The following is a 72,089-nucleotide window of genomic DNA, read 5'->3' as shown; positions in this document are numbered from 1 at the left end:
TTAGGAGTCCTAAAGTTAGAAGTCCTAACTTTAATACTACTAAACTGAGAAAAATCCCAATTTTAAGACTTTTGGTATTCACAGAAGGCATTTAGGAGTCCTAAAGGTAGGACTCCTAACTTCTGTGAATACCAAAATAAGTGCCATCTGTGAATACCAACATGAGTAAGTGTCTTCTGTGAATACCACAATGGTAGTAAGTTTAGGATTTTGTCTTAATTTAGTTCTGTGAATCGGGCCCTAAATAAATATACATGCGACATAGAAAATGAAAGTCTAGCTAAAATAACTCCAAATGTTTTGTTTCTTATGTAATCAAATTCGGGAACAACTCGATTTGGCTGCAGCATACACCTCTACTTTCACGTTTGAAAGGTGGAGAAAGTTCTATTTGCCAAAATTTCTATCAAGTAAACACGGAAAAAAAACTGCACGGTATGTTTACTTCATTTCCTCTGCAATCTATGTGCTCCTAATCCCTCACTAGTGAAACATATTATGTAATATAGGCCTAGGTGTATCAAGCTGTTGCAAATCGCAAAGGCCGAAATTCACAGAATTTTGGCCTTTGCGAAACGCAAACGGTCTATTTGCATGTTTTGGCATCAAAAATTCGCAAATTAAGGAATCGCAAAAATTTGCGATTTCTTATTTTGCCATAGCATTTAAGGAATCACAATTTTGCGATTCCCTCAATGCTGTGTATGTAGCATTTTTCAATTGCGAATTCTGGTTAAGAAATCGCATATTAACACCAACTTGTAGTTGATGTTAATTTGCGAATTCTTTTAAAAATGCACAATTTGACATTTTTGAAGGTGGCATGTGACGCACACACATGCCCATAGGGCATGTATGTGCGCCATATGCACACAGATGTACATTCCAGGGGTGCAGCAGGGTGTCCTTGAGACACCCCTGCACCCTTGAAATTATTCTCAATTTGTGATTAGCAAATTACGAATCGCAAATTGAGATTAATTTCACAATCATTCCTATGGGCCTCCTGGCCCATAGGAATGAATGGGAAATAATTCCTTAATTGCGAATTCGCAAATTGCGAATTCGCAAATAAGGAAGATTGAGAAATCGCTAAAAAATAGCGATTTTTTACATACATCCCATTTTGCGATTTCTAAATAGCGATTCCTTAAAAATCGCTATTTAGAAATCGTAAAATGGAATCTTGATACATCTGCCCCATAGTTTCCAAATTTTGGCAACAAATTTCCAATTTAAAGTCATTGGTAACATCGCTGAGTGTGCAGAAATGTCATTCGTATTTACAGCATGGCGCTTACTTTTATTAATGTGGGGGAGGGGCGGCCGGTGGGTTTTGGAGGGTGGGGGACTAATGGGACACACACACACATACACATACCATTCACAACCATGCATTCACACATGTGCGCACACACACACAAACACATTCATTCACAGAAATCTTTCCCAAACATTCATACATACATGCACGCATGCACGCACCAGAAAATTTTAAAACAAAAAACACACTTACCTGCAGCCAGGTCTGTGCTGCCTCGGCGGTTCTAGAAGGCTGACCGTAGGTTAGCCAATGAGGGAAGGCGGCAGTCCCACAGGAGCTGTGACTTTCTCAGCCCAGCAAAGTTCAGCTCAGGCAGCCAGGAGCCAGCGCTAAATGCTCATGTTAGGCTCCTGGCTGCTTGAACTGCAAGTGAACAGTGTCTGTCAGGCTGACCTTTGTTCAGCCTGACAGACACTGTTTGTACTCGGCAAAAGGTGGCGGGACATGGCCCCTCCGACCAAATGGACAGGCCGCGCATGATTTGGGGTATACACTCATTTGATCAATAATATAAGTGTAATATTTAGCAACAATTGAATATCGGCTAGGTCAAAAAACAAAAACGGAAAGTAACATGCAGGTGAACATGTGCCAAAAACCTTTTTCACAGCATGGTCATAGAAAGCCTCACATACCTGTCAATGTACTTTTATGAACCATTTCTTTTCACTTACATTACAATTCTTTCCCGCATGAACAGGCATAGAACGTTCGATTCAAATGCAACAGTACAAACAAAATGATGATATGTACCTGAAAACAGTATGTCTAAATTAAAACTAATTAACAATTTTTGATTAGTTGATTCGATTTCCGTAATAGAGCTGGAACCATGTTTTACTTGATTTACAGCAGGATGTATACGTTTTTTAAAAACATACTCCAATTGGATCAAAAGCATCGCCTTTACTTTAAAGAGGCCACAAGTGTAGAGAAAAAACAATGTCTGCTAGTTTGAGAACTTTTGAGATATTATATACTGACTAGCTCCTTTAATGGCTTGTTGAACTTGACACTTTCTGCAAGGTAATATTCAAACGTTTTGCCTTCTTCCTCCATTATTTGATGATCTCGTTTTTGCTGCCCTCAGGTCTGTGCACTTTTTTTAACACACTTTATGGGTTTTTCGAGTTTTGTATCTTGTACTAACATAGGTACATGAGATGCATGTAGCACCGTAGTTTGCAGCATATTTACATTAAAAATTCGATCAAGGCTTTAATTTGTTAAGCTAAGCATACCTTATAACGTATTGTACAATGCATAGTCAGTTAGATTGTATCTGCAACCGGTTACCTAGGTACCTATACAAGTGTATTAAAATTATCCCGAAAACTGCTTAACTTAGCTTACCCCTCCCTCTCCACCCAACTCTCCCAAGTTTGCTGGCCCCACCCGGCGCATATTGTGTCATCGGGCTCCGTTATATATCCCACATTATCTCATGTAGGGGCAGTCCATGTTTGTGTGGTAGTGTTTCGCAACAGACCTATTCTTAGGGTTGTTTTATTTGTGCAGGAACTCGCATGTTGATCATACCTACTCCTCCTGGGCTGCGGGAACATGTATAGTTTCAAGTGACTTAAGGGCTTCCATTATGAGGTCTCAGTCCATCGATATGGACTTTTTACTTGGATTCCGATCTTCCTCCCGTCGGATGGCAGCGCTTTCTGCACTCCCCCACCTCACCACTTCTCCGTGCCATGTGGAAGCTGTTGGGGACCTAGCTGACTTCTACTGCATTGTTATCGAGCGCTTAGCTATAATTAGCGATAGGTCAGTGATGCGTACTTGCACTTTTTGTGTTTTTGAGTGCAGAGTCATGCCCATCAGCCGGCTACCAGCTGGTTCCTGTCTAGGTAGGCCTGTCACCGAAATAATGCTCAAGATTACATTTCTCCAAAATTCTGTGAGCACAGGGTATGACCATAACATGTGTAGGATATTGGCTTCCGCCATCCTGCATCTGGGGCAATGGTGTTGTGTAGTCGGAAATATACGTTGCAAACGGTGCGGGTGAGGTAGGCCCTATGTAATATCATGTACTTAATAAATTTGAATTTGGCATCGCGGTATACCTTTTTTGGGGTATTCTAACACCATAATACATTCTTTATCGGTCAGATCTTTCTCAAGGTCCTCAGCCCATTTATTGCGGACATCAGTAAGGAGAATCCCTATATGTGCCCTAATGCCTTTATACAGCCATTTCATAAGGTGACGTCCTATCCCCATTAGATAAATCGCCCGCACCAGTTTGTGTGCTGGTGGTTCCACCCTAAGTGGGGACCAGGGACCTTTGGCTTAGTGGAGTATTGCAGCGTGTGTTAAATATAGATGACCTTGTACCCCATTTTGCCTGGTGAAATTCTAGTGGTCCATCAGGGTTCCATTGTTGAACAGCAACACCATTGTGGTGACCGCCCCCTTGAGACCACACAAGGATTCTTAGATTAGTAATTAGGCCTGTGGGTGTAGGAATACCTACTGGCGATGTGTTATCTGCATATGGGGGGCACTTCTGTGGGTAATGCAGCGTCTTCTTCCAGTATGCTAGCGCAGTACGCAGGAATGACCGGGGCACCCAGGGGTATTGTGGCCCTCTGGTCGCTCCCCACGCGGCACGGCTCCTCCTAGGTGTCCGAGACCGTCCGTGACTCTTCCCCACTGCTGCCGCTGCCGAGGGTTTGCCGCTGGTGTGACCCTGGTATCTGTTTTCTTTTGTCTCCTCTGTACTTATATTCTGTTATTTCCCAACTGTGCTTGTATCTTGTATTTTGTTCTTAGGCAATCCTTTTCTGCGCCCCTGCCCTCTGTGCCCCCGCTTCCCGCCTCTGCTCCACTGCAGCCCGCCCTCTTTTGCCTCTGCGTCCCGTGCCCTCACCCATTGGCCGCCCGCTCCCGCCTCCCAGCGGCTCCTCCCTCCCACTTCGCCTCTTATGGAGGACGCCGCGCGGATGCGCAGCAGACGCGCAGCGGGCGTGGTGCAGGCGTGCCAAAGGCAAGCCCGTCTGGGCCTGGACCTCGCCCAGCGCCTGAACCCCTGTACCCCGCGCCCGCCGCAACGCCAGACTCCACTACGACTCAAGCACCCTCCACGCACTCAACACCGGACGATACCACCCCTGCTGCCAGGCAACCGCGAAGCACACCCAAGGACCCTTCACCTGCCGGAACTGCAGCTTCACCAGCATCCGCCCGCCAAACCACCAACCAGAGAACCCAACCACCTCAGATGCATCCTCCTCAACACCCGCTCTGCCTGCAAGCATGCCATCGAACTCTAGGACCTCCTTGACTCCAACGCCCGACGTCGCCTTCCTGACGGAGACCTGGCTGAACGCCACCTCCGTACCGGACATCGCCACAGCCATCCCACAAGGCTACAAGATCTCTCGCAGAGACCGCGCCAACGGAGATGGAGGGGGAATCGCCATCGTCCACAAGGACACCCTCAAGGTCTCGACCAACACCGACAACACCCTCACCACCGCCGAACACATGCACTTCCAGAACCACACCGAACCCAACACGACCCTCAGAGGAACACTCATCTACAGACCACCGGGACCACGACCACAGTTCAAAGACACCGTCACCGACCTCATCAGCACCCACGCCCTCGCCTCCATGGACTACATCCTCCTCGGAAACCATAACTTCCACCTCAAAAGCAACAACAACGTCAACTCCACCGCCCTCATCGACAACCTCTCCAACCTCGGGACTCAATCCGCTTGTAACGACCCCCACCCATGCCACCGGACACACGCTGGACCAGATCTTCTCCGCAAGCCCCCACGTCTCCTTCAACCACACCATCGAACCCCACTGGACTGACCACAGATGCGTCCACTTCACCTTCAAGAAACCCACCACACACCACCGCTGCTGGGGCAAGGTTTCCAAGGACCAACTGACAACCACCCTCGCCCTGAGACAACCCGCCGACCCCATCGACCCCGACACCGCCACGATCAACCTCAAACAGTGGATCAGCAACTGCGCCAACACCCTCGCCCCTCTCAAGATCTCCACAACCAATCACACCAACAAGAAACCGCCCTGTTCACCGAAGACCTCCGGACATCCAAGCGCACCTGCCGGAAGCTGTAGAAGAAATGGCTCCACGATCGAACACCAGACAACCACACAGCCCACAAGAACGCCACCCGTAGACACCACCAACTCATCAGGACCACCAAGATGACCGCCTTCAAGGACCGCCTAGACAACAATGCATACAACACCAAAGAGCTCTTCAGCATCGTGAAAAACTCTCCAACCCCAGCTCCTACACCAACAGCATTCCACCATCACAGGACCTGTGTGACTCCCTGGCTACATTCTTTCATCGCAAGATCACCGACATCCACGACAGCTTCAACTTCGACACCTCCGCACCCACCACCGAGACCACCACCCCTGTGACCTCGACCCGCACCGGCTGCCTGACCGCGTGGTCCACCATCATCGACGAAGACACCATCAAAACCATGAACTCCATCCACTCCGGATCCCCTACCGACCCCTGCCCTCACCACGTTTTCAACAAAGCCAGCAAAACCATCGGGCCCCACCTCAGGAAAGCAATCAACATCTCCTTCAAAACAGCAACCTTCCCAGAAAGCTGGAAGCACGCTGAGATCAACGCCCTACTGAAGAAACCCAAGGAGGACCCCAGGGACCTCAAGAACTTCCGGCCCATCTCCCTGCTTCCGTTCCCAGCAAAAGTGATAGAGAAGATTGTCAACAAACAGCTAACCCGCTATGTCGAAGACTACAACATCCTGGACCATTCCCAATACGGTTTTTGCAGCAACCACAGCACCGAGACCGCCCTCATCGCCGCCACCAACGGCATAAGGATCCTGATGGACAAGGGAGAAACAGCCGCCCTCATCCTCCTGGACCTATCAGCAGCCTTCGACACGGTCTGCCACTGCACCTTATCAGCACGCCTCCACGACACCGGAATCCAAGCGAAGGCCTTGGCCTGGACCACATCCTTCCTCTTCGGCAGAACCTAGAGCGTCCACCTCCCACTCTTCCGGTCGAAAACCACCGAGATCATCTGCGGCATCCCTCAGGGATCCTCCCTCAGCCCGACGCTGTTAAATATCTACATGGCACTGCTCACCCACGTCGCACGACAACATAGCCTCGACATCATCTCCTAAGCCGACGACACCCAGCTGATCATCTCCCTCACTGAAGACCCCCACACCGCCAAAGTCAATCTCCACAGAGGAATGAAGGCCGTCGCGGACTGGATGAAGGACAGCAGACTGAAGCTGAATTCAGACAAAACAGAACCACCCCATCTGCCTGGGACGACTTTTGGTGGCCCACATCGCTAGGCACTGCCCCGGAACCCACCGACCATGCACACAACCTGGGGGTCATCCTTGACTCCGCCTTCTCCATGACCAAGCAAGTCAACGCCGTCTCCGCGTCCTGCTTCAACACCCTCTGGATGCTCCGCAGGATCTTCAAATGAATCCCCACTGACACAAGAAAAACCGTCACCCAGGCCCTTGTCACCAGCAAACTCGACTACGGTAACGCCCTCTACTCAGGAACAACAACCAAGCTCCTGAGACAACTACAACAAATTCAGAACGCCTCGGCATTACTGATCCTCGACATCCCCCGACGCAGCCACATTACACCCCATCTGAGAAGCCTACACTGGCTCCCTGTCAACAAAAGGATCACCTTCAAACTCCTCATCCATGCACACAAAGCGCTACACAACACCGGACCTACATACCTCAACGCCCGACTCAGCTTCCACACCCCCAAACGCTGCCTCTGCTCTGCCAGCCTTGCCCCCGCCACCAGTCACAATAAATCTGCGCAAACCTTGCCCAGCATTTATTCCCACGAGTTTGCACATACCAAACTCGCTCCTGCACTCCTCTCATTTCAGGAATTACCATGGACACACATCTCCCCCATGCATTCTTATGGGAGGGCAGGCCAGTCTCACCACACATACACAGAGAGCGCACGCACTTTACACTGGACCACAGTGCTAAAGTGCGCAGAGGCCGAAAATCACCAACACTAGTTTACAGAAAAAGGCTAGGAGAACACAAAAATTGTCAGGGTGAACTTGCCAAAAGGGTCAAGTCCAACAAAATCTCCTTCCAGCCAAAACGCAGGGCAGACCAATCACTCCCTTGATGGACTTCCCTGCTTTGGGCGATAGAATACGGACGCGGGCCCGCAATGGCAGGGACACCATTCGGTCCTACGCCACTCTGAACCCACGTAGTTCCCTCTGAACAAGAACTCTCTGGCTCAACTAGGATACCCCACTGGTACTCCCTAGTTGTCCATGGCCAGGCCAGATGTCACAGGTCCTGGCCAATGCACAGAGTGGGGGGCAGTAACCCCTGGCACACAATAGCCATTCTCCACTCTCCCTCTCAGTGTAGTTACAAACTACCACTTATCCTTTAACCTAGGGTCCGCACCCTCAGACTGACCAGAGGTCACAGGCAAGAGTGCCCCACCCTACCACTACTTCAGGGGTTCCGAACCCCCCCCCCCAAGGGAGCATCCTCCAGAACACAACTCTCCCACCAGTTCAGGACCTCTCTCAATCAACTGGTCTACTGCCTGGGATCAACATTCACTGGGTGCACTGGGGTCAGAGGCAAGGATTCCCTCCCTCTGCACCCCTCTCCAGAGTTTTGCACCCTCCCACTGTAGAGCAGGGTCCATTTTCTTTAAGATGAGCCCCACCTGCTCTCAGGGTAGTACTACCATACTCAGCCAGGGACCCTAAAGATCCCGGTGAGGCCTGCACCACCCCTTCTGGGAAACACAGGGTCTCTTCTCTTAAGATGTGCCCCACCTGTGTTCACAGGGGTACCCCTAGGAGGCAACCCGTCCAGGACACTGATTACAGATTCCCTGCCCTCCAAGTCAGGCTTCAACCGAACCTGGATTTCCTCTCCTGGGGGAACAACCTCCAGAGGCCCCACAAATGGTCTAGGCACTCTGGGCGGTCAGATACCCGGCGAACCAGGACTTCACGGGAAGCACGCATGCCCCCCTCTGAGGGTCCCACATAACTAATGTGTCGTGTGACAGTCTGCCTGGCTCTAATCTTGCGACCTCCTGTCTACCTGACAGGGCATATAGATGCCCCAGGACAGAAGAGGCGTCACCCTGGTCACTCAATGGTGGCTCAGCCTTTCTGACTGGCCCCTGACCCACTGGTTCTTCTACTGGGGACTCTTTCTCCCTCTCACCCCTCAACAAGGACTTCTGCACCCTCCACTTAGGAGCGGTACTGCCCAACACCAGTAAATGTAAATGTATTGTATTTGAGCTTGTAAAGCGCACTGCTACCCGTAGGTTTCCTGGCGCTGTATAACGCTGGGGAACCGGTCCTGGCTTTCCCTGTGAGATGATCCCTATTGGGCACCCCCAGGGTGAAGCCAGGCATCCCCAGCATTGATGGGGCCATTTGTGGAGATTAAGCAAGCTATTGCCCAGAGTTGCTGAGTGGAACCCATGGTTAGAGTGACACCGAGGCGAGATTTATCGATCCCGCTGACATTTGCCCAAACACCCTGCCGCGTCTGGAATTGAACCCTGGTCCCGGGCCGTCCTCTGCTTCTGGGTCTGCCGCCTCTAACCAGTGAGCCACACTACTCCACTCAGTACTGCTAGAGCTCTGATTACAGACACTCCACGTCCTCTAGACACAGGAAGATCCTCCTCAAATGACCTGTAAGTACAGCCTAGGCCCCCGACCTGGTGCTCCCTTAGGGAACCCTCCAGGCCCTGATACAGGGTTCCGTACCACCGTGGGACACACCGTCCAACACTCACTCTGTCTCCACTGAGACAGGAAGTGAGCTCCTACACCCGTCCCACTCTACTGGGATCTAGCTGGGCTACACTGAACCTCTTCCCCACACCGGACCAGAGGATTCACAAGTCACTTCTTTTGGAATCACTCCCCAATGCCTCTGCAGGACATCTAGCACCCAGCCAGAGATCCACCTCCTGTGCAAGCTCCTTATCATCAAAATAACTCACACTCACTCATCCAGTGCAACATACCACTCATCCACACATGCCCCCCCAGACTGGTGAGACAGTTACTCACTGCCCCTGACTCTCAACCTATACCCCTCTTACTGAGTACCAGGTACCAAACTCTGGGAAATGGGAATGGGACTTCACACACTGGACACACTTTAGCTGCCACCACTGCATCCCACCCTACTGGTTTATCCAGACTCACACTACACCACCCTCCTTAGATAGCTATTTCTCCTCCAAACTCCCTCTCTCCTATCTACCCACACCTCTGAGGATAGGAACAGGGATTGGGAAATGGACCCAGCAAGGGACTCCCTATCTATGGGAACCTCCCCACCTACTGGTGTCCCGCCTGTCATTTCCTCTCTTCTGCCACTAAACATAAAAGCACAGAAAACACCATTTTAAAAATCACACTTGATGAGAAAACAAAATCAGAAACAATAATCCCCAACATGTGACTATCCAAAATGCAGAGTTTTGTAATGAAACCAGTTGTTGCTGTGGTACTGCGCAAACACAAGTCTAATCCCACCACTGATAACCAATGTTAGAAATGGGATTTCGAGTTGGCGTAAGCATTCACCAAAGCCAGGCAGAGACCACCACTGTTGTCAGGGCTGAGGAGTTACACGCCAAAGATAACGCCTGCTCACCCCCTTGGTACCTTGGCATGAGCAGTCAGGCTTATCCCGGAGGCCATGTGTAAAGCATTTGCGCACGCACACAACAGCAACAAAATCCCAGGCACACTACAAAAGGATCTTCACACAAGGTTATATAAAAAATAGCCTTTGTATTCTCATAACACATTAGAATAGTAATCATACAATATACACTTTGCCAACTGACACGGGCAATATTCACAAGGGATTATATACACATGATAGGGCCACATTAACCACTGTCAGAACCATCACAAAGCGAACTTGGTTAAAGTAAAACAGATCATAAACGTACAACCAGTAAACACTACTAACCACTGTACTTAGCATCAGCCTGTCACATAAACTACATTATGCACAGTCTCACATCAGGCGCGAATTACATTCAGCGCCAACCTCACCCTCATAAACACTTTATGCAATCAACTCTCAAGTCTAAACACATTAGACCCTAACCTCCTAAGTATAACTCACATTAGGGGCATACATCACACAGAGAGACATAATCTCCTTAGCATAAACCATGATATGCAAAATAACCTAATAATCATAAAAGACCACATTTAGAGGTATAACAAAGGGTGGTAAAACATACTATACACAATACATTTCCTAGCAACCCATCACATTAGCCTAATAAATCACATTAGGGCCTGGAGCCCTATGAATCTAACCATCCCCTGTGCATAAAATCAGGCCTACTGCCTAGGCAGCGAAAGTCAAGGTGGCGCCACTACTCAAACCTAAACTTGGCTCATGAAGTCCGGAGTGAAATGACTGCTGCATTGGCCCAGCCGCAGCCACCAGGAAGTCAGGCAAGTCTGCCTGTGACCTGGGCCGGGCCAGCGGCTGGGCCGGAAGGAGTTGCAGGGCTACCATGAACTGGGGGAGCCCCGGAAGAGGAAGAAAGCGTGGTGAGCAGGGCTCCTGTGATCAGGAGGGAGCCCGGCTGGAGGCAGAGTCCGGTAGGAGTGGGAGCTCCTCAGATGCTTCCTAGCCTGCCCCCACCGCACTGAAGAAGCAGGCGGCAGGAAAGAGGCTGAGTGCACCCAGGCGGGGTTCCTATAAGCTTGGGAGAGCCCCGCAGTGCTGGCCCGAGGACATCCAGGAAGAGAATCCCCCCTGCACAGGAGCCCGGTAAGCGAGGGCTGGGCAGGGGGCTTGGCTGCATCATTTCTTGAGCGATCCCCGCCTGATAGGAGGCTCCTCCAATGATGGGGCAATTATACTTAGAGGGCCCAAGGGGCCTGTGCCCCCCTAACTGTGCAGGTACGATGGCAGTGCCATTTTCCAGAGTGGCCCCAGATGGCAGCGGGCCGCTCCAACGCTATGGGGGCATGTTTATTTCTAGAGCCTAGATGACTCCAACGTTGGGGACCTGATTATTCTCAGAGCCTGTGCATGGCTCCATCAGGGGTAATATTGTGCTAAGAGCCCCAGCAAGCCCCAGAGGGCACAGTTGTGCCAGGGCCCTCTTTTGTTCTATCCCCAGCTGCGCCACACCAGCTCAGGCAGCTGCAATGTGTGGTGCCATTCTTGAGAAAGTCCCTGAGAGGGACAGAAGTGGCACAAAGGTGCCAGGCCTTTCCCTATTTAGAGTTGCGCAGCAATTAGTGCCAGCTGCACTGTTTAAGCGCACAGGTCCTTTGGGGTCTTGCGAAGTCAGGAACGGATGCACTACTTTGCCCCACCCTTTTCCAGCTGCCCAGCAAGTAGTAGGCAGCTTCCACGTTTAGGTTTGCGCAGTGGCGCAGCCTTGACTTTCGCTGCCTCGGCAGTAGCCCTGAATTTGTGGACATAGGGCATTTCAGCCCCTTTTTGATATGGCCTTTTTATGTTTATAATTAATTTGGGAACTTGTAGCCTTTGTGACACAGTTTTCAATTGAGGTTCGGTAATTTGGGTTTTCGAACATCTGTGCAATACTACCTCCAAGTGCACCTCCTAGAGTGAATGGGAGGGTAGTCAGCCTTTGCTGAAATATTCTGTAGGGTGTAAATCTTATGTCCTTGTGTTTTTGTGTTATGACTTTGTCCATTGGTCAATTTGTTGTGAATGTTTTGTATAAAGGTGTGTGTATAGTTATGTATATGATGGTATATGTTGTACAAAAAGCTTGTGTATAAAATTATTTTTGATGTTTGTTACAAAGAAAAAAAGAACAAAGAGATATGAGTTTAGTGATTACAAAAAACAATAAAAAATGTGTAATCTAGTCCCTGTGTATGAGTGATGGGGTGGAATAAATTGGATTTTTCCGAAGTGCACTAAATGGCATTGAAATAGGTGAATTAATTGTCCCCTATTTAGATAAGTTACTGTAGATATTTTCCTCCTTTTTCCATTGTTTTTTTCTTGCATTCTGTTGGTCAATAGGGCATTTAGATTCATAGGGCGCCAAGCCCTAATGTGATTTATGTGCTAAGGTGATGGGGTGATAAGAAATGTATTTGTATAGTATGTTTTACGCAACCTTTGTTATACCTCTAAATGTGGTCTTTTATGATTATGAGGTTGTTTTGCATATCATGGTTTATGCTAGTGAGAATATGTCTCTCTGTGTGATTTATACCCCTAATGTGAGTTATACTTAGGAGGTTAGGGTCCAATGTGTTTAGACTTGAGAGATGATTGCATAAGGTGTTTATGCTGGTGAGGTTGGTGCAGAATGTAATTCACGCCTGATGTGAGACTGTGCATAATGTAGTTTGTGTGACAGGCTGATGCTAAGTACAGTGGTTTCCAGTGTTTACTGGTTGTACGTTTATGATCTGTTTTACTTTTACCAAGTTTGCTTTGTGATGGTTCTGACAGAGGTCCATGAGGCCCTGTCATTTGTGAATATTGCCCATGCCAGTTGGCACAGTGTATGTTGTATGATTACTAATCTAATGTGTTATGAGAATACAAAGGCTATTTTTTTATATACTCTTGTGTGGGGTTTCTTTTGTAGTGTGCCTGGGTGCACAGTCAAAATATCGAGTCAATGATGTCGACATACAGTAATATCAACACTGAAATATCGCAGGTAAGAAATATCGATGTATTTAATATCGATGTATAAAATATCGTTTTTTGATTAGTGTATGTAATATCGATGTAGGTAATGTTGATATACAAAATATCAAAAATTAAAAATATTGTTGTATTATGTTTTGTTAATTGTAATATTTTAATTATTATGTATATTTTTTTAAAGAAATATTTAAGTAATTTTAAATTTCATAAATGTTTTAGGAGCGGGATGTTGGGTGTATAGGGGATAAGGGTGGGGAGTGTTTGAAACATATATATTATTTAAAAAAAATATGTATTTGAAATAGGAAATAAAAATTTTGAATTTAGAATTTAATTTTAAAATTTTAGGAGCGGGATGTTGGGTTTAAAGGGGATAAGGGTGGGGAGTGTTTAAAAAATATATAATTTAAAAAAAATTATTTGAAATAGGAAATTAATATTTAAAATTTAGCAATTATTTTAAAAATTTAGGAGCGGGATGTTGGGTTTATAGGGGTAAGGGTGGGGAGTGTTTTAAAAAGATATAATATTTTAAAAAAATTATTTGAAATAGGAAATTAATATTTAGAATTTAGAAAATATTTTTTAAAATTTAGGAGCGTGATGTAGGGTTTATAGGGTTTATAGGGGTTAAGGGTGGGGAGTGTTTTAAAAATATATATTTGATATATATTTGTTTTATAAATTTAATTGAAAAATGAATGTAAAATTTAGGAATTATAAATTATTTATAATTTTTAGGAGTGGGATGTTGGTTTATAGGGGATGAAGGTGGATATTGTTTGAAAAATAGCAAGTTATTTATTAGTGTAATTTAAAAGAAATATGAAATTCAAAAATATTGTTTTATAAATATTAGAATATTTTTATAGTTGGTTGTTGAGTTTATAGCGGGTAAGTGTTTGATTTTTAAGAAAAAAGTAATGTAAATAATGTATCTTTTACTGGAATAGCAAATTAGATTTTTATAATTTAAAAATGTATTATTATATTTTACATTTGAGTGTGAATATCAAGTTTATGTATATTGGAGGGGGAATAGTACATTAATTAGGTTCAGTGTCTAAAACCTACCCAATTAAATGTATATTGGAGTGGGAATAGTACATTAATTAGGTTCAGTGTCCAGCACCTACCTCAATTAAATGTTATGTTATGTTATGTTATGTTAAATGGGACTTTTATAGCGCAACGGCTACTCCAAAGGAGTGTCCCGGCGCTTTTGTGCTCCAGACCAAAGAAAGAGCTGGAAAACATAACAGTAAAAAGAGCAGGGGCCTAAAAGAGGGGGCAGATTATCCAGTGAACAGCCAGGTTTTTAAGTCTTTTCTGAAGGCAAGCAGGTTAGCGGTGTTTCGCAAGGACACCGGTAAGGAATTCCATAGCTGCGGAGCAAGAAAGCTAAAGGACCGGCCGCCTAGCCGAGCCCTTTTGATGCGTGGCACCCGAGCCAAAGCCAAAGCTTCTGACCTGAGGGATCGTACAGGTCGATAGAAGTCCAGCCTCCTCTGAAGATATTTGGCACCATTGCCATGCAAGGCCTTATGGGCGAGAGTCATGGCCTTGAAAAGTATCCTCTTCCGCACCGGAAGCCAGTGAAGGGATACAAGGAGATTGGAGGCACTGGTGCGGCGGTACAGGCCTAAAATTGCACGAGCAGCAGCGTTCTGAGTAACCTGCAAACGCTGGAGGAGGTATTCAGGCAGACCCAGATATAGGACATTTGCATAGTCCAATCTGGACCCTATGAGTGCCTGAACAGTGATCCTCCGATGTTCCTCCGAGAGAAGGGGAAAGAACTTGCGCAACATTCTGAGTATCCCAAAGCATGTTCCCGTAAGAGTGGAAACCTGGGATTTGAGCGAGAGCTCGTTGTCAATTTTAACCCCCAGGTTCTTAGCCCACTTAGAGGACTGAGTGGGAGGGAACATGTCAGCAGGCCACCATCCCTGCCAATCTGGTTCTGATGGGCATCCGAAGAATAGTATTTCGGATTTGTCCGAGTTGCATTTGAGGCTGTTGTGTGAAAACCAGCTAAAGACAGCCCCAAGGCACTCGCAGATCCTTTCTCCATCAAACTCTTCGCTCTTACGACAGGTGAATAGAAGCTGGGTGTCGTCAGCATAAGAGACGATCCGGGCCCCGTAGGACTCCGCCAGTGTCGCCAGAGGGGTCATAAGGATGTTAAATAGAGTGGGGCTCAGTACAGAGCCCTGAGGCACTCCGACTCCCAATGGCGGCATCTCGGCGGACCCGGGTGGGACCCAGACCGTCTGCCGGCGGTTGGCCAGAAAGGAACGAAACCAGTTGAGCACTGTCCCCCCTAGACCGATGTTATGAAGTCTAGTGAGGAGATCCTCGTGGGGGACGGTGTCAAACGCCGCCGACAGGTCTAACATGACTAACATCACCCTGCCTCCTGTGTCCAGCACCTCCTTCACGATCTCCGAGACTTCCAGGAGCGCCGCCTCGGTGCTTAAGTTGGAACGAAAGCCCGATTGGGATTCATGAAGTAACTCATTAGACTCCAGGAAGTTAGAAAGCACGCTGTGCACGCGTTTCTCCAGGATCTTGGTCAGTGCTGGAAGGAGCGAGATTGGCCTATAATTAGAAGGCGCCTCTGGATCAAGATTGGGCTTCTCGATCAGGGGGATGACCATGGCTTGCTTCCAGGCCTGGGGCAGAAAACCCTGACTCAGGGATAAATTGAGGATAGGATTAGCTATGGGATTAATGACATCTGCCATTTTCGCTAAGAATTTTGCTGGACACGGATCTAACGGTGAGCCTGATTTAAGGTTCCTCATCAAGGCTAAGGATACGGCAACCGGAAGGGGAGGAAAGTCTAGCAAAGCTGGGCCAGGAGGAGACAGGAAGGCTGTCTCCGTCGGCATCGTAGATAAATCATCTAACGCTCTCGACGGGAAAGAATCCTGAATTAGCCTGATTTTGGTGGTGAAGAAATTGGCAATAGTGTTAGCCCAGGTCTCCACCGGGGCACCCTGAGTAGAGGTTGTCCGGGGGCTGGTGAATTCACGTACAATTGAAAAAATCTCCTTACAGGAGTTAGCTGCGTCTTCAATCCTTTTAGCGAAGTAACATTTCTTGCCCTGTAAGATAAGATCGTGGTAGGACTTCATCATGATTTTATAGCGTTGTTTGGCTTCAGGCTCATACTGGACTCTCCACGCCCGCTCAGCAGCTTTACATTGCCTACGAGCGTGGGCTAAATCCTCCGTAAACCAGGGGGCAGAGACCCGCCGGGCAGCAGATCTGGGTGGCTGTGAGGGAGCGAGCTCATTTAGTCTGGCAGTGGGAATAGTAAATTAATTAATTAATTTTACAATCCAGCACTTAATTAATTAATTTTACAATCCAGCACTTACCCCTATTAAATGTAGATTGGAGTGGGAATAGTAAATTAATTAGGTTTACAATCCAGCACTTACACCAATTAAATGTAGATTAGGGTGGGAATAGTAAATAATTAGGTTCAGTGTCCAGCACCTACCTCAATTAAATGTAAACTGGAGTGGGAATAGTAAATTAATTAGGTTTACAATCCAGCACTTACCCCTATTAAATTTAGATTGGAGTGGGAATAGTACATTAATTAGGTTCAGTGTCCACCACCTACCTAAATTAAATGTAGACTGGAGTGGGAATAGTAAATGTATTTGGTTTACAATCCAGCACTTACCCATATTAAATGTAGATTGGAGTGGGAATAGTAAATTAATAAGTTTTACAATCCAGCACTTACCCCTGTTAAATGTAGACTAGAGTGGGAATAGTAAAATAATTAGGTTCAGTGTCCACCACCTATCCCAATTACATGTAGCCTGGAGTACATATATTTAAACATTTTAAAAAGATACACATTTTTGTACAATGCTAGTGTTAGTTATGTTTTGGTACTGAAATAAATTACACATTTTTTACAATTTTTTTATTAGATTAATGAAAGAGTACATAAATTAAAGCAAACATGTATTATAAATAATAGTATGCATTTTTAACAAATATATAAGTATTTGTATTTTTTTATTTAATACAATTTTTTTTTCATTTGGATCGTTTTTGAGACAAGTACATTATAGGGATATAGAAACAGTATAATCAATGTAAATACATTATACATTTGAATATATTTTGTACATATAGTTGGATGCATTTTTATGTTTCTATTACAAAATTTGTATTACTATATATTTTTTAATACATTTTTCATAATATTTTCCCTAAACAATTATGATATATATGTCAATATAAATGTAAAGTAAATGGATTAAATCATATATTGTCAATTGTATACTATACGGTTTTTATATAATTAAATTTTAGCATTTTTGTAGGAATTAACATTTTTAAATGTTTTTAATATTAATATTTTTTTTATTAATATTAATAATTTTAAAATGTTAGGTGAAATATTATTGTTGGGTCATTTGTGAAGATTGAAGCTCGCGGTTGGAAGCTGCTTCGCGTTTGAGAAGTTAAGAGATATTTTCTTTATTTTTTTACTATTTTAAGTGTGTTTGAAAGGTAGTAGTTTCATATTTAGGGTGTGTGGAGTTATGTTTTTGAAGTTGTGATGTTTGTAATCGATTATTTAGGTTTTACATTTTAGTGGCATTTTTTGGATACCCGGCGTACTTAGTAATATTGTGTTTGTATGTATTTAGTTAGTTCTTGTGTATATGATGCATGTTAAGGTGGTTTAAAATGTGTACTTTTACATTTTATGTGGGTGGGAATGTTTGTTTTTGTATTTTTGGTTTTTAGAGAAAGCGTTTTCGTTTCAGGAAGTTGTGTGTTTTTTTTAAAAGGAAGTGTATTGTGGTGGTTTCAACTAATGTTTTTTTAACACTTCCTTTATTATTCAGGTTTCCTGGAGCAGTTTTTCTTCTTTTTTTAAGTTTTCAGGATTTTCATGGATTGTGGATTATCTATTTTTTATGGATATTCGATGGATTTGGCACTGTTGTATTTTCCCAATTTGTTGGAGTTTATTTTTATTTTTGATGGATTTATAACTATCTGGATTATTTTAGAGAAGTTGGATTGTCGATTTACATCTCTGGTAAAGGTAAGTTATTTTAAATATATTTTATTGTGGTTGGGAAAAAGTGTTATTTTTCATTGTTGGTGTTGTGTTATATAATTATGTTTTCTATATATTTAATAAACATTATATATATTTTAGACAAAATAATTATGTATTTTTTGAAAAGAAAATGGTTTGTTTATATTTTAGAGATATTTTTGTTTGTTTTTAGTTTATTCAGTTTTACATATTAGATTAGGGTTTTGGCAATCATTCTTAAGTATTCTAGTCCTTTAGATGTTGGATAAAGTTGGACTTGTTGTAAATATTGGTACATTTGATTAGTTTTTCGTGATAGTTTGAGTTTTAATTGTAAGACAGATTGCTCCATTCTTAGTTCTTGAAAGCTTTGTTCTTTTTGGATTGCTATTAGGAGTTTGTGTAGGGTAGGAGTAGTTTGGCCTGTTGAAGATAGGAAGGCATTATGCTAACCTTGAACTGCGTTGTTTGTTTTTGCTTCTTGGTTTAGGGTTGATATACATTCCACCCACGTATTTGGAACTTTGGCTGTCCTCTATGGCCTGATCTGTGTAGTCTCCCCACCCAGGTGTCCTCAAATTAGTCTAAAAGGGGAGCTAGTTTTTGTTCATTTTTAGTGTAGCCTTTCTATTTTAGTGGACTTTCTATTAGCATGTTGTAGTGCTCAGATACCTCTGTGACTGGCACGTATGCTAGGGCTATTAGGTGTTTTATTTGGTATGCGAATGTTATGCTGGTTGCATATTCAACACTTAGGGGGTCATTAGGATGGCGGATGGAAACGCGTTCCGTCCGCCATGGTCGCGGGAAAAATACTACCAAACGCTCCGCGGATAATCCGTGGTAGCGATTAGGATATAACTGACAGCAAACACCGACCGCAGCAGACAGATCACATCAAACACCGACCGCGGCAGACGGATCACATGAAAGACCGCCATAAGCGTACGGTACCACATAAATTCCCTCCGCCGCGGACGCATACACCGCGGAAACAGGGCCAACTGCCGCATGACCTACGGAGGGTCCGGCTGCACGATTAGGATAACCCCGCAATCCCTACGGAACTCACCAGCTCCCATGACCACCGCAGAATCATCGAAAAACAGAGCAAGACTCCGGAAGGACCAAACGAACAACGCCATCAAACCGATTCAAAAATGGCAGACAGAATGATATAGAAAACACACCAAACAGGACACCCACCCACCTGAAACACCCACCACCAACAACTACACACCCCAAGGCCCCCCCCAGCAAAAACAAGAGCACCCAAGTTACCACACCCACAGAACACCTGACTGGCAACAACCATTGTGACTGAACAACCACACAGAGGATAAAATGAATCCCTCCCATTACCACAATCCTTTGCATCACAGCACAGCTGGAAGAAAGAGGCAGAATAGCACAAACAGCAGACACACACAAACACACATACAACCTGCATGCCAACACACCCACCACACAAACCCCCATAACACCATCCCTTCATACCACACACCTGCACAACCCACCCCACCCCACCCACACCTTGCACATCACACACCATGGCAACCAAGAAAAACCCAAGTTCACAGACTCTGAGTTGAAGGTCATGGTGGATGAAATCATCCGTGTCGAACCACATCTCTTCGGCAACCTAGTCCAGCAAACCACCTTGGCAACCAAAACCAACATGTGGAACAGGATAGTGACCAGAGTGAATGCTTCAGGGACCGTGCCACGCACCAAACACGAGATCCAGAGGCGGTGGCATAACCTCAAGGCAAGGGTAAAAGGCATCAGGGCCAAGAACCACCTGCGGGCATACCAGACTGGCGGCGGCACTCCCCCCGAGCAAATACCATTTGCCGAATGAGAGGAGAAGGTGCTGGGCATACTGCACCGTAAGAGCCTGGAAGAAATAGAAGAGGGACTTGAGGCTGGTAATACAAACCAATGACCACTATCACACAGCACTACAACTCCTAACAGGCCCCCATGTCTACAGGGAGGTTGGGGGTGGGTGGGGGGGGTTGGTCCAGCACTACAACTCCCAACAGGCCCCCATGTCTACAGGGAGGGAGGGTGTGGGTGGGTGGGGGGAGTTGGGGGGGGGGATTGGTCCAGCACTACAACTCCCAACAGGCCCCCATGTCCACAGGGTGGGTGGGGCTGGGTGGGGGTGTTGGTCCAGCACTACAACTCCAAACAGGCCCCCATGTCCACCGGGAGAGTGGGGGTGGGTGGGGGGGGGTTGGTCCAGCGCTACAACTCCCAACAGGCCCCCATGTTAGCGCCAAGAAACCGCTGGTATATGTGTGCTCTAGAAATAATTTTAAATCAATCAAATCAACAGGCCCCCATGTCTACAGGGAGGATGGGGGTGGGTGGAGGGGTTGGGGGGCTGGTCCAGCACTACAACTCCCAACAGGCCCCCATGTCCACAGGGAGGGTGGGGGTGGGTGGGACTGTTGGTACAGCACTACAACTCCCAACATGTCACCATGTCTACATGGAGGGTGGGGGTGGGTGGGGGGGTTGGTCCAGCACTACAACTCCCAACAGGCCCCCATGTCTACAAGGAGGGTGGGGGTGGGTGGGGCGTTGGGGGGGTTGATCCAGCACTACAACTCCCAACAGGCCCCCATGCCTATAGGGAGGGTGGGGGAGGGTGGAGGGTTTGGTCCAGCACTACAACTCCTAACAGGCCCCCATGTCTACAGGGAGGGTGGGGGTGGGTGGGGGGTTGGTCCAGCACTACAACTCCCAACAGGTCCCCATGTCTACAGGGAGGGTGGGGGGGAGGTTGGGGGGGGGGTGGTCCAGCACTACAAATCCCAATAGGCCCCCATGTCTACAGGGAGGGTGGGGGAGGGTGGTGGGGTTGGTCCAGCACTACAACTCCCAACAGGCCCCCATGTCCCATCCCAGAGCAAGATGGAGTCCAGCCACCATTTGCTGAGCAGTGCATCTACTCCCTCAAACCTACAGATAGGTAGCCATCTTCACAGGGGCACCATCCAATAGCAGGTCTGGACCACATGTATACAAGTATTGTCTCCCCACATCAAAAACACCATAATGCCCATTACTGTCTACCACACCAACATGATGACACCAACAACCATGTCCTGATTGTATAGTAATGTAACAACAACACACCTGTCATTACCATGGCATTGATTGTTAATTTCTTGTCTCTCAGGTGATTGAAACTTGACAGGCAAAACCAGCAACCGCCAGCACCAGTCGCCCCCCTCACAGCCAGGACTCTCAGTAGAAGAATCCATGGACACCTGAGGTGCAGAGGACAATGCTGGGCCTAGCACACTTCCAGGGCCATCAGACTCCCAGGACATCCCTGCCTCCACCACCTTGGCAGTGTCACAATACCAACACCTGCCATTGTAAGCTGTGCAGCTACCACCACCACCACCACCACCACTCTTGCCTTTGCCACCCTGCCTGACCCATCGTCACATGATGGGCCATCGACATCTCAGGCTAGCAGGGAGAGTGGATGGATGAGGACACAGGTAATGCCACAGGTCACAAACAGGAGTGCAGCTGCAAGGCGAGGTCGGGAACAACACCCAGCCCATCCTGGGACAGAGACCCTGGATGCCATTGCCAGAGTGGAAGCCTCCTACGAGCGGTCGCAGGCATAGGCCGATCGGGCACACCAAGACTCGCTAGACACCTGCCAACTGTTGCGGTCTGTGGACACCCGATTGGGACAAATTGTTGGCATCATTGGGCTGCAAACAGCTCTTTGGAGGGAGTGGTTATCCCGCACCACACCACCTCCCCCTCCCTCAATTGGCCAGTGGGACAGGGCACCAACACCACCTCCCCCTCCCGCAAGTGGGCAGCGGGACAGGGCACCAACATCACCGCCACCATCACCATAGGCCACTGACAGGGAGGTGGTCCCAGAACAACCTGCCCCCACAGCTGGCACCGCTCGGGCTCCAAGACGGAGGGGCCATCCGAGGCTGGATTCAGCTGACAGCAGTGGCAATGCACCATCCACCCGCTCTTAAAGGGGCCGCCACTGACTTCACCCTTCCTTGAGCCTGGCATTCACTTTGCGAACTATCTTGCCCCACAATGCCAAGCATTGGCACAAATCTGTTGGAATAGGTGTACATCACACAATGTGGTGTCCTCACGGTGTTTTCTTCTGACATGACCTTTAACTCTTACTTCCCCACCAACACCTATTTGTAAATATGCACAAACAGTAATCCACACCCTGTAAATAAACACCACGTAAACACTCAATGCTGTGTGAACTCCATGTTTCAATCACAGGTTTGTCTTAGTACTTGTTATTACCAGGTGCAGGTATCAATGTTCTTGAGAATCATGTCTCTGTGGGAGTGACCTAGGGATAATGAGAGAACTTCCCACAAACCACACTCATCACAAATTTGGCAGATCACAGGGCACACATCAGGGAGCATTGGATGTACACCATCTCCCACACCCATTTGCGAAAAGAACATACCAGAACAGGCAGCATCCACACACCACATCCACACATCACCAGAGAACATACATCACGCTTTGAACACCGGCACAAAAGGTAGTTACTCACATTCAAGGAAAGTAGCGAGCAATGAGCTGACGCCTCTGGTCCACACCTTCTTCCTCCCTACTCTCCTCATCAATGGACATGGGTGGTATGGGAGGCGGAGCAACCTGTTGGTCTGCAGGGTCCATGATCAGTGCAATATTATTGCGTAAGGCCAGGTTTTGGAGCATGCAGCAGACAACCACGATTTTGCATACGTTGCCGGGTGAGTATGGCAGGGCCCCTCCAGTTTTATCAATACAGCGAAACCTAGACTTCAGCAGTCCAAATGTACGTACCACCACCCGTAGTGTCCTCCCATGGGCCTCATTGTAGTGCATTTCTCCTGGGGTAGTTGGATTCCGAAGGGGGCTCAGCAGCCACAGTCGGTTTGGGTACGCAGAGTCGCCTAGCTGGGGGGATGACAGACACATACAATATTACCAGGATTGGTGGGAACAGCATGGCACACATACAACACAGTAGTCATCACAGCACACTCACCTACAAGCCACGCATGTTCTTGACGCAAATTAGCCATCAGTTGGGGGACAATGCTGCTCCGCAGGATGTGGGAGTCATGTGCGGACCCAGGAAATCTTGCAAACAAATGGGAGATGATGTTGTCAGCCAGGCACACCACTTGCACATTTATAGAATGGTAGTGCTCCTATTACGATAGACGGCTTCATGTGCCTGGGGTGGAATCAGACCAATATGTGTCCCATCAATGGCACCCACTATGTGTGGGATCTGGGCCAGGGCATAGAAGTCACCCTTCACTGCAGTCAGCTCTGCCGGACATGGGGAATGGATGTAATCATCCTTGTAACACATCATGGCATCCACCACATCCTGCAGTACCATGCTGAACATGGATTGCGACATCCCCCCGGCATGACCAACTGTGTACTGGAAAGTGCCAGTTGCGAAGAAGTGAAGTACTGCCATCACCTTTGCTGTGGGTGTAATTGCTCCTGGATATGGCCTGCGTGGCTGCAGATGAGGTGAAAATTGGCCTACTGGTCCTGCAACCTCCGTCTGTCCAGACGGAATTTGCGGATTACCTACTCTTCAACCATGTCCTCCATCACAGTGTATGGTCATTGCACATTTGGAGCCCTCCTGTGTGGGAGTAGATGGGATCAGATGTCAATTGACCAACAACGCAAAGCTGTGCCATCACATCTTGACCAACACAATACAAATTATACATGTTGCAGACACTGATTGTATGTGTGACGTGACCGAAATATAAGGCACTACAGCTGACTACACACACAATTTACACTCACAAACAACATCCTGTGTGCAAAAATGTTGAATGTTACGTGCACACATGTTGAAAGAACTGCCAACATATCATGACTGATTGCCCAAGTGTGGACAAGCGTCCCCACTGACACACATGGACGTGCACACACAACACGAACATGGACCACACCCTCCTTGTCAGCATGCACCCATGACCCCACCTACAATGCTCTGCATCCTCACATGACAGGCATGGGCATACAACAGGAGACACACAGACGCATACACAGTATGCATGTATACCCCCATCAATGCTACTTGCACACACAAACCATATGCTCACAACATCTTCTGGATGTGGGTACACAGCCTTGATGTACTGTGTAGATGTGTACCAATAGAAATGTGTGACCTCAAAACCAAGACGTCAACACATAGCCATGCACATCTGACGCAACTTGGGCTCACATCACTGGCCTATGTTCACCACTGGCAAGGTCAATAGTATGGCCACACATGTTAGCAATGGACATAACTGATACATGTGTACACGGGCCATTGACATTACATAATGATTCCTGAGGCATTCCGGACATGTCCTGACACACATGTACAACTATGAACATTACATGTGTGCGGAGACATGCAGTGTGTGTACACATGCCATCCGGGTACGTCCTCCCCAACACATAAGATGATCCTTGATACTGCAATAGTGCATAACATTTGCTGACTTGACAAGGACCATCGCGGATACACCCCGCAAACCGCATGTGTGTACTACCGCGACGTTGCATCATTTGAAAATCATCACTCACTGGCATCGCAATGGCGGAGCATGCATTCCGCGTGGGTTTGGCAGGCTAACACATACATTTGAATGTACAAGTTGAAATGCCAGTTGGTATCCCCCCTTACAGTCACATAGCAGCACCCACCGCAGACCGCCGGGCCTGGCCGCTCACCCACCGCTGGGTGCAGGCGGTGGGTGAAGTACGGGTGCGGGCGGTGGGTTACCAACCTGTGTCGTGATATCAGCCTAAACGAGATATGTAGGTGAGCGACCCAATATACCCTTGCGGGCTCGGGCAATACTTATTATAAGAGAAAAGGCCAGCAAGGGGTTTTGTTCTATTTCTATTTATCAGCGTTGATAGGGCCTGTTGTAAAAATCAGGATACCTAAAACTGTTTTTAATCAGTGGCTGTAATAAATCATTAGCTTTTAGAAAAGGAGTCGCAAAGGATCAGTCCATACAGTGTTACCACACTAACACAGTAAATATAGTAAATAAAGGCAAGAAACCAGGGTTTTATATTGTCTGAAGATTATTATTTGTTCTCAAGACAAAAAATATTTTTATAAAAAAGAAGAAAACATTCATATAAAATAGGGTACATACACAGATACTAGTTAGATATACAAGGTATTGGTTGTTTCCTCCTTTGATATATCTAAACAAAAAGTCCAGACTGCTAACACAAAATAACACAGTGATTTCAACTCAAAATCAGAAGAAAATCAAAGATGATATAGTGAATCATATGCAGAGTTGGACTAGATAGTCGACCTTTCGGTCTTTTAAGGAATTTTTCACAAGACCATCATCAGGACAAAGCAATTCTACATAAGGTAGATGACCCTTTTTACTTAGATAGAGATAAGTCCCTTCTCTAGTCAAAACGACAGCAGCACTTCCAATTATAGCGTTGATGAAGGGCAAAGAAATAAATCCTTTTATGCCAGAGTTTACTCGTATTATATGCAAAGTGATGTCAAGTATTCAGGCAAGGTATCCAAATTTTGGTCGATGCAAGGACAACCGTACAGTTTTCGAATCTCAGTCGTAAACACGCCGAACCTCAAACGAATCGGGTTAGGTACCCTATTTTATAAGAATGTTTTCTTCTTTTTTATAAAAATATTTTTTGTCTTGAGAACAAATAATAATCTTCAGACAATATAAAACCCTGGTTTCTTGCCTTTATTTACTATATTTACTGTGTTAGTATGGTAACACTGTATGTACTGATCCTTTGCGACTCCTTTTCTAAAAGCTAATGATTTATTACAGCCACTGATTAAAAACAGTTTTAGGTATCCTGATTTTTACAACAGGCCCTATCAACGCTGATAAATAGAAATAGAACAAAACCCCTTGCTGGCCTTTTCTCTTATAATAAGTGATATCAGCCTGGCATGGTTGCCCCTGGTCGCTCACCGACTACCGGGTGCAGGCGGTGGGTGACCGCCGGGTGCATGCAGTTGGTGACAGCCGGGTGTAGGTGGTGGGTGACCGCGGGGTGTGGGCGGTGCGTGACCGCTGGGTGCGGGCGGTGGGAGAGCAGCCATGGGCAACCATGTCAGGCTGATATCACTATACAGGGCGGTAACCCACCGCCCGCACCCCACAGTCACTCACCGCCTGCACCCGGTGGTCACCAACTGCATGCACCCGGTGGTCACCCACCGCCTGTACCCGGCAGTGGGTGAGTGGCCAGGGGCAACCATGCCAGGCTGATATCACTACACAGGGTGGTCACCCTCCACCGGCACCTGACAGTCAAGCACACCGCCTGCACCCTGCGGTCACCCAACGCCTGCACCCGGCAGTGGGTGAGGGGCCAGGGGCAACCATGGCAGGCTGATCACACTACACAGGGTGGTAACCCACTGCCGATCTCGATCTCCGCTTCCCAGCAGAGCGGTCGCTCCCCCTGTGACTGTGGTATCGTACTTGCAGCGCTTTGCCTCTACCGACTGCCAGCTGTGTGCTCTGACCGCCGCTTTGCCCAATTACATATTTAATTGCCAGCGTTAGTTGCATTGTCTTATATTTGCCAACTTTATTCCATTACTTGCAGCGCTTTGCCTCTACCGACTGCCAGCTGTGTGCTCTGACCGCCGCTTTGCCCAATTACATATTTAATTGCCAGCGTTAGTTGCATTGTCTTATATTTGCCAACTTTATTCCATTACTTGCAGCGCTTTGCCTTTACCGACTGCCAGCTGTGTGCTCTGACCGCCGCTTTGCCCAATCACATGTTTAATTGCCAGCGTTAGTTGCTTTGTTGTACATTTGCCAACTTTAATCCTGTTTTTGCGTTCTCCCCCAAGCGCTCTCGGCGTTCAGACCCCTCCGCCTCCATTTTGTTGATTGTTGTCCTCCGTAGCCCGCCCCGCCTCCCAGCTGAGACGCCCTCCCACAGACAACAAACAGCGCTCCAGTACCTAGAAGCGCTGTGACTCGATCTCCGCTTCCCAGCAGAGTGGTCGCTCCCCCTGTGACTGTGGTATCGTACTTGCAGCGCTTTGCCTCTACCGACTGCCAGCTGTGTGCTCTGACCGCCGCTTTGCCCAATTACATATTTAATTGCCAGCGTTAGTTGCATTGTCTTATATTTGCCAACTTTATTCCATTACTTGCAGCGCTTTGCCTCTACCGACTGCCAGCTGTGTGCTCTGACCGCCGCTTTGCCCAATTACATATTTAATTGCCAGCGTTAGTTGCATTGTCTTATATTTGCCAACTTTATTCCATTACTTGCAGCGCTTTGCCTTTACCGACTGCCAGCTGTGTGCTCTGACCGCCGCTTTGCCCAATCACATGTTTAATTGCCAGCGTTAGTTGCATTGTTGTACATTTGCCAACTTTATTCCTGTTTTTGCATTCTCCCCCAAGCGCTCTCGGCGTTCAGACCCCTCCGCCTCCATTTTGTTGATTGTTGTCCTCCGTAGCCCGCCCCGCCTGCCAGCTGAGACGCCCTCGCCCCTCCCCCTCCACTATCCATATATGACAGGAGTTCCCGCGCGCAGCGTTCACGCGCAGCGACCGCGCCCAATCCGCGCCGAAGGTGCGCCAAAGGTAAGCCCGTCTACGCCCGTCCGCGCCTGGCCCGCGCCCAGCGCCAGACTCACTGCCCCCCGTGCTGCCCAGCCCTCCCGCATTACCTACGATGCCGCCACCCTCCTAGCCCTTAACCCCGGTCGCACCCCCACCTGCGTCCAAGCCGCTCCTGGACAAACCCATGGACCTTTCTCCTGCTACTCCTGCAAATTCAGCGGCACCGACAACATCTCCGTCACGACCACACCACTGACTCCCGAACCCAACCACCTACAATGCATCCTTCTCAACACCCGATCAGTCCACAGGCACGCCATTGACCTATGGAATCTACTAGACACCATTTCTCCAGACGTCGCCTTCCTTACAGAAACATGGATGAATTCTTCCTCCGCACCAGACATCACCATTGCCATCCCGGAAGACTATAAGATCACTCGCAAAGACCGTACCAGCCACACAGGAGGAGGAATCGCTATCGTCCATAAGAAATCAATCCGCATCTCAACCAGCTCTGACGCCAACCTCGCCAATTCCGAACACCTTCACTTCCAAATCCACATCGACCCCAAAACCACACTCAGAGGCAGCCTCCTCTACAGACCACCAGGACCCCGCGCAAAATTCAGTGAAGACATCACGGACTTCATCACTCCACACGCGCTCCCTTCCAAAGAATACATCCTTCTGGGAGACCTCAACTTTCACCTTGAAAAGAGCAGCGACCGCAACACCACCACCCTCCTGGACAACCTCGCCAACCTCGGACTTAAACAACTGGTCACTTCCCCCACCCACATCGCAGGTCACACACTCGACCCCATCTTCACCTCCAGCAATCATGTCTCCTTCAGCCACACTACGGATCTCCTCTGGACTGACCACAGCTGCGTTCACTTCACCTACAACAAGCCCAAACCCACCAACCACCTCCAACCAACTCTGCAAAGAAACTGGAACAAAATCACCACCGACCAGATCTCCTCTTCGTCCAAGAAACTCTGCCGCACCCTTGAAAAAGCGTGGAAAAAAGACCCAACCACCAGCACCAAGGACGCCTTCAAAAACGCCACCCGCACTCACCACCAACTAATCCGAAAGGCCAAGAAAACAACATTCAAGGATCGACTTGACAACAACGCCCACAACAGCAAGGAACTTTTCAACATCGTCAAGGAGTTTTCCAATCCCTCGGCCAACTCCAACGACTTCACCCCCTCTCAAGCCCTCTGCGACTCCCTAGCCTCATTCTTCCACAACAAGATTGCAGACATCCACAACAGCTTCGACAACCAACCCGGAGCCCAACCCACCCAACCACATGCTGAACACTCCACCCCCGCGAACACCCTTAACGACTGGAACCCAATCTCCACTGAGGACACCATCCGTTTGATGAACTCCATCCACTCAGGATCCCCCACAGACCCATGTCCTCACCACATCTTCAACAAAGCAGACTCCGTCATAGCACCGCACCTCCGAGACGTCATCAACTGCTCCTTCAACTCCGCCACCTTTCCGGAAAACTGGAAACACGCTGAACTCACCGCCCTTTTGAAAAAACCCACAGCGGACCCCACCGAACTCAAAAATTACCGCCCCATCTCGCTCCTTCCATTCCCGGCCAAAGTCATCGAGAAAGCTGTCAACATCCAGCTCGCCGCTTTCCTCGAAGCCAACAAATCCCTCGACTCCTCACAATCTGGCTTCCGAGCAAAACACAGCACTGAGACCGCCCTCATCGCAGCAACAGACGACATTCAAACTCTACTGGACAATGGAGACACAGTGGCCCTCATCCTCCTCGACCTCTCTGCAGCATTCGACACAGTCTGCCACAGCACCCTTTTACAACGCCTCAGCAACATCGGAATACATGGAAAAGCACTTGAATGGATCACCTCGTTCCTCACCGGAAGAACCCAGAGAGTCCGCCTTCCACCATTCAAGTCCGAGGCCACCAAAGTCATCTGTGGCGTACCACAAGGTTCCTCTCTCAGCCCCACCCTCTTCAACGTATACATGAGCCCCCTCGCGACCATCGCCCGCCAACACAACCTCAACATCATCTCTTACGCGGATGACACTCAACTGATCCTTTCTCTCACCAAGGACCCCAGCACCGCCAAATCTAACCTACACGAAGGAATGAAAGAAGTTGCTGAATGGATGAAACACAGCCGCCTGAAACTGAACTCAGATAAAACAGAAGTCCTCATCCTAGGTACATCCCCCTCTGCATGGGACGACTCTTGGTGGCCGGAAGCCCTTGGAAAAGCACCCATCCCGACAGACCACGCACGGAACCTAGGCGTTATCCTGGATTCTTCACTTTCAATGAACAGACAAGTCAGCGCCGTATCCTCATCCTGCTTCAACATTCTTCGCATGCTCAAAAAAACATTTCGCTGGATCCCCACCGAAACCAGGAAAACAGTCACCCATGCTCTGATCACGAGCCGACTGGACTACGGAAACACCCTCTACGCAGGCACTACCGCTAAACTCCAAAAGAAACTCCAACGAATCCAAAACGCCTCAGCCAGAATCATATTAGACATCCCACGCAACAAACACATCTCTGGTCACCTGAAAGACCTCCACTGGCTACCCGTCAATAAGAGAATCACTTTCCGACTGCTAACCCACGCACACAAATCACTCTAATCGGACCAGAATGCCTCAACTCAAGACTGTCCTTCTACACCCCCTCCCGCCAGCTACGCTCCTCCAGCCAAGCCCTCGCCACTGTACCTCGCATCAACAAGACCACAATGGGAGGTAGATCCTTCTCTTACCTGGCTGCTAAAACATGGAACTCACTCCCCACTCACCTTCGCCTTACCCAGAACCACCTAGCTTTCAGAAAGCAACTTAAAACGTGGATATTTGACAAGTAATCCTCCTCCCCCTCCTTAGCGCCTTGAGACCCTCTGGGTATGTAGTGCGCTATATAAATTCTCTGACTTGACTTGACTTGACTGCCCACACCTGGCGGTCACCCACCGCCTGCACCCGGCACTCACCCACCTTCTGCACCCGGCGGTGGGTAAGCGGCCAGGGGCAACCATGTCAGGCTAATATCACTACACAGGGCGGTCACCCACCGCCTGCACCCGGCGGTCACCCACCGCCTGCACCTGGCGGTCACCCACCGCCTGCACCCGGCAGAGGGTGAGCAGCCAGGGGCAACCATGCCAGGCTGATAACACTACACAGGGCGGTAACTCACCGCCTGCACCCGGCGGTCACCCACCGCCTGCACCCGGTGGTGGGTGAGCGGCCAGGCCCAGCGGTCTGCGGTGGGTGCTGCTATGTGACTGTAAGGGGGGATACCAACTGGCATTTTAACTTGTACATTCAAATGTATGTGTTAGCCTGCCACACCCACGCGGAGTGCGTGCTCCGCCATTGCGATGCCAGTGAGTGATGATTTTCAAATGATGCACCATCGCGGTAGCGAGCACATGCAGTTGCCGGTGTGTGACCGTGACGGTCCTTGCACATGTAGCCAATGGAAACAGGTAACACGGTGCATGTATGCGAATTCAAAAATAGCGGAAGCCATGCACCGCCCGCACCCGGCGGTCACCACCGCATGCACCTGGCGGTGGGTGAGCGGCCAGGCCCAGCGGTGGGTGAGCGGCCAGGCCCGGCGGTCTGCGGTGGGTGCTGCAATGTGACTGAAGGGGGGTACCAATTGCCATGCCTACTTGCACATTCAAATGTATGTGTTAACCTGCCCGGCCCCCACGGAATGCGTGCTCTGCCATTGCGATGTCAGTGAGTGTTGAATTTCAAATGATGCACCATCGCGGTAGCGAGCACATGCGGTTGCCGGTGTGTGACCGTGACGGTCCTTGCACATGTAGCCAATGGAAACAGGTAACGCGGGCGCGTATGCAAATTCAAAAATAGAGGAAGCCATGCACCGCCACAGCAGGGCCAGTCATTGGCTGTTTTTTGAAAGAGTCAGCCAGGGAAAACCAATTGCTGAAGACGTGTGCCACTGATATCAGCTCAGGGCCCTATATATGTGTGAATCTCTGCAGCACACATCCGCTGCTTCCACCACTGCTGCCTGCACCCATCACCTCTAGCTGATGCTGCTGAGCAATCCAGCAACTGCTGCCTGCACCCATCACCTCTACCTGCTGCTGCTGAGCAATCCACCAACTGCTGCTATTGTGCCACAGTCCTGGACCCTGCCATGCCGAGAGTGCGAGAGATCTGGTCTCGTCCCTTCACCACAGTGGATGCTTGATTCCGGTCTGGGAAAGATATGGCTGTTGTAGTTCGGACTGGACTGTTCCCATGGGGCACAGGGTCAGAGCTGATTTGCATATTGCCATTGTCTAACCCAGGGTGGTGTGGAGTGCAAAAAAACGATGGATTTGGGCCCAGATCTTCGGACTGGGGTGAATGTGTGACATTGATCCACATTCGGTCCATCACCTGTTTTATTTGCAATTTCCGCCCTAAGTGCGCTGGGGATGCCCAGACGTGGGTCCCAGGCACTCCACACCACTGGAGTCAAGCTAGCCGGGCTGATGAGAGGTGTTACCTCGAAACCGGTCCGGTCCTCGGATGCTTGATTCCGTTCTGGGAAGGACATGGCTATTGTAGTTCGGACTGGACTGTTCCCATGGGGCACAGGGTCAGAGCTGATTTGCATATCGCCATTGTCTAACCCAGGGTGGTGTGGAGTGCAAAAAAACGATGGATTTGGGCCCAGATCTTCGGACTGGGGTGAATGTGTGACATTGATCCACATTCGGTCCATCACCTGTTTTATTTGCAATTTCCGCCCTAACTGCGCTGGGGATGCCCAGACGTGGGTCCCAGGCACTCCACACCACTGGAGTCAAGCTAGCCGGGCTGATGAGAGGTGTTACCTCGAAACCGGTCCGGTCCTCGGATGCTTGATTCCATTCTGGGAAGGACATGGCTTTTGTAGTTCGGACTGGACTGTTCCCATGGGGCACAGAGTCAGAGCTGATTTGCATATCGCCATTGTCTAACCCAGGGTGGTGTAAAGTGCAAAAAAACGATGGATTTGGGCCCAGATCTTCGGACTGGGGTGAATGTGTGACATTGATCCACATTCGGTCCATCACCTGTTTTATTTGCAATTTCCGCCCTAAGTGCGCTGGGGATGCCCAGACGTGGGTCCCAGGCACTCCACACCACTGGAGTCAAGCTAGCCGGGCTGATGAGAGGTGTTACCTCGAAACCGGTCCGGTCCTCGGATGCTTGATTCCGTTCTGGGAAGGACATGGCTTTTGTAGTTCGGACTGGACTGTTCCCATGGGGCACAGGGTCAGAGCTGATTTGCATATCGCCATTGTCTAACCCAGGGTGGTGTGGAGTGCATAAAAACGATGGATTTGGGCCCAGATCTTCGGACTGGGGTGAATGTGTGACATTGATCCACATTCGGTCCATCACCTGTTTTATTTGCAATTTCCGCCCTAAGTGCGCTGGGGATGCCCAGACGTGGGTCCCAGGCACTCCACACCACTGGAGTCAAGCTAGCCGGGCTGATGAGAGGTGTTACCTCGAAACCGGTCCGGTCCTCGGATGCTTGATTCCGTTCTGGGAAGGACATGACTTTTGTAGTTCGGACTGGACTGTTCCCATGGGGCACAGGGTCAGAGCTGATTTGCATATCGCCATTGTCTAACCCAGGGTGGTGTGGAGTGCAAAAAAACAATGGATTTGGGCCCAGATCTTCGGACTGGGGTGAATGTGTGACATTGATCCACATTCGGTCCATCACCTGTTTTATTTGCAATTTCCGCCCTAAGTGCGCTGGGGATGCCCAGACGTGGGTCCCAGGCACTCCATACCACTGGAGTCAAGCTAGCCGGGCTGATGAGAAGTGTTACCTCGAAACCGGTTCGGTCCTCGGATGCTTGATTCCGTCCTGGGAAGGACATGGCTTTTGTAGTTCGGACTGGACTGTTCCCATGGGGCACAGGGTCAGAGCTGATTTGCATATCGCCATTGTCTAACCCAGGGTGGTGTGGAGTGCAAAAAAACGATGGATTTGGGCCCAGATCTTCGGACTGGGGTGAATGTGTGACATTGATCCACATTCGGTCCATCACCTGTTTTATTTGCAACTGCAAAGGAAAGGGCACCTCCCAAGACCAGGGACACTCCCAAGGACAAGGACACTGCAAAGGAAAGGGACACTTCAATGGACCGGGACACTACAATGGACAAGCCAACCCCCAGGGACAGGGCACCGCACACGGATCAGGCACATTCCAGAGACAGGACACATCCTACGGGCAAGGCACCTCCCAGGGCCAAGGGTTATCCCATGGACATGAGCTCCATCAAGGACAGGCATACATCACCCCTGCATGGCCTGAGGCTGATGTTGGAGAAGGAACGTAAAACACGTGTCAGCGGTGGAGTCCCCCCATACCTCTACTCCCATCCACACCCCGCAGAAGCAGAGGAAGGAGTACACTGTTGTTGCATCACCCATTACACATGATCCGGAGGGAAGAAGGCAGGTCCACAACAAACATCAAGCAGGGTCCAGCACGTCCCCAGAGAGCAGACCCACACCAGCACATGATCCACCTTTGATGGGTGATGTTCATGATGAGGCCACACCACCTACCAGTCCAGTCATGTCCAGGGTGCCCTTCCATATCCCAAAGAAATAGAGACACCTGCCCACCCCAATGTCGCTCAAGAACAGCTGTCTCCAGCTCCCGGAGCCACCCTGCCTCCTGGCCCATACAGCCCAGTGGCTCATCATTTCAGTGGTCCTAGTGGGTCAGCTGCAGTTCACTCTCATGTGTCAGATAGTGGCACTGTGTCTGTTGTTCGCTCTCATGCCTCATGTAGTAGCACTGTGTCAGTTGTGCCCTCTCCTCTTTCAGGTACTACCAATGTGTGTGTCAGCCACTCTCATGTCTCCGATGCTGGCATGATATTTGTTGGTCACTGTGCACGGTCATGTCCTGGCAGTGTGTCTGGGTCTATGGCTCATGTGCCAGGCACTAGAGCTGTGGCTGAGTCTCATACTCCTGTATCTGTTGCTGGCAGTGTGTCTGGGTCTTTGGCTCATGTGTCAGTTACTACATCTGTGGCTGTTTCCGGTGCTGGCAGTGTATTTGGGTCTGTGGCTCATGTGTCCATCACTAGAGCTATGGATGTGTCTCACACTCCTGTTTCTGGTGCTGGCAGTGAGTCTGGGTCTATGGCTCATGTGTCAGTCACTAGAGCTGTGGCTGTGTCTCACACTCCTGTATCTGGTGCTGGCAGTGTGTCTGGGTCTATGGCTCTTGTGTCAGTCACTAGAGCTGTGGCTGTGTCCCACACTCCTGTTTCTGGTGTTGGCAGTGTGTCTGGGTCTATGGCTCATGTGTCAGTCACTAGAGCTATGGCTGTGTCTCCCAATCCAGTATCAGATCCTGCCACTGTGTCCAAGGCTATTAGGTCGAGCAGTCCACCAGATTCTGTGCTGTGAGGTGTAGTTCCCATCACTCACATGTCAATGTACTTGGTGTGTAGATAGTCCATTGTAACCACCCTTGCATTATTAATGTCCATGGGACGGGGCGCTTGACATACGTCCTTGTGCTGCCTCTAATGTACCTGCTCCGTGCCTTGCCATGGACTGTTGATGCAATTGGCCCCTCTCATGTGCTGCCTCTCATGTACCTGCTCTGTTATGAACACTGCGCTGTTGCTGTTAGGATGCTGCATTGTGCCCTCTCATGTGCTGCCACTGATGTACCTGCTCTGTGCCTTGCCATGGACTGTTGATGCACTTAGCCCCTCTCATGTGCTGCCACTGATGTCCTTGCTGTGTGCCATGGACTGTTGATGCACTTACCCCCTCTCATGTGTTGCCACTGATGTCACTGCTGTGTGCCATGGACTCTTGATGCACTTGGCCCCTCTCATGTGCTGCCTCTGATGTACCTGCTCTGTTATGAACACTACCCTGTTGCTGTTAGGATTCTGCATTGTGCCCTTTCATGTGCTGCCTCTGATGTACCTGCTTTGAGCCTTGCCGTGGACTGTTGATGCACTTAGCCCTCTCATGTGCTGCCACTGATGTCCCTGCTGTGTGCCATGGACTGTTGATGCACTTAGCTCCTCTCATGTGCTGCCTCTGATGTACCTGTTCTGTTATGAACACTGCCCTGTTGCTGTTAGGATGCTGCATTGTGCCCTTTCATGTGCTGCCTCTGATGTACCTGCTCTGAGCCTTGCCGTGGACTGTTGATGCACTTAGCCCCTCTCATGTGCTGCCACTGATGTCCCTGCTGTGTGCCATGGACTGTTGATGCACTTAGCACCTCTCATGTGCTGCCTCTGATGTACCTGCTCTGTTATGAACACTGCCCTGTTGCTGTTAGGATGCTGCATTGTGCCCTCTCATGTGCTGCCTCTGATGTACCTGCTCTGTGCCTTGCCATGGACTGTTGATGCACTTAGCCCCTCTCATGTGCTGCCTCAGATGTACCTGCTCTGTGCCTTGCCATGGACTGTTGATGCACTTAGCCCCTCTCATGTGCTGCCTCTGATGTACCTGCTCTGTTATGAACACTGTCCTGTTGCTGTTAGGATGCTGCATTGTGCCCTCTCATGTGCTGCCTCTGATGTACCTGCTCTGTGCCTTGCCAAGGACTGTTGATGCACTTAGCCCCTCTCATGTGCTGCCACTGATGCCCCTGCTGTGTGCCATGGACTGTTGATACATTTAGCACCTCTCATGTGCTGCCTCTGATGTACCTGCTCTGTTATGAACACTGCCCTGTTGCTGTTAGAATGCTGCATTGTGGTCCGATGCCAACCAGCCAAACACCGCAGGAGTGAAGAACATCCCAATCCCCTACCCTCGCCGTGACCCCCAACACCCACAAATAAATCCGGGTGGTTTAGAACATGACACCGGGAGAAGGTGGGTATACAAAAACAGGGAACCCAAGGTCTTGGAGAACACAGCTCGTCTCCTCCAGCTTCCCGGCAGCTGACTGCTTGACTCAGATGAGACCGCTATAGAAGAAAAAAGGGGGACAATATTAGACACACCCCAGAGATAATACCAGTGCCAAGTACACACACGAACCTCCGACCTCCCTGCTTACCCCAGTTAACAAACGGGAGTAGCTTGATACGAAACAGGAAATACTCCACTGCAATCGTATTGGTTCTTTCTGGTGTAACCCCAGACCAACCACACCCCCTCTGGAAACACCGAGAATGTCAAAGGGGGTGGAATTCAAAATGAAAAGACAAAGAAGGGACAGGGGAAAAAAGGCGTCAAGGGAATTTGAAAGACACCCAAAAAAAACCTGAAATCTAAAAGAACACGAAGGTAGCACAAAAACGGCCGTTGTTCAGCTCCTTCGTGAAACCACCCAAAAGACACACAACAAGATGGTTTGAGTACGAAAAAGAGAAAATAACGGGACGCCAGATCTCAAAGGAAACGCAGCCGCGAATCCCAATACATCACCGAAATACCTAAACAGGTCCCCAATAAGGGTTCAGTAATGCCCAAAGGTATAAGAAACAGGGAAAATGGGGAAAAAGAGGAATGAAAATCCAGCCCTCGGAAGGACCGCTGGAATAGAGCTCAATGGAAAGAAAACAAGGTGGAAAAACAGGAACAAGAAACACACGGCAAGGGACCATCCAAGAAACCAAGCACCGGTTTCCTGCGGGCAAGCCCTTTTAAAACGAGCCCGAGGAAGTGTCCATTAATTCGCATATGCACTTGGCACCTTATGCTAAAAACCAGTGACCTGGGAACTAGACAGAAGGCACCTGCCCCCCCTGAACCCCAACAGTAACCCCCCCCAAAAGCCTTCCCACTGGCCTAGGTTTCCCAGGGTGCAGGTGATGAAACAGACGTACCAACCGGGCAGCATGCACCTGACTCGCTGGAACCCAAGAATGATCCTCTGGGGGATAACCCTTCAAATCTATAAGGTAATACAACCGTCCCTTCATCCGCTTGGAATCTAATACAGTATTAACCTCATACTCCACTTTATCATCAATCAAAACAGGAGGAGGAGGTGGCAACTCTTGAGTGATGGTGACATAAGGCTTCAACAAAGAGGTATGAAACACAGGATGAATACTATACTCAACCGGTAAGGTCAACCTAATCGCAACTGGATTCACCACCTTCTGGACAGGAAAGGGACCAACAAACCGAGGCTGTAATTTCCTTGGTCCCGGCAACCTCAGGTTTTTTGTTGCTAGCCAAACCCTATCCCCAACTGCATACAGGGGAGCTGGCCGTCTATGCCTGTCTGCCTGTACCTTCATGGCCTTCTTGGACTCAAACAGCTGCTGTTGGGCTACCTTCCAGATATCAATCAAATCCCTACTAAGAGAATCCACTGCTGGTACCCTCTCAGATGGTAGAATGGGAATTGTCTTGGGATGGAAATCCATCGAACAGTAAAACGGCGACATACCTATTGCTGAGTGCATACTGTTATTATAGGCAAACTCAGCCACAGGAAGGGCTTGTACCCAACTGCCCGTCAACGACGTTAGCAAACATCGCAAATACTGCTCCATGGTTTGATTGGTGCGTTCAGTTTGCCCGTCGCTTTGTGGATGGTAAGCTGTTGACAACCGTACGTCCATCTTTAAAGACCGGATAGGGCAGTCCAGAAATGTGATACAAACTGTGCCCCTCTATCTGAAACGATGGCAGTAGGCACCCCATGCAATCGGATCACTTGGGCCATAAATACATCAGCCAATTCTCTAGACGTGGGTAACCCTGGCAAAGGAACAAAGTGTGCCGTTTTAGTGAATAAATCCACTACAACCAAAATGGTCGTAAACCCCAAATCAGGCGGCAAATCGGTCACAAAATCCATACTGATCGTATGCCAGGGGGAGGGAGGCACTGGCAAAGGGTGTAACAGCCCAGATGGTGACATGTGCGAGGACTTACTAACAGCACACACCGGGCATGAGGCCACAAATACCTGCGCCAAAGACTTCCACCAGAACCAACACATACACAGGTCTTTGGTCTTATTGACCCCGGGATGACCAACCAAGGACGATGAATGACAATAAGTAAGAACCAGTGTACGCAACTCAGGGGGCACAAACAACTTCTTTGCCTGATACAATAACCCATCCTTTAACGTAAACCCAGATTCCGAAAGTGACAGAGCCAGATCTAACTGTTTCCTTTCTTCTTGCACTTTAACCAAGAAGTCATCTATGGAGGCTCAATCAACGATCTTTTCACTTGGGATCATAAATCGGGTCTCCTCTACCCACCCTCCTTGTGACGGATCTGCATAAATCCGAGATAACGCATCAGACTTCCCCTGTTGAGCTGCTGGCCTATACGTGATGGTAAAATCATATTCATTGAAAAGCAGCACCCATCTCATCTGCCGGGGAGTCAAAGCCCTGGCAGACCGGAAAAACTCCAAGTTCTTATGATCCGTATAGATCGTAATGGGGTGACGAGCCCCCCAAAGATAGTGTCGCCATTCCTCAAAAGACAGCTTTATAGCCAATAGCTCCCTCTTTGCCACAGTGTAATTCTGCTCAGCAGGTAGTAGTTTTTTTTAGAAAAAAAAGCGATATGCATCAACCCAATCTCACTATCACGCTGAGACAACACACCCCCAACTGCTAGCTGGGACGCATCCGCCTCTACATAAAACGGAAGGGCAGGATCAGGATGCATCAACACAGGAGCAGATGTGAAATGCCCGATTAAACTCTCCAAAGCCAAGTGTGCTGCAGGCGTCCAGTCAAACACCACTCCCTTTTTCAACAATGAAGTCATAGGCGAAACAATATCAGAAAAATGTCTAATAAAACGCCTGTAGAAGTTGGCAAATCCAAGTAATACCTGTATATCCTTGACACATGTGGGTATGGGCCAGTTAATAATGGCTTCAATCTTCCGGGGATCCATCTTAACACCATCCGCCGAAATCAAGAATCCCAAAAACTCAACATGTGTCGCACCAAACGTGCACTTATCCAGCTTGACAAATAAACGGTGTTCCAACAATTTAGACAAAACCTGCGAAACATGAGCATCATGATCCTCAAAGGACTGGGAAAAAAACAAAATATCATCAATGTAAACAATCACACTGATATCCAAAAACTCACGCAAAACCTCATTAATAAAAAACTGAAAAGCGGCAGGGGCGTTACACAAACCAAAAGATATTACACAATACTCAAATAAACCAAACTTAGTACGGAACGCCGTTTTCCATTCGTCACCCTCTCGGACGCGAACGAGATAGTAAGCACCTCTTAAATCAAGCTTTGTAAACACCTTGGCATGTCACAGCTGATCTAACAACATTGGTATGAGAGGTAATGGGTACTTGTTCTTTATTGTTACTTTATTCAATGCTCTGTAGTCCACACAAGCGCGGAGATCACCCTCCTTCTTCGGTATGAAAAAGATGGAGGAGGATACAGGCGAAGAAGAAGGTCGAATGAACCCACTCTTCAACATTTCATCCAAATAATGCCATAGATGTTTCTCCTCCGGCTCCGACAACGCATAAACCCTAGTACAGGGCAAAATGGCCCCCATAGCCAAATCGATACGGCAATCAAAAGCCCTGTGTGGTGGCAAAACACACGCCTGATCCTAATCAAATGCCTCCTTGTATGCCACAAACGAAGAAGGCAAACTGTTCTGAACGCAACCACTCGCTGCACAAGACAACGGAGACACCCAATCAGTCACCTCACAATAACAGTGAAGAAGGCAATACTCCGAATCGAGTGTGACTAACCTCCGCGCCCAATCGATCCTGGGATTATGGGCCTGTAACCAGGGCACCCCGAGTACCACCCCGAATGCTGGTGTGGCTATCAGATCGAAACAGACTGTCTCAGAATGCCCTTTATCGAATGTCATCAGCAGAGGTTCGGTCTGCCGGACGATTGACTCAGAGGACAGCTCCGTGCCGTCAATGGCCCTCACGGGTTCAGGTTGTCTCTTCAACACACACGGAACCATCAACTTCTCGGCCAAACCAATGTCCATAAAGTTCCCTGTGGCCCCACAGTCCAATAACACCGACAAGGATGCTCTACCGCTAGATGAATATGCAAAGCAAGCTGTCACCGTAAAATGATGCAGGACTCTTTGAACTGCCCCTTGTACATCATATGGATTACAACTACTGCTCTCAAGGACAGAAGGCCTCTCACACCCCCCCTTCCCACAAAGGCCACAGCCTTATTCACTGGCAACCGGGGCGGTTTCACTGGACACTCTCGAGCGAAGTGCCCACCCCTCTCACAATAAAAACACAACTGCAACAATCGCCTCCGCTCCTTTTCCTCCTTGGTTAAGGGACCCCGCACCCCACCCAATGGCATAGGTTCAGGATCTATCTTTACTCCCCCGCTTTCCGGTGTTTCCCTCTTGGTTACAGTTGTCCTTGGGGGCTGAAACCTGTTCTTTTCCCCCTTTCTCTCACTCAATCGATGGTTGAGTTTTACAACCAAATCGATAAACTCAACACAATCCTCGGGGGGTCTACTACCTGTGAGACTATGTCTTTTAAGTTCTTGCACAAGCCCTGATAAAATAAAGATGTTCTTTTTGCCATAGGCCATTGTGTTTCTGCCACTAAGCGGTTAAAGGTAGCCACATAAGCCAGAAGGTCCTGCTTACCCAATTCAGCATCGCTTGCTTGCATAAACGCATGCTTAGCAAACAAACTATGCATTTGGAGCTTAAAGGCCGGAAAACTACTTAACACAGCGTCATTGTTTTCGACTAAGGGGACCACCCAACCAGCAGCAGTACCCGAAAGATATGAAATCACAAACGCTACCTTGGTAGTGTCGTCGGGAAAAGCAGCTGGTCGACACATAAAGTGCAAATGGCACCTGTTCATAAAGATAGCATATCTGCTACTGTCCCCTGAAAATCTCTCAGGAGCTGCTAGAGGCACCGGCACAGGAGTGTTTACGGTAACAGACAAAGGAGACCCACTCTGCCCCCCACTCCTCTCATACTTAAATGTGGCTGGCTGAATCACTGGGCTCTTAACCTTTACTGAGGGATCCCTCCCTCTTCTCTTGGTGTTTTCCTTCACCTCACTTAGTGTCACCCGTAACTCATGATTCTCCTGTCGAAGTGATTGGACTTCACCCTGCATAAGAGCTAAGGCCTGCATGAGTTCCTGCATCGAAGAAGCCCCTCCAGTTGCCTCCTCAACCATTCTTCACTCGGGCGGTGTATCAATTTGTGGGCTTGGTTTTCTGTTCCGATGCCAACCAGCCAAACACCGCAGGAGTGAAGAACGTCCCAATCCCCTACCCTCGCCGTGACCCCCAACACCCACAAATAAATCCGGGTGGTGGAGAACACGACACCGGGAGAAGGTGGGTAAACAAAACAAGGGAACCCAAGGTATTGGGGAACACAGCTCGTCTCCTCCAGCTTCCCGGCAGCTGACTGCTTGACCCAGACGAGACCGCTATAAAAGAAAAAAGGGGGACAAGATTAGACACACGCCACAGATAATACCAGTGCCAAGTACACACACGAACCTCCGACCTCCCTGCTTACCCCAGTTAACAAACGGGAGTAGCTTGATACGAAACAGGAAATACTCCACTGCAATCGTATTGGCTCTTTCTGGTGTAACCCCAGACCAACCACGCCCCCTCGGGAAACACCGAGAATGTCAAAGGGGGTGGAGTTCAAAATGAAAAGACAAAGAAGGGACAGGGGAAAAAAGGCATGAAGGGAATTAGAAAGACACCCAAAAAAAAACTGAAATCTAAAAGAACACGAAGGTAGTACAAAAAACGGCTGTTGTTCAGCTCCTTCTTGAAACCACCCAAAAGACACACAACAAGATGGTTTGAGTACTAAAAAGAGAAAATAACTGGACTCCAGAACTCAAAGAAAACGCAGCTGCGAATCCCAATACGTCACTGAAATACCAAAACAGGTCCCCAATAAGGGTTCAGTAATGCCCAAAGGTATAAGAAACAGGGAAAATGGGGAAAAAGGGGAATCGAAATCCAGCCCTCGGAAGGAACGCTGGAATAGAGCTCAATGGAAAGGGAACAAGGTGGAAAAACAGGAACAGGATACACACGGCAAGGGACCATCCAAGAAACCAAGCACCGGTTTCCTGTGGACAAGCCCTTTTAAAGCGAGCCCGAGGGAGCGTCCATAAATTTGCATATGCACTTGGTACCTTATGCTAAAAACCAGTGACCGGGGAACTAGACAGAAGGCACCTGCCCCCCTGAACCCCAACACATTGTGCCCTCTCATGTGCTTCCTCTGATGTACCTGCTCTTTGCCTTGCCATGGACTGTTGATGCACTTAGCCCCTCTCATGTGCTGCCACTGATGTCCCTGCTGTGTGCTATGGACTGTTGATGCACTTGGTCCCTCTCATGTGCTGCCTCTGATGTACCTGCTCCGTGCCGTGCCATGGACTGTTGGTGCACTTAGCCACTCTCATGTGCTGCCACTAATGTCCCTGCTGTGTGCCATGGACTGTTGATGCACTTGGCCCCTCTCATGTGCTGCCTCTGAAGTACCTGTTCTGTTATTAACAATGCCCTGTTGCTGTTAGGATGCTGCATTGTGCCCTCTCATGTGCTGCCTCTGATGTACCTGCTCTGTGCCTTGCCATGGACTGTTGATGCAATTAGTCCCTCTATTGTGCTGCCTCTGATGTACCTGCTCTGTTATGAACACTGCCCTGTTGCTGTTAGGATGCTGCATTGTGCCCTCTCATGTGCTGCCTCTGATGTACCTGCTCTGTGCCTTGCCATGGACTGTTGATGCACTTAGCCCCTCTCATGTACTGCCACTTATGTCCCTGCTGTTTGCCATGGACTGTTGATGCACTTAGCCCCTCGCATGTGCTGCTACTGATGTCCCTGTTGTGTGCCATGGACTGTTCATGCACTTGGCCCCTCTCATGTGCTGCCTCTGTTTTACCTGCTCTGTTTTGAACACTGCCATGTTGCTGTTAGGATGCTGCATTGTGCCCTCTCATGTGCTGCCTCTGATGTACCTGCTCTGTGCCTTGCCATGGACTGTTGATGCACTTGGCCCCTCCCATGTGCTGCCTCTGATGTACCTGCTCTGTTATGTACACTGCCCTGTTGCTGTTAGGATGCTGCATTGTGCCCTCTCATGTGCTACCTCAGATGTACCTTTTCTGTTGTATCCAGTGCCACTCGTGTCACACACGTTTGTCAACTGTCATTCCCGCGGATTTCTCTTACTTCCTACTCAATTAATATCTTTGTAGTAGGACTCCTCTGCTTTAATGGGGTTTGCTTAAGATGGTTTAGTTTGGTATATTTGGTATAGTTCAATGCCAGATCTTCCCTGATATTCCAGAATTCCTCCTTTTTAGTTCTACATTTTTTGTAATATTTCCTTAGATTTATTTTGAATCAAACATTAAACTGTGTTTACCCTTTGGTAGCTTGGCCCAGAGTGTAAAGTATTTGTGCAACACTTCAAACACTAAAACAGTGAAAACACAACACAAAAAAAATCCACACGAGGTTAGAATAATAAATCAAATTTTATTAAATAAAACAAGACCAAAACAACAAAAATTCAATAAGTAGTACTTGTGACATACATTTTTAAAGAATAAACGGTAAAATAATGCTTAGTAGCAATAAGCGCTTACTTGGGGTATCTGGTTGTGCCGGACATGGACAAAGTCAAATGTTCAGGCCAATCGTGATGGAGCATGGGCCAGACACATTGACCCCGTGAGGCCGACTGAACAAAATTACCCTGATCCTTGCTGCATCAACATCGAAGATGAGAACCCTAGCTTAAGCAAAGAGTCAGAGTAAATGCAGACAGTGGGTTTGATTGGCCAGTCCTGATCCGTACAGCAGGGATGATACATCAGCTCCAATGAGTCAAGAGCTGCATTGCACAGATTTGTTGTTATGGTCGTAGAGAGATGCGGTGACCTTGTGCAGCAGTGGTTCTGAAGGTGATGAGTCTAGGTCGATCCATGCAGCAAGGGCGATGTGCCATTTCTGGTCATACAACTGGAGCAATGTTCTGGTTCTGATCCACACACTAGGAGAAATGTGCTTGTTCCGATTCACACCGCAGTGGCATTGCACCTGTACTGTTCCACACAACGGCACCAAAGTGGTGGCTCGACAGAGGATGCATTGGTAATGTAGAAGCAAGCACCTTAGGCCTCACTTCCAAGGGTCCAGGACACACTTGGCAGGGCAGAAACACAATGGCAGAGTCCAGGTGCAGATGCAGGTAAGCTAGAAGTCTTTAATGTTCCTGAGATGTCTTGTCAGGAGGCTAGCTAGCTAGCCATTGACGTCACTCTAAGTTCCATTGATGCAGGTCCAATGACTTTTCACCCAGGTAGGGGAACCTCAGGTAAAAGGGAAGGACAGCAAGCCAGGAGTCCAGCAAAGCAGCAGTCTAGCAGAATGGTTGTCCTTCAGCAGCACAGCAATTCTCCTTTCTGGCAAAGGCTTCACAGGTCCAGAAGTGTACTGAAGTCATTGTGTCAGTGCTCCAGTGCTTATACCCTGAAACACAACTAGCTCTGGTGTCGTTCCTGACTGGCTACCAGCCATCCGCCACCCCAGACATGTTTCTGGACCCCTGGGTAGAGAGCCCTCCACTCTCTGGGTCTGGAAACAAAGCACATCCTGAGCAGTGATGTTATGCCTTCTCACCCAGGATGGTCAGGGTCCACAAAGAAGGAGCTTCAAAGTCCTGCTTTTAGCTACCCCCAGCCTTTTGCTACTATCAGCAACCGGCTCCCACCGATTCTTACCCCCATTTGGGTGCAAGAACCGGCAGAAAAACCTAGCCAGGAAGGGAGGTGTCCCCAGCTTTGACAACCCCACCCCTCAGGCGGGGGAGGGAAGGTGAGGTGAGGCACACATCTCCATCCCATTCTTCTTGAAGATTAGGGGACTCGGTCAATTATGAAGAGAATTATGCCCCACTCCCACTCCCACTGGTGGTGTAGACACCACAATGAAGGTCCCCATTGGTCTTGACCTGCACATACCCGTAGCACCCCTAAATCTAGTATTTAGGGGCAGGCACCCCTAAACCTTACCTCTTCAGAATCAATGGCCCAAAGTATAAAACCGACCAGGACTCCCCGCCTGGGCCAGGAACTGAATGCTGGAGACAAAACTCGGCAAGAATCCTGCCGGCTACACCCAACTCAATCCCTGGGCCTGATGTCCTTCCAGAAACCCTACCTGACCTCCAAGACACACTGGAGGCCCTGCAACCTTCACCAAAGCACCAAGAGTCTCCCTCCAGACTAGAGGTTCTAGTCCCCAGAATCCATGGTACAAGAACTGCCACAGTATAGACCGGCACTGGTGTTGACGCAACTCTGCCTTGCTAGAAGAAAAGCATCCCAGCCAGACGTCCTCCGCGACCTCGAGGGATTCTCTCGGGCCCATGATTCTATCAGTGTCCAGTTGGTGTCAAAAAGCCCGTACCCTCTTGCAAGTGGCCCTGTCGGCGCCTCATGCACTGGCTGTCTGACTGAGACCTCCTTGTAAAGGTCCGACAACAGCAGAAGTCCTCTAACCAAACTGCAGCAGCCTGCCGCCAGTGACTGCAATGGTAACTGTGTTGGCGGCCTTCTGAAAACCAACCTGCTAATTACTCTTCTTGGACCGCAAAGGTAAAAATCATTGCCAGTATCGATCGCCGTGGCATAGATACTGAATCTCTGCACCTCTGGGTGCCCCCAGTCTCCCACAACCAGCATTGCCCATAGTGTTGACATGGGACCACCCGAAGACTGGAACTGTAAGCTGTGTACCTATATCTAAGAATAATTACATACTATCAGGTACATGCATCATTGGTGCCGTTTGCGATTCCTTAATTGCGAAAATTAAGGAATCACAATTAAGGAATCGCAAACGGCAATGCATCAAAAAATCGCAACATTTTTAGCAATTCCTTATTTTTTCTTAATTGCGATTCACAATTTGCGAATCGCAATTAAGGAATCCCTTCCCATTGATTCCTATGGGCCAAAAGGCCCATATGAATGAATGGGAAGACAATCACAATTTGCAAATCGCAATTAGCTAATCGCAAATTGAGATTGCGATTTCAAGGGTGCAGGGGTGTCCAAAGGACACCCTGTTGCACCCCTGAAATCAATCTATGCACATATATTGTGCACATACATGCCCGAAGGGATTGTGTGTGCACAACATGACAGTTAAAAAAATGCACAAAATTGCATTTTCTAGATAATTCGCAAATTACCATGAGGTCCAACCTCATGGTAACTTTTTCCTCCTAATTGTGATTTTACAATTCTTTTTGGGTGTCATGCATTGCATTTAAGGAATCGCAAATTGCGTATCCTTAAATGCAATCGCATTTTCTGAAATCGCAAAAAATAGCGATTTCTTTGAGTTTTGGATTGATGCATCCCAAATAGTGATTTGGGAATCGCAAACAGCCGAATTTTGCGATTCGCACCGTTTGCGATTCTTAAATCACTTGATGCATGTGGCTGTAAGAATGTGGGTGAGAGAATAAGGAACAGAAGAAGCACTGCTATGTTAGGACAAGAACCCTCACTCTCCCTAGGTTGCCATGCCTCATCATAGGGTCCCCACCTTACTCTCGGGACACAAGGTACCCAGTTTGGGCTAAGAATCTCCCCTGAGAGAGAAGCAGTGGTTTTCTACAGCATAATATGTACTTCATCCTATGTGGTCTGAGTGAGGGGCAGAGTGCAAAGAAAGAAGTGTGTTTAATCTATCTCCTCATGGGTGCAAAAGCTTTATTGCGGGGCTCCCAGTGGATAGGGTTAAAAAAACGAAGTGAGATAGAGATATAAATATTATCCAATTGTATGGTCAATTTGGCCTAACACAGCAGGGCTTCTTCTGTTCCTTATTCTCTCACCCACTTATAGAGTGTGTATTTATATATTTTGGAGCAGTACAGATAATTTTGCGGTGAACAATGCTCCGTCCAGACCCTTTCTGGTGTGAGATAATACTTATTTGTAAGTCCATTACCTGTCTTTCCCTCCACAGAATTGCATAGCGTTTTCTCTGTATTGAACTAACTGTATATCCTGAATACCAAGTGTTCTCTTTCCGACTAAAAAGTGTTGGTTGAAACTCTAAAAACATTTCTGTCTCAAAAGTTTTGATACTTTGAAAGTGTTGCAACATACCTGCATTAAGTAACCATTGGCTCTTAAATAAAATACAAAGTATAACTTGTTATACTTACCAATTGATCTGGATTCTGTCTTTGAGTGTGTGATAACATTTCTTGCCTGAGTGTGCACTTTAAAGGCTTAACACTTCTCTCTATTAAGCCTAACTGTGCAACCACACTACCAAATATAGAGGTGTTCATATGATCAAATTTAGCCTTTGCTATACGTCTGGAGATCCACTGAACTCTGTGCTCACTATAACTCACATTGATATACTATATAAAGAGCCAGCTTCCCAACCTCTGCTTCAGCATCCCCCTCAGTGCCAAACACTTGTTTGCTGGTGTGTGATGCCTACCTCCACTAAGGGGCATGTGGGAGATGTTTTAGCATCTCTTGACCAGGCCCTAGCCCGCATTTGCATTAATTATTCAAATATTACGATTTTCAGGGATTTTTATTATTCACCTTGAGAAGGGAAAGAACCCTTTGTCCTTCCTCTTTTTGGAACTCATTCAATCTAACTTGTGTTGATACAGGTCTCACACACATATCCAGTCAGCTATTGATGGTATTATATCTAATCTAGCGGTTCATTGGGAGAGGCCAGTACCAGTGTGCTGGTCTGACCAATTGCTGCACCTATTGTCCACGCCATATTTGGGCTCGGGGGAAAGAGGAGCTTCAACCCAGGAGCATAGATCTAGATCTTAGAACAAGGTGTTAAATTGATGAACCACACATCAATTAAGTAGAAAGTGGATTTAATATAATAGCAGAGCAGGTACACAGCCAGACAGGTTAGCAGTCAGGAGTAACTGAACACATTGGAATACAACTAGTAGGAACACTCTGAGTGGAATGTAGAATGAACAGAGTTAAAGCAACATACCTGTATTACACAACATAACACATCCCCCTTTGAACATTATAGAAATTAAACTTATAAGTTGTGCCCGACACCACCCCCCATCTTAACAAAAAAAAACAATTTGGAAATCGAAGTGAAAGAAAAAAGAAAAAAAAAACATTACAAAGGAAAATTTTCAGAAATGTAATCCGCTAACCAAACAGGAGGCTTTTTTTCACGCCTAGGATTTCTAAAAACATTAACCTCTCCATCACATGCAGAACTAGAAGAAGTAGAAGCACCCAAATCAGATGAAATCTGGCCAGAAACATCTGAAACAAGACAACTGGAAGTGTTAGACGTCTGGAAAGCATCAGAAGACTTAGCACAAAACAAATCCTCTAAATCAAACAAATCAGAAGACTTCTGTGAAGAAACTTGACAAGAAGGATCAACTTGAGGAGGAGGACATTTGGCAATCCTTTTGAGGTTCCAAACACGTTCATCAGAAAGACGAACAGAATTGTTTAAAACTTCAACAATTTGCATAGGTTCATAAAAACTACTTTCCTCCTTGGAAGACTTACAAGGTTTCTTGACTCTTACCCATTGACCAACTACCAAGTTAACATCCTTCACCTTATGCTTTGTATCATACAACATTTTGCTTTTAAGATGCAAAGCTTGGCTCCTTTCCTTTACAACATCTTCAGACCAATTGACCACATTGGACTTAAACAACCATCCCGGAGTAAACTTGGTACGTGGATTCCTGCCACGCATAAGTACAAAAGGAGGAAAACCTGTAGCTTCACATATTGAGGTTCTGTAAGACCAAACCATCTTCAAAACTTGAACTTCCCACTCCTTATTCTTACCAGACATTTGAATAGTACTTTTAATAACACGGTTAAAGCGCTCAACCATTCCATTACTGTTTGGGTTGTATAGAGCAGTGGTCTTGTGCTTGATACCTAGTGTATCAAAATACTCTTTTGCCTTATTAGAGGTAAATTGGACACCATTGTCACTTAGTAAAACTGAAGGAATACCTTCCAAAGTGAAAGATGTATCCAGGAATTTTAAAACAGTCGCAGTATCAGCTTTACTCACAACTTTTACAAAAGGCCACCTTGAAAACAAATCCATTAAGACAAAAATGTATTTTTGCTCACTGCCAATTGGACCCATGATATCAATGGCTAAATGTTCCCAAGGAGAAGTAGGTGCAGTCATGTTGCCCATAGGAGGCTTACAGACAACTAGTGATTTGTCAGCTGTTTGACACGACTTACAGTTCCTTACAAACTTATCAATTTCTGCATCCATACCTGGCCACCAAAAAGAGGTTTTAATAGTGCGTTTAGAACGGACTATGCCAAAATGCCCCTCATGGCATAAAGCCATGATGGACGACCGCAAAGTCTTTCGAGGTATGACTCTCTCTCCAAACCAGATGTTGCCATCTTGAACACTTAAGTCTAATCTAACTTCCCAAAAAGGCTTCAAGGGATGCTTGCTATCAACTTTCCTCGGCCAGGACCCAGCTAGATGGAATTTCACTAAGGATAACTCTTCATCTTTCAAATACTCATCAACCCACTTCTGCTTCAAAATGCCTGCACCTTCCATATCTTGTACATAGGCTACCTGGAAAGAATTCCACAATTCATCCTCACATTCATCGAGTAGCTTAGGCATTCTAGAAAGAAAATCAGCTATACAATTCTCTTTGCCAGGCACATATTCCACTTTATAACAATAATCTTGCAGTTTAATAGCAAGTCTGGCAACTCTCGCTGAAGTGTTAACGGTACCTTCAGTAGTTAGGACTCTGAGTAATGGCTTGTGATCACAGCGCAAAATAAACTTAGTACCCCATACAAAAGCTCTAAAGTGATTAACTGCCCATACACATGCCAAAGTTTCTTTTTCAATAGTAGAGTATTTTTTCTCTGTAGGCGAGAGTGACCTGGAAGCATAAGCTACAATTTGTTCCTTACCATTCACACCGACTTGGGATAAAACCGAACCCAAACCTTTAATGCTGGCATCTGTGGTGATAATAGATTGAGCATCAGGATTAAAACTTTTTAAAGAAGCTATATTGGTAATACAGCTTTTGATGTCTTCAAAATCTTGTTCACATTCTACCGACCAAGCAAACTTTGTCTTGTTCTTTAACAGCTGTCTTATATTATATGTTCTGGTCGCAAAGTTTGGAATGTACTTTGAACAAAATTCGGCTAAACCAATAAAGGATCTGACATCATCTTTTCCTTTGGGGGAAGGAGCACATCTGATAGCATCAACTAAGTTGGGTTTTGGTTTAATCCCATCACAATCTATAACATGGCCTAGGTAAGTAACATGATCACTAGCAAAAGTACATTTGGTGTATTCAACTGTTAAACCTTTGTCATTCAGGATGCTTAAAACTACATTTAAAGTGTTGTCATGATCTGCCCTTTCCTTTCCAAAAATGAGAATATCATCTTGAAAAAACTTTGTGTTTTTAACTGTGGAAAACAACCTGTGCATTAAACGCTGGAAAACAGCTGCGGCCGAAGCCAAACCAAAAGGCATCCTTTAAATTGGTAACATCCTTGTGGGGTTATGAAAGCAGTGTATTTTCTGCTGTCTCTAAACAAAGGGATCTGATGGTACGCAGATGATAAATCTATTGTAGTGAACCATTTAGCCCCGTCAAGCAAAGCTAACATCTCATTAATCTTTGGCAGAGGGAATTGATCTACCACTATATTATCATTTAAATGGCGAAGGTCCACACATAATCTTAATTTACCATTGGAGCGTTTCACGACCACCAAAGGAGAAACCCAAGCAGACGCCTCAATCGGTTCAATTATGTTAGATGAGACCAATCTCTCAAGTTCCGTAGCTACGTCTTTTCTTAAAGCGATTGGCACACTTCTAACTTTGTGGATCTTAGGTACAGCAGAATCCTTCAAAATTATTTTGTGTTCAAAATCTTTTAATTTGCCAATTGTCTTAGAAAAAACTGCAGGAAATCTTTTTAGCAGTTCCTCACCAGTTTTGGTACCCTCATCCATCACTAAAACTTTTTCCACAGAGTTGGGGTCAAGAATAATATGTAAATCACCTTGGTCTTTCCACCCTAAAACCGATGGACCTTTTTTTGATACATACAACTTGCCATATGATCTACGGTTCTTGAACTCAAATTTCAGCCAACGAAAACCAACAATATCAATCTTCCCACCATTATAACCTTCAGGGTCAATATCTGGAGGAGACAGTTTTGGACCAACTCTGTCAACAAATGTGTTACGCCATATATCTTCATTTATAATCGTATAAGGCGAACCAGAATCAGCATAAACCTTGATGCGCACACCTCCTATATGTATCCAACATTCAGGTTTGTTATCAACAAGTAAACAACCATCCCTAATGTTGAGGAGTAGTTTCTTGTTCAAGACTACAGCACAATCTGATGCTTGGTCCTCATCACTAGAAGTGTTTTCATCAGAGGCAAGGTCCTCTTGAATGCACTTGACAGTCTTTGTCCTTCTTCTACATGCTTTGGTGTAGTGACCATACAGTCCACAAGCACCACATTTACTCTTTTTTGCAGGACCCGACTTGGCAAACGCCAAATGTTCTAAACTACCACACCTATAACATTTGGGAGGTTCATTACTATACTTAGGCTTTGCCCATGTTTCATTTTTTTGCTTAAAATTACTACTTCTTTTTGAACTTGCATCTATTTTAGCCACTACATCTTTGCTGACACTTTCTGATTTTAGAGCACTTGCACATCTACTAGATGACTCAGCTTTACGAACTAAAGCTAGGATGTCTTCTAAACAAGCATCACCATTCATCCAAAGTCGTTCCTGAATTGCAGGATTATTAGCGTGCATTACAACCTGGTCGCGAATTAAATCTTCCAGTAAACCTCCAAAAGCGCAATCATCGCCCATTTTTCTTAACTCTCCAACATAGTCATCCACAGATTCATTTTTTAGACTGTTTTCTTTGGTAAAATTTGTAACGCGTAATGCCCATACAAACCTTCGGGGAGAAATATTTGTCTAAATTGGATAGAGCTACTGTGAAAACATTACTATCCCCTCCCCCTACAATGGGCTTGTTCATTTGGTTATAACATTTGAGCCCTTTTGGACCCAAAGAGTGTAAAAGAATACGCTTCTTTTGATCAGCAGACATTTTACCATCGGAATCCACAGTGTCAATATAATTAAGAAAATAGTCTTTCCACTCTAGCCTTTTCAACGTTGGTTCAGAACCTTTGCACCAGAATTCCTGAGGGTTACTTAAGGACAATGTTTGTTGACTCATGTTGATGTAAAAAAAAAAAAATGAATTAATAAAAATAATTGATGCTTGCTGAGGTAAGTTATCAGTAAGGTATAAAGCTGTTTATGGTGGAATTGTTCAGTGAGTAATAACACAGGTTCCTTTTTTACACTGTCCAGTCTTCACCACCAATTGGTTGAAAATGTAGAGATTCTTCAAAATGTCTAAAATCAGATAAGTAGCATAGTTCCAAACGTTAAAGAGAGATTACCTGTGACCGCGCTGTAAATCTGACTTGTGGGTGTCGAAATCGGCAAATTAAACAAAAAAAACGTCTTCCGTTTTTTTTTTTATTCATAACGAGTAGGCCTGCCCAATCCAAAATGGCCGCCACGCATCATGTGATGCGCCACGTTCTCAGCGAACGTATGACGTTACAAACAAGCAGCGCGACTTCCAGAGAGAACTTCCAGGCTGGAGGACACGCGCATTCGATGTGCGTTTTGAATCAGCAACGGTGAGCGCTCGAGCGCAGCTGTCCAAGCGCATGCAATATATCCAAAGTATGATTAATAATAAACTCTTTGTAAAAATAAAGCGTCGCTCACCAGGATTTCTTGCGCTAAAACGATTACTGTCCTCAGCGCGCTGTTTAAATGTAGTAACGTCGTCTCTGCTCCACGTCGTCCACTAAGAAGGTCAGAATTTCAATAAAAAGCGGTACACAGGCTTCTCAGAAATGTAAAAAAAATCATCCCGATCGTCGCCAGTTGTTAAATTGATGAACCACACATCAATTAAGTAGAAAGTGGATTTAATATAATAGCAGAGCAGGTACACAGCCAGACAGGTTAGCAGTCAGGAGTAACTGAACACATTGGAATACAACTAGTAGGAACACTCTGAGTGGAATGTAGAATGAACAGAGTTAAAGCAACATACCTGTATTACACAACATAACACAAGGCCTCCCTTATTGATCTAAAAAAAGCCCTAGATAAGTCAAGAACCCCCCTTTTAGGCTAAGTCAATTTAAGTGATAAAGTGATCTATAACTGGCTCCTGTAAGTGACTGATTTGACACAACCGATAAGGTCCACTAGGAAGGGGTGCATGGCTCGCCCTGCTAGATGGTTCTCTCAGGAGCTGGTCTTGGAGAGAGCTGAGTGTAAATAGCGTGAGAGTATGTTGCCCCCACTATTCAAAGGAGGATAAACAGGTACATGCATCAAACTCGGCATTTGCGATTCCTTAATTGCGATTTTTAAGGAACCGCAATTAAGGAATTGCAAATGCCTATGCATCAAGAAATCGCTAAATAAATTGCGATTTCTTAGAATTCCTTAATTGCGATTAGCATTTTGCAAATCGCAATTAAGGAATCTATTCCCATTCATTCCTATGGGCCTAGAGGCCCATAGGAATGAATGGGAAGACAATCTCAATTTGCGAATCGCAATTAGCTAATCGCAAATTGAGATTGCGATTTCAAGGGTGCAGGGGTGTCCAAAGGACACCCTGTTGCACCCCTGAAATCAAACAATGCACATATGTTGTGTACACACATGCCCTAGGGGCATGTGTGTGCTCAACATGAAAGTTAAAAAAATGCATAAAATAGCATTTTTCTAACATTTCGCAAAATTACCATGAGGTCCAACCTCATGGTAATTTTTTCTCTCTAATTGCGAATTCGCAATTTTTTTTAGGTTCATGCATTGCTTTTGAGGAATCGCAAATTTGCGATTCCTTAAAAGTAATCGCACTTGAAAAAAATCGCTAAAATAGCGATTTATTCTCTTTTAAGTTGATGCATCCCAAATAGTGATTTGGGAATCGCAAACGGCCGAATTTTGCGATTCGCACCGTTTGCGATTCCCAAATCGCTTGATGCATGTGCCTGTAAGTTTGTTATTACCTGGCTCAATTTTTACCACATACATTTTAAAAAGCACATTGCTCTTTTTATACCCAACGCATGAGAGAAGCTGACAATGATGTCAAGGACATTTTTAAGATTGTCTCCAATTTTGCTGACCCTAAAATAAAAACCCCTGTCCCAGTGTCTAATCAAATTATTTGAACAAAATTAAGTGATTACTTTGAAGACAGGTTCTTGAAAATCCAAGCCAAAATAGGCAGTCCTAATCATCTGCCTTTTGTCACAGTACCTGGTGACTACAAAAAAAGGATATCCTGCGTGCCATACCAAAAGTTCCATAGGATGTAATGGAATTGTAATTTGGCAGACGGAATATCCATCACATTTGTGATGGAGTAACTCTGTCCACCAAAATCGTAATTAGCCTCTAAGTGGACACCCTTTGCAAGTCCCGCAATAGTAGGTGGAAAAGCATGGTATCCTCCGATGGTAAATGTCTGGCTTGCAAAAGAAGCCTCAAATCCATAGTCTGCCTGTTATTCTTTTCCCCGTACTACAAGAACCAAGTGGATTATTCCCTGGTGTAGGCTCATCGGACCTTGCCACTATATAGACATGATTAAAATCCTTAGTACAGATACTCATAGAGTAGTGGTCTTTGGCCTAGCAAAAGTTCTGTTAGCTCTATGGATCAGACGCTCAAAGTGAATTATATAACAATTTTGATATTGTAGCTTTTTTTATAATATATATTTTATATAGATGATATGTATTTTTATATTGCTTTTATTCTCAAATGTCATTTTTAAGCGTTTTTATAGAATGCTTTACAATTTGGCCTTTTCACAACCATCTTCCTGTCTGTAAGTTATGTTTGTATGTATTTATCTATGATGCATTTTTTAAGATATTTGTGATCGAATTAAAGTTATGATGATGATAACTTCCTACAATAGAGGCCTTGTAGAAACAGTTGGCCAGTCAGGTTTACTTAAAGACCCATTTCCTCTAGATATTTTTGCAGCTGTCGCTTACAATATTACTCCAACTTATCAGGAGCTGTTCTCTATTTCAATTCAGTCGAGTGTTATTCCTGATTCCTGAAAGAGACCAAATGTTGTTTCCCTCCTTTAAAAAGCTAATGCAGACCGAGAAGTACCAACCAATTTCCTTCATGTCTCATTATTGCCCGTGTTAGAAATGGGGATCTATAATTGGCAATGGTAGGTACCTTTGTCCAAGTGGGGACCCTTACTTCTTGTCAGGTTAAGGGGGATACACACTCTAAAGAACCCCTGCTCACTCCTTTGGTAGCTTGGCACGAGCAGACATGCTTATCTCAAAGGCAATGTGTAAAGTATTTGTACTCAAATCACACTGTAATACAGTTATTACACCACAAAGGAACATCACACCAGTTTAGAAAAATAAAATATCTCTATCTGAACTCAACAGACCAAAAACTACAGAAATCCAACATACATGTAGGCAAATAGCACTGAAAAACAGTTACTTCCAAAATAAAGCTTGTAGAAAGCAAATAGCTCCACCTGGGGCTATTATGGCTTTGTGACAGCAAAACATCCAAAGTACGGCGCTGACCTCGATGTGTGTGGCATCGGGCACAGAGTCACATGGACCCCAAACAAACAGTACCTTGGAAACAGAGTCTATGATATTGCACGGCATGGTGGATGTGATGCATCAGTGCCGGGGTTGAGGCCGGCTCCCTGGCTGCCACAGGAAGGTGAGGTATTGTTTAGGCAAGAAGCGATGTGTCAAATCCAGGACAAGGCAAACCTTTGCACTGCCTCAGCCTGCATAACTTATTGACTGCCCACCTCACTCTGCTATACTGCTGCATATATTAGAAACTGTTTATTTGCATAACTTTCGGCGTATCAAGATAGCGTGTGATTGCCCCGCTCGCCCTTTAATATTTAAATAATAGCGGAGGCACCTTCGAAAGCAGCGCTAGACAGAAATTGTGTGACTCGCGCTGTTGTGCTGCCTGCAGTCTTCCGCTGCCCGATTGCCAACTCCACTGCCATTTGTACTAGAGACACTGCAGATCGGACCCCAGTCCTGGTCAATTACCCGATTGCCACAATTTTGTTGGTTTGTTATTATTTGTGCCTCCCTGCCCTTAGCTCCACCCCACTCCCGCCTCCCAGCTGACCCCCCTCCCACGGACACTGACGAGGCTGCTCAGCCGCTGTTGCGCTGTGACCGTCCTGCTACCAGCAGAAACGGCCGCTCCTCCCGCTGCTCCTGACCGGTATTGTAGCACTACAAGCCTTTGCACTTCCTCAGCCTGCATAACTTATTGACTGCCCACCTCACTCTGCTATACTGCTGCATATATTAGAAACTGTTTATTTGCATAACTTTCGGCGTATCGAGATAGCGTGTGATTGCCCCGCCCGCTTTAATATTTAAATAATAGCGGAGGCACCTTCGAAAGCAGCGCTAGACAGAAATTGTGTGACTCGCGCTGTTGTGCTGCCTGCAGTCTTCCGCTGCCCGATTGCCAACTCCACTGCCATTTGTACTAGAGACACTGCAGATCGGACCCCAGTCCTGGTCAATTACCCGATTGCCGCCATTTTGTTGGTTTGTTATTATTTGTGCCTCCCTGCCCTTAGCTCCACCCCGCTCCCGCCTCCCAGCTGACCCCCCCTCGCCCCTCCCCTTCCACCATCCACTTATGACAGATGCACTTGCGTGCAGCGTTCACACGCAGCGACCGCGCCCCAGTTGCGCCGAAGGTGCGCCAAAGGTAAGCCCGTCTACGCCCGTCCGCGCCTGGACCGCGCCCATCGCCAGACCCCCTGCCCCTCGTACCACCCACCCCACCCGCATTACTTACGACGCCTCAACCCTCTCAGCCCTAAACCCCGGCCGCCTCCCCAACTGCGTCCAAGCCGCTCCGGGACACATCCATGGACCCTTCTCTTGCAACTCCTGCAAGTTCGACGGCACCAAGAACAACTCCTCATCCTCGAACACAAAACAGTTATCTGACACCAACCACCTAAAATGCATCCTGCTCAACACCCGCTCGGTCCACAGGCACGCCATCGACCTCTGGAATCTACTAGACACCATCTCTCCGGACATTGCCTTCCTAACAGAAACATGGATGAACGCCTCCTCAGCCCCCGACATCACCATTGCAATCCCGGAAGGATACAAGATCATCCGTAAGGACCGCACCGACCAAACAGGAGGAGGCATCGCTATCGTCCATAAGAATTCCATCCGCATCTCAACCAGCTCAGACGTCAATCTCGCTAGCGCCGAACACCTTCACTTCCAGATCCACACCGACCCCAAGACCACACTCAGAGGCACCCTCCTCTACCGGCCTCCAGGACCCCGTGCACAATTCAGTGAAGACATCACTGACTTTATCACCCCACACGCCCTCCCCTCCGAGGAATACATTCTTTTGGGAGACCTCAACTTTCACCTGGAAAAGAACAATGACTGCAACGCCACCACCCTTCTGGACAACCTCGCCAACATCGGACTCAAACAACTTGTCACTACCCCCACCCACACTGCAGGTCACACACTCGACCCTATCTTCACCTCCAGCAAACATGTCTCCTTCAGTCACACCACAGCTCTCCTTTGGACGGACCACAGCTGCGTTCACTTTATCTACAATAAGACCACAACCCACAACCAGCCTCAACCCACTCTGCGAAGAAACTGGAACAAAATCACCATTGACCAGATCTCCTCATCGCTTCTTCAAAACCCCCCTGCCAACTCCTCAAACCCCGACCAAGCAGCCATTAACCTCACCCAATGGCTATCCAACACCGCCGACATCCTAGCACCGTTGAAAAAACGTCAAATCAAACCAGGCAGCAAAAACGCCTCCTGGTTCAACGATGATCTTAAGAAATCTAAGAAACTCTGTCGCTCCCTTGAGAAGGCCTGGAAAAAAGACCCAAACACCAGCACCAAAGACGCCTTCAAAAACGCCACCCGTATACACCACCAACTGATCCGGACTGCCAAGAAAGCCGCTTTCAAAGACCGACTAGACAACAACGCCCACAACAGCAAGGAACTATTCAACATCGTCAAAGAATTTACCAACCCCTCAGCCAACTCCAACGACATCACCCCCTCTCAAGCCCTCTGCAACTCCCTAGCTTCATTCTTCCACAACAAAATCGCAGACATCCACAACAGCTTCGACAACCGACCCGAAGACCAACCCACCCAACCTTCTGCCGTACCCTCACCCCCCTTGAACATCCTTAATGAATGGAACCCAATCTCCACTGAAGACACCATCCGCCTGATGAACTCTATCCACTCAGGATCCCCCACAGACCCATGCCCTCACCACATCTTCAACAAAGCAGACTCCATCATAGCACCACACCTCCGAGACGTCATCAACTGCTCCCTCAACTCCGCCACCTTCCCGGAAAGCTGGAAACACGCCGAACTCAGCGCCCTTCTGAAAAAACCCACAGCTGACCCCACCGAACTCAAAAACTACCGCCCCATCTCGCTCCTTCCATTCCCGGCCAAAGTCATTGAGAAAGCTGTCAACAACCAGCTCGCCGCCTTCCTCAAAACCAACAAATCCCTTGACTCCTCACAATCCGGCTTCCAAGCCAAACACAGCACTGAAACCGCCCTCATCGCAGCAACAGACGACATTCGAACTCTACTGGACAATGGAGACACAGTCGCCCTCATCCTCCTCGACCTCTCTGCAGCCTTTGACACAGTTTGTCATAGCACCCTGTTACAACGCCTCAGAAACATCGGAATCCAAGGAAAAGCACTGGAATGGATCACCTCGTTCCTTGCCGGAAGAACTCAGAGAGTCCGCCTTCCACCATTCAAGTCAGAAGCCACTGAAGTCATCTGCGGCGTGCCACAGGGATCTTCACTCAGCCCCACCCTCTTCAACGTATACATGAGCCCCCTCGCGGCCATCGCACGCCAACACAACCTCAACATCATCTCCTACGCTGATGACACTCAACTGATCCTATCACTCACCAAAGACCCTAACACTGCCAAAACCAACCTACATGAAGGAATGAAAGAAGTAGTTGAGTGGATGAAACACAGCCATCTAAAACTGAACTCAGACAAAACAGAAGTACTTATCCTAGGTACCTCCCCCTTCACCTGGGATGACTCTTGGTGGCCAGAGGCCCTTGGAAAAGCACCCATCCCGACGGACCACGCACGGAACCTAGGCGTCATCCTGGACTCCTCACTCTCTATGAACAGACAAGTCAACACCGTCTCATCATCTTGCTTCAATATTCTTTGCATGCTCAAAAAACATTTAGCTGGATCCCCACCGAAACCAGAAAAACGGTCACCCACGCACTGGTCATGAGCCGCCTGGACTACGGAAACACCCTATACGCAGGTACCACTGCAAAACTCCAGAAAAAACTACAACGCATCCAGAACGCTTCAGCCAGACTCATACTAGACATCCCGCGTAAAGACCACATCTCTTGTCACCTGAAAAACCTCCACTGGCTCCCCGTTAATAAGAGGATTACTTTCCGCCTCCTAACCCACGCTCACAAAGCACTTTACGAACTTGGACCCGAATGCCTCAACACACGACTTTCCTTCTACACCCCCTCCCACCAGCTACGTTCCTCCAACCAAGCCCTTGCTACTGTACCTCGCATCAACAAAACCACCATGGGAGGTAGATCCTTCTCCTACCTGGCGGCTGAAACCTGGAACTCACTTCCCACTCACCTCCGCCTCACTCAGAACCACCTAGCATTCAGAAAGCAACTTAAAACTTGGATATTCGACAAGTAATTCCCCACCCTTCCTCAAGCGCCTTGAGACCCTCTGGGTATGTAGCGCGCTATATAAATCACCTGACTTGACTTGACTTGACTTGAGTCGGTGCATGCGCTGTTGTCAGGAATGCCAATAACTGCAGGAGTCAACAGGCATCAGAGCTGCAGTGCAGGCCGGGCATCACAGAGACATCGCTGATGGTGTCAGAGACAGATTTTCTCGCTTCTCTTAGGTTTCTTCCTGCTCCCAACAGCAGGAACAACCTCTAGAGGCCCAAAACTGGAATACACACCTCCTGGCAGGTAAGAACTCTCAGCAATAAAGTTCAGGGGAGCTGAGGGTGACGTCTTTGTGTCTCTGAGACTTCAGAACAGGAGGAAGGAACACACAGGCCCTTGGCATTCTTCTTCAATCATTTTCACAGCAAAGTTCCAGTCTTTGTCTTTTACTTGGCAGAAGCAGCAACTGCAGGCCAACCCCACACAGCAAAGGGGCAGTGCTCCTCCTCATTGCTCTTCTGCTTGGCAAAGGTTCCTCTTGAGCCCAGAAGTGCTCTAAGGGTTAGGGGTTTAAGGTCCACTACTTATATCCCATTTTGTCTTTGTTCTGTTTGTGCAAAGGTCTCCAAGCCCAGTACACACATGTTCTGTCCTCACTGGTGCAGTATGCCCACAGGGGGTGGAGACAGCATTGTGCAAAGGTAGACAGACCCTATTAAGGTGCAAGGAAAAATCCTCCCACTACTCTAAATGCAGCCAAGCTCAATTCAGCTGGGCTCTGAGTAATCTGTAAAGGACACCTCATCCCATCTAGTGGCTGTCTACATTGAAATACACATCACCATTCACTCCAAAACCAGACAGTAAATCTACAAAAGAGGCAAAGACGCTCAGAATTGTTCAACAAGAAAATTACTACTTTGTAAATGTGGCATTATAATTTAAAAAATATCTTTACTAAAATATGTATTTTTACATTTTTAGTTCAGAAAGCCTAAACTTTATTTCTCTTTGTCCCATTGAGAAGTTATACGTTTAAGATGTCACAAAGTATCCCCCATTCTATCCTATGGGACAGATAGCCTTTCAATAGTGAAAAAACTAAAATTGCAGTATTTCACTATCAGGGTATGTTGCACACTCCAGCACATGTCCTACCTTTCTTCTCATACACTGCACCCTGCACATGGTGGTACCTTGGGCCTACCATAGGGGTGCCTTACATTTAACAAAAGGGGAATGTTAAGGCCTGGAACATGGGTGCACTTGCCAGGTCGACAGTAGTGAAGTGACAAAGTGCCCAAAGCATCTAAGCAAGCAAAAACTAAATTCTGCACAGCATCAAAAATATAGGAGGTAAGGCAAAAAAGTCAGGGGAAACCATGCCAAAGATGCTTAGTCTAACAACCCGCAACTGGCCAAATTTTGGAAAAATGCATAAACCACCAGCTGAATATATTTCTTGCAGATAATAAGCTGATACACCCATCCCAGTCTGGCTTTCGCACACAACACAGCACAGAGACAGCATCGCTAGAAATTACAGAAGCGATTAAGTTGAGTTTAAATGCCGGTAATAATGTGGCATTGGTGCTGTTGGACATGTCCAAAAAGAACGATTGATGGACAGAATGCAGAACAATGTCTTACAGTCACTCCAGTACAGAGACCTGGGCCTAAATCCATCGTTTTTTTGCTAACCATGCCATTCCAGTTGAACATGTCAGCAGCATTTGACAAGGTGGACCACAGCAGCTTGCTAACAAAACTGGAACATTTCGGCTCAGCTGACGTGGCTCTTTAATAGATAAAACCATTACTCAAGTCAAGTCAAAGATCTTTATTCGGATATAAAAAACATCCATAAATGTACATGCACATCACAGTAATTCATCAATAAAACAATTGTTTAAAAGATGGTATAAAATTCCTAGTGCAAATATACAGTATATAAACTATAAAACAATAGTGCAAACTGCAAAGGTGTGTCAGTAAATCTCTTTATCAGACCATGTTCATTGAAGCACAGGAGCGAATTGCAGACTGAAGGAAACAACTTACTCTAAGGATTACATCGTCAGAGCCTAGCATCAATAGATCTCTAAATGCTAAGTTAAAATCCATCAGACCGTGTTCTCTGAAATACGGGATTAGATACATTTTGGTATATTTTTCATAAAAACCACAGAAGAACATAAAGTGTAAAAGGCTTTGTTTACAACCTAAATTACAAGGACGGTGCAGATTCCCCAAGTTTTTATTAAAGCCTAATGGAAAGCAAAGTAGGTGTTTAATGCTTCCGTCCCTAAAACGAAACAGCAGGCTCCTATTCCATTCCGTTTTTTTCGAAGATAACCCTGAGGCGTGTTATTAGGCCTGCCCCATGGTTGCAGAAGGGGCATATATTTTATAATAGATGTCTTAAGATGCTCAGTCCTTTCTCTATCTTTTCGATGTAGGTCATACAAAGCCCTTGTTACTGAGTTCCTGTGGGTACAATCAATGGTTAGGGGCAAAGAAAATAAATATCCCTTTTCCACACTTACTAAACTTCTCTCTACTGCCCTAAGCCAGGGTATACTTTTAGCCCGCTCACATTTTAAGCAGTCCATGATGATTTCTTGGGTCAAAGAGGCCGCAGGGTTCCGCCATATTTTCAGCCAAAATAGGGCGGGCCTGGATCTTATAAAATCCTCTGTATATGGAAGATTCAATTCTCTATGACAAATGTAAGTTGGGGCTGAGATAACCGCCCTCAAAGCCTTCCTGCAGAATCTGTTCTCTTCGATCTGTATATTAGTGCTATTTGAGTATCCCCACACCTCTGCGCCATAGGTTCCAGTTGGCAAACATTGAGTTCTATAAATTTGTAACAATGGCATTATTACCTCGGCGCATTTGGGTTGACGGAGGCTAATTATAGAATTAATGGCTTTACCCATTTTATTCCTTCCCTGGGCCACATGGGGCTGCCAAGATCCAGAATAGGAGGACAACAAACCTAAGTAAGGAAAAGTGCTGGTGCTTTTTAAAACATTATTCCCTGACACAATTTGACGGATATTATGCTATTTAGGACCACAAAACATTATGAAGGATTTATTAAAATTAGTACTTAACCCCAAGTCAGCCATATGTGAAACAAAACCAGTTATTAAAATACGCAGTGCATTGGGTGTGCAGCCCATAAGGACCGCATCGTCCACGTAAAGAAGTGCGGGAAGTAGTTTACCACTAATATTGGGGACATCACCTGTTAATTTACATAAGGAATTACTTAATTCATTTATATACAAGATAAAAAGCAGGGGGGCCAAGAAACAACCTTGTCTGACCCCCCTGCCAATTAAAATGTCCCCTGAGACTTCACGTCATTATTTATTCTCACGAGGGCTTCCAAGTCACTATGTAAGTGGGCCAAAAAGTAAACAAGTGACTTATCTAACCCATAATTTAACAAAACTGTCCATAAATGGGCATGATTAACAAAATCAAAAGCAGAACTTAAATCCATAAACCCCAGATACAATGGGGCTTTTTTGGCAATGGTGTATTTGGCCAATATTAAATTTAGATTCAAGCATTGCTCCACGGTTCCCACATTGCTTCTGAATCCAAGCTGGCACGGATGTAAAATCATGTTTTCCTCTGCCCAGGTCCTGATCTTGTTAAAAATGACTCTTCCTAGAATCTTCAGAGTGTTATCTATTAAAGATATAGGGCGATAACAGCTAGGTTGGAGTCTATCACCTTTCTTAAAGATTGGCACAATTATACTGTTAGACCAGGTGACTGGGGCCGGGGTGTGGGATAAATTATTAAAAATGTTACACAACAAAGGTGACCAGAAATAAGGCTCGGATTTTATTTGGTCGATGGATAGTCCATCAGGTACTGCAGCTTTATTGTCCGCACTTTGGGAGATTGCGTCGTCCACCTCCGTTATTGAGATGTTAATTACCATGGAAGGGTACGAAGTCTCAGTTGTTGGATGCGGTGCAGCATAAATATTTGAAAAATGGTTCACCCACATATCCCCTGTTATATTGCAGGGGTAATGTTGGATCCTATTGATCTCAAATTCTTTACCTCGCCCCAGAACCCAGCAACGTCTCCCAAAGCATCCGTGCGCGTAAGGGATTACCACTGATCTTTTAATAACTCTTCTGTTGGTGTTTTTAGGGTGCGTTTGTAACTTAGCCTCAGTCTCTTAACCAGAGACTGGTCCCGTGGTTCCGCCACAAGGGCAGCCGGTAATTCACGGTTTGCTTTGGAACAGGAAGTGTCGAACCATCTGGGGTTTTTATTGTTGTGGCCTAAGGCTGGTTTAGAAATCTCATTTCTAATGGCGAACATAACCCTGTAAAAGCCTCGATAATGTTGTGTCCAGAGTTGTCACTAGATAGACAAGTGGACACAAGCGAAGGGTTCATTTTAATGGCACGTGCTAAAACCCCCTTATTATCTATCCCCTTCCAGACTACCCTAAGGTTGTCTGTTGACACCACCAAGTTTTTGCCCCAATTTCTTTTCGGTTAGCCGATTTTCTAATAGATTTAAAAGTGGACAAGATTGGATTGTGGTCACTGTATACGGTACTAACCACGTCGGCCTCTAATAAACAATCCCCAAGTAAGGAGGATATAAATACATAGGGCCAGATGTAGGTAACCTAATACCGGTCGGTAACGGCCGAAAATTGGTAATTTCGGCCGTTACCGACCGGTATTTGGAAAGTGAGATGTAGGTCGCCCAACTTATACAGAATCGGTAAAAATTCCGATTCGGTAGATTACCGCCTCGGAAATTTTACCGAATCGGAAAATATACCGAGTCGGTAAATGTTCCGAATCTGTAAAATTTCCGAATCGGAAATTATACCGAGTCAGTAAATGTACCGAATCGGTAAAATTACCGCATCGGAAATTAAGAAATGGAAAAAACAACACCATCCAGATGTAGGTCACCCATAAATTACCGAATTTCACGAAAATTCGGTATTTATGAATCAGTATTTAACATGGATTGGAAGCAGGTGGTAACCAGGTGCAGCCTATAACAAAGGACCCCAAAATGCAACACTGGAACCACTATGGCGGCTTTCTATGTCATAGCAAGACGTCTACGGCTACAGGCAGTAGGTGAGAGGGAATGGAGAAGGGAGGAGCAGGTGTACCGGCAGAGGATAACACTCTTCCAATTGACTGAGCCAGAGATACTGCAAAGATACAGACTGCACCCCCAGACCATCATGGACCTGATCAGGGACCTGCACCCACTCCTGGACCACCCAAAACCAAGGGCCCATGCCATCCCACCCCATGTTCAGGTGCTCTGTAGCATACACCTCCTTGCATCTGAAATCTACCAGAGTGTTGTGGCAGCGGTAGGTAGGGTGTCCCAGAGCTGCCTGTCGTGTTTTTTCCGAAAGTTCCTGGATGCCATGATGCAAAGAATGGAGAATTACATCCACCTCCCAGACACTGATGCGGACTTGTTCAGGACCAAGACTAACTTTCACCTCATGGCAACTTTCCCACACATGATTGGCTGCATTGATGGGACCCACATCCCCATTTGCCCCCCAGCTGCCACTGAGCACATATAAAGGAACAGGAAGTCATCACACACAATTAATGTACAAGCAATCTGTGATGCCAAGTACATTATCACAGTTATAGTGGCTAGGTTCCCAGGAAGCAACCACGACTCCTACATATTCCAAAACAGTGGGATCTATACCCGCCTGACAGCGGGTGAATTCGGGGAAGGATACCTTCTAGGTAAATTACTGGGTGACACTCCCTTGATAGATGGGGCAGACATCTGTCAAAGTGTGCCTGTGAGTAATGTATTTTTTCTTTCACATTAGGGGATAGTGCATATGCACTCCGTTCCTTCGTCCTGACACCCTACCTCAACCCCACAACCCCCAGCCAGAGACGATACAATGTGGCACATAAATCCACCCCGAACATTGTTGAGCGCACCTTTGGGCTCCTGAAGAGCCGGTTCTGCTGCCTCCACAAAAGTGGGGGAGCACGGCAGTACTCACCTGTAACATGCTGTAAGATCATTGCAACCTGTGCAATGTTGCACGACCTCGCAACTAAGAAGGGCACAGAGGTGGAATTGGAGGACTATGAAGACCATGACGATGAGCAGGCACTACCAGCAGCCAACATAGTAGGAGTACCAACACCCACAGACGGAAGACAGAGACGGGCAGAAATCACACACAACTACTTTTGAGTAAGTATAGAGACAAAGCACGGGTTGTACTGCAATGCACGTAGTTTATTTGGCACTACGTTTAAATGTCAGAAGACCAAAATGTAACATACTAGTGTGCCTAGCACTACTGGGTGGACGGGGGTTACCTCACCCTCACATGTCCAACTGAATATGGCAGTCTCACTGCTTACGGCCATGAGCAGCACCGCGTGATGCTTGTGTTTGGCTTAGTTCCAAGTCTGCTGTGCCAGCGCCGGCACTCTGGCCTCTGCTGCTCCTCCTTATTTCAGGGACAGGGGTGCTGCTCCTGCTACTAGTGGTATCTGTGTCCCCTACACCTTCTGCTCCTGTGGTGGCTGACTGGTTTGTCAGCAACACTTCCATTGCTGTAGTGACTCTCCCCATCCCCCCTTGTGAGATCAGTACAGCAGTGCACCAGCCCCTCCTGCATCGCAACTGAACGGCGACACAGCAGTGAAGTCGCAGTTGCAAGACGGTGCATGCCCCTTGTCTGCTGTTGCATGCGATGGCTCTCCCTGCGCCTTTGTGCACGTTCCTCATGTAGTTCCTCATAGAGTGACATGACACACTGTGACATGTCCCTGACTCCATCGGCCATGTCCCTCATGCTATCTGCCATTGATGTGATTCCCTTGTTCATGGTATTGAAATTTGTGCTTAAATGGCGCATTTGCCTGTGCACTGCACTAATAGCTTTTGCCTGCAGGCGCTGCACCTTGACCATTGTGGTCTCAAGGCCACGGAAGACACCCTCATCACGGCCACTGACGCTTGCCTCCCGGACCCTACAACGTCTTGTTCCTCCGGATCGGCTGACAGGAGTGGATGTGAGACCTGGTGCATTTCCTGCCATTGAATATATTGACTCCTCACACTCCCTTTCCTCATCGGAGGATGTTTGTAGGATCCTTTGCGGGGGACCGTCATGCCTCCTGGGCCTGCAGATGTCTGACACCTCTGTGTCTGCTGGTGTGTCAGGTCGTTGTGACTCATGTTGTGGTGAGTCAAGGAGCACTGGAGATGCTTCAAGTTGCATGGTGTTGTCTGCCTCTGGTGTAGCAGCTGCTTGTCTGCAGGGTGCTGTGGGTGTTGCAGTGCTGGGCCCTGCATCCCTGCCTTCTTGCTCACTCCTATCCCTTTGGGGATGTGTCTTCTCCCTCTCCTGCAGTGACTTGCGTGATGTCTCCCCTGTGGACAGATATGGACAGTGTCTTAGTGGTGCTTTCACTGTGTAATTCACTATTAAATCACATTATAATATCACTATTTCCTGCTCCTCCCATGTCTATGATTTTATTGTGTTGCATGTCTGACATTATTTCATGGTGACAGCTCTGATGGGTTTCCTTATGATTACCACTCCCACAATGCATTGCAGGTGAGTACTGAAGTCTGTACTGGATTTCCTCAACACATAGCCACATTGGGGGACGGACACAGGCAGGGGGTGAGGGATGATGGACATGTCCCTTACCTTCCTTAGCTGCAGCTTGGGCTGAGCTGTCTGCATCACCAATCCCCACAACACACTCCGGCTCCAGTGTGGACTCCACGAGCTCCTCCAGGTCCGTGAGAGCTGGTGCCCTGTTCTTCCCTCCACCTGTGGCATTGGCCTCCTTACTTCTTGCTGCCAATTTCTTCTTGGTAATGATCCTTAGATCATACCATCTCTTCTTGAGATCATCCACTTCCCTGGTAGTCACTCCTATGGCGTTTATTTTGGTCTGGATCCCCAGCCAGGTGTTTCTCTTGACAGCCTCTGGTACCTGCAGGGACTGCTTTACAAATGTTTTTGGGTAGTGCTTGATGACCTCCTCCACCAGCACCTGAAGTTCACCAGTGCTGAACTTAATCTTCCTCATTGCTCCTTCCCTTTGAGAGTCTTGGGGATCCATTTGTTTGTCCTGCAGGGCTCTGCTTCACAACAGCCTGTCTCTGTGTGACTGCTCTCCTCTGTGATCAGTTACTCTGCACCTGCATGGGTGTGGCCACTTCCTGGTGGTGGGGTGGTTGCTCTGTTGGTTGGCTGAGGGGCGGGGTGGAGGCACGTGATTGGTTGATACTTCAACTGCCTGATGTTTTGTATTCCCGACTCGGTATTTACCAAATCGGTATTTACCAAATTGGTAAATACCGAATCGGAATATTCTATTTATTTCTATGGGCATCCGGGCCTATAGGATTGCATGTGGATTTCCGAATCGGTATTTGCCGTATCGGTAAATACCGATTCGGTAAATACCGGCTCGGAGTTTCCGAATTTTACAGAATCGGTATTTTTTACCGATTTTAGACCTACATCTCATTTTCCTTTTCTTAAATACCAATTCGGTAAAAATCGGTATTTAAGAATCTATAAAATTGAGTTACCTACATCTGGCCCTTAATCTATTGTGGTAGAACATCCACGCCCAACATAGGTGGCCAATGGTCCTTTGTTCGTGGAGATGTTTGCCTTCTCCATAACATTAACTAAGTCCTGTGTGGCTAAATGATCGAGCAGCTCTTCCCCTCTTTTGCATGGTGGTGTTCTGGGATGAATGTGAGCATTAAAATCACCTCCTAAACTAATACCATTGAGTTTACCATACTTTTGACCATCCATAATGCCATGAATAAAATCAAACAATCTTATAAAATTTGTATTTGGATGTGATGTGAAGTCATTGTTATAAAAATTAATTAGACATAGCTTTAACCTGCTAGTGTAAATTAAGGCCTGGAAATTCATATCATTGGTCTTCAGTGTTTCAATTTTGGTTCCTGCTACAATCTTTATCCAGATAGATAAACCCCCACTAGGTCGGCCCACAGCCGGGATGGGTACAATGTGATTTTCATAACTATAACCCTCGAGGAGCAGAGAGCTAATACACCATGTTTCCTTAAACATTAGGATATCAAAGTTACTGACCCAATCGGTCCAGTCCCTGGATTCCATTTTTGTTTTTAAACCGGCAATGTTCCAGCTCAGGATTGTTAGTTTATCATACGATATAGGGGTGGCGGTTGCATGAATAGTTATCTTAGGGTCAGGTCGCGGTACTGCCTCAGTGTTAAAAATCAACACCTCTTTAAGGGGACCAGTTATCAATGCTCCCAAAGGGTCACTTGTGTTCGGATAATCACTATCTGTAGAATCCGAAAGGATGGCTGTTGGTCAATCCTGGCTCTCCAACTCGGATAATGTGCTGTACCTATTATACAGCGGGTAGGGTGGGGGGGCGCAGACCTAAATGATCTCTGTGGGGGCCTATAGAAGCATCCCAACGGTAATGGGGTTACAACGGTTGAGGGGCTGAAATGGCTGTTGTTACTGTTTAGTACACATTTTACAGTTGAGGGGTGCCTAAGGTTAATTACAATGCAATCTCCATTGATATTCTTAAAAGAGGGACAAACACAACACACTCGACGTACTGTCAGGATTTCACTCGAAATTTTTGGCCCAACCCCTTTATGCTTGGTCAGCCAGTCAATGCACTTGTTATTCAGCTGTACCCAGGACTCACCCTGTGCCTCCTTAAGTGGTGGTACACCTTCTAAAATTAAAACGTAAGGACAGGCGTCGGGGGGTAAGTGAAGAACTGGCCCTAACTGTTTTTTAGGCCTTATGGCAGCAGCATGACCGTTCTCTGAACCAGTGTTAACTAGCTTCATGGTAACTGCTACAGGCATAGTAGGCTGATACGATATAACAGGTTGGGTATTTCCTGCGATAACATCCTTAGGTGCAACGTTGGTTTCTGGTGTACTACTAATAATATTGGGCCTGCCCCCCATAATACACTTATTAGCAGCCTCCATATCTTTCAAGAGTCGTTCTCCCCTCAACTGGTCAAGACTAATCACCCCTTTCCTTTTTACAGCTTCCTTTTTTATCAGATTTTCCAGTCTATCTAGTCTTTCAAAAATTAAATTAAACTGTTCGTCCATTTGACTTTTCACTTGTTTAAAAATTGTGTCAACAATAGTCTCGATGAAATTACCATTCCGCTTATCCTGAGTGACGTTCTCACTTATGGGCTCAGTCTGTGTACAAGCCGAGTTATGTCCTTCTTTAGGGAGGACTATAACAATGTTGCCCTCAGCTAGATGCAGAGACTCATTATCAGTTCCGCCTCCAGATGATGTTTTCCCTCTAGTCCACATGCTCTGAGGAGTGGGCTGACCCTTATTGCGTGGGGATTGTTTCCTCTTATTTAAAGTTTGCTTCAAAGGGCCTCTTTTCCTTTTTTCTCCAACAGTCTTGTTGCTCGGGGTCGAAGAAGGGGTAGCAGCTAGGTCAACGGGATCTTGCTGTGAATCAATGATGGTAATAGAGCTACTGCCCCCAGATTGAACTACAGGTAAATTGGCTAGTGAAGTGGGTTTTGTAATTGTGACCACAGGGGAAAGCGGCAAAGCATTGTTTGAAGAGACTTGCTTGTGCTCTATGTACGAGTTTGTAAGACCTATTTACATTCTCCTTTCAGTATTGTCAATTTCGGTAGTGACCAAATTGAAGGCATTTTCCAGCATACTTTCGAAGGTGGGCGGGAGGACAGTAAAACCTTCAGAGGCCTGAGTAATAGTGCTAGTGTTTCGTTTCCCCATAGTGTATTTTGGGCTCACCTTACTGACAGCTGCTGCTTAGAAAGGTGGCCCGCCCGACCACTGTTGATCATGGAGGACCACAGAAGGCCCGCCCTTTGCCCGAGCTTAGCCCGGCGTGTCCTGCTGCGTTCCAGCGATGCGAGGAGTGTGTCCGGATTGCAGTCCTCCTCACGGCAGCCGCGATGCTCTGAAATGCGGGGTGTGGGAGGACTGCAGGGCAGGGACACAGAAGGCTGTCGGCAACCAGAAGTTATGCAAAAATGTCCAGGTAGATTAATGGAGACGGCCGCTCCACCGAGAGTGTGTCCGGTTTTAAGCGCCTCCGGGCGCAGGAA

This window comes from Lissotriton vulgaris, chromosome 6 (assembly GCF_964263255.1).
Source record: "Lissotriton vulgaris chromosome 6, aLisVul1.2, whole genome shotgun sequence".
Classification (NCBI taxonomy): domain Eukaryota; kingdom Metazoa; phylum Chordata; class Amphibia; order Caudata; family Salamandridae; genus Lissotriton; species Lissotriton vulgaris.
Note: the sequence above shows the minus strand (reverse complement) of the source record.